The sequence below is a fragment of the Glandiceps talaboti genome, chromosome 20 (genome assembly GCF_964340395.1).
Source record: "Glandiceps talaboti chromosome 20, keGlaTala1.1, whole genome shotgun sequence".
NCBI classification, from domain to species: domain Eukaryota; kingdom Metazoa; phylum Hemichordata; class Enteropneusta; family Spengelidae; genus Glandiceps; species Glandiceps talaboti.
The window spans coordinates 3,567,277-3,625,858 of NC_135568.1; the positions used below are offsets into that span (position 1 = coordinate 3,567,277).

Consider the following 58,582-nt stretch of genomic DNA (forward strand, 5'->3'; position numbering starts at 1 on the left):
ATCGCCTACAAGTTCAACTAAGGTCAAGGCATGTATGGTTCTTGAGTCTACAGCTGCAGAAGTGGAAACAGGTAAGTTCGTATATGTGTAATATCATAAACAGGAGAAAGTGTAAGAGCTGACCGACTTACCATTATTCAAATAAGAACTTTGTCTGGGATTCTGTCCTATAATATCAGTAGTCAATCCGGGTGGGAAATCCCCAAACCCGTTGAAAGTCTGTAAAGACGTAACTCCCGTAAGTACATGTAATCCTGCTGCCATGGCTATCTCCTCGTGTCACGCTACCGAGCCGCGAAGCATACCAACCCATTTCAATTTCAAATACCTCGAGTTAAACAGGTGATTTATTGATAACTACTTTTAATGTACAGATTAGTATTAAGTATCAGATAAAATAAATGTCACTGCATGACACACGGCGTTCATGGTGGAAGTTTAGCTATCTTCAGTGTTGATCTCAGCTCCGTCAGGTTATGGATGTACATGTATTATCCCCCAGTCAGATATCTAGATCATAGATGTCTTGAAAGCAGCTTCATTGTTATGCAAATTATTATTATGGGGGGGGGGGGCAAACGAAACCATAAATTGTTAGTTCTTTACCTTATTTTTGATTGTTCCAATATATTGGTATAATATAAAATGATAAACCAGCCCTGGGATTGGTACACCGGTCGGTTTTGACCCTTCATTCACCCAGAAATTTAAATACACGTGACCTAATGGCTGTCACTACGAGTCGGTAGACTCGTTGTGACAAATACCCCTTAAGCCACTCGTGTTTTCCTTGGCTGAACAAACAAAAAATAGTGAAGAACAACATCTAAATACGCCTTTGACTCTTCTTTTATGGGGACATATGCGTATTAGAATTTTTGAAAAGCGTGTACATAGTCTAAAAATTGGGTATCACCGTATTCATTAATGTCGTGCTAATAGGAGAATTATGTAATAATTTAATCTACGTAATGTCTTTCTTTTCGTCTTACAAACGCCACAATGCATTTTAGTTGTAGTGTATGTGTATAGTTTCTCAAAGAAATCTTGAAAAAAAACTTGGTCTAAATCGGGAAACGTTATGGATATTCGTTAATAGAGTTTGTCGTGTCACCAGAAGAATGATTCACTACTTTATGAAGCTTTAAACTACTCCTGTTATAAATATTTCTGCCTTTTCGCTTTAATTTTGGCCCATTCCTTCATATATGTTAAACTTTTATCTTTTGATGGCGCGCATTTCATATTTTGGCGGCTGTAAAGTTATGTGCATTCTTCCCATCAATTCCGGAAGCGGAAACTCGTCATCAGGTTGGAGGTCATAGTTTTGAAGCACACAGCTGAAGACCAATAACAACTCCATCTTTGCCAACTGTTCTCCTAGACATATACGTGGTCCTGCAAAATGAAAATACACTTTTTGTAGTCCTTTTCGATGTTTGATATCTCTTTAATAATGAACACTATAACCATTCAGGAAAGCAGGACAACACAATGTAAATTCCACAAAGAGAAGATACACTGCATATAACAAAGTTAACTGTCATGTTAATTATTACTGTGACGATTTTACACAAAAACTACAATACTCTCAGCGCAGAGCTACCACAAACAATATACAGATTAATTTTGTCGAACTCCAATAAAATAAAAAACAACGCAATCCATAGCAGAGGTTAAAGTATAACATATTTAGACCAAGAACGATTTCATTTGATGTCAGTTCCGTTTGCTACCATTTTATATTTGTTTTCTATATTGGAACACAAAATTCCAAACATATCTTAGCTGCTGTAGGAAAAATATAAACATTGTAAAAAAAAAGATTGAATATAAGTTGATCTTACCTAAACCAAATGGTATATATTTATCTGGCCTTGTAAAGTTACCATCAGAATCTAGAAAACGGGCTGGTTCAAAAAGTTCTGGATGTTTCCATAATTCAGGGTCACGTAAAGCACTCCAAATATTGGGCAATACTAATGAGTCTTTAGGAATATCATACCCATTCACTTGGGTATCATTTACAGTCCAACGTGGTACAGATAGTGGTACCGCACCAGCCAATCGCAGCACTTCAGTAATGGTAGCTTCTGTATAGGGTAGATTCATTCTGTCAGACATATTAGGTGGTCTATCCTTACCAACGACTCTGTCTAATTCTTCTTGGACTTTCTTCTGTATGTCTGGATATTTCAGCATGAACAACCATCCCCACATCAGTGTTGTGGTTGTTGTCTCCGTCCCTGCAGCAAACATGTCTAGTATCAAAGAATACTCGTAATAGTAGTGGTATGACAATCCTTTCACACCCTGCGAACCAAATGGGTTTTCTTGGGTTTCTTTATCCCAGTCTTTTGTTATTTTCAAGAAGACGTCAAGGAAATCTCGCACGTTTTCAGGGTTATACGTTTTATCATGCTCTTTCAGGAAGGGCTCAACAATTCCATACATTAACTCATGATTAAGGAAGTTTTGCTTCCATGTTATAAAATCAAGGGCCGCTCCTGCACCACGAAACATGGACCCCAATCCCAAATATAAGCGACCAATTTCAAACATAGACTCCAGTGCTCTAATACAGGTGGTAAATCGTGGATCATTGTAGTCAAATCGTTCTCCTAAAATCATTGAGCACATCACATTGTATGATATGTTATTCATGTGTTCCATTGGATAAAATAAGTTCCCTTGGTGATTTTCAAATTCTTTAAGTAGATATTCTGACTCGTTTAATATTCTCTTCTCCATCAAAGCTTTCCCCATTCCGAAATTGCGAAGGTTGCTCAGAATTATTCTCCTCTTGAATTTCCATACTGAACCATTTGATAGTACGATACCTAGATAAACAAGATTATGTTTTCGTTACTGTACTTTTGATTTCTTTAAGTAATTGTATGTTTTATCTTACATTTCATATTGATTCTAATGACTTGGTAACATATCTAATGTATAAATTAGCAAAATTAGGCTTTATAGACAAGAATTTTACATATATCATCTCAAAAAGCGCTGGCTCAAATGAATCCAGTACATGCTCACATTTTAAATGAAGTTCGTGCATATCAATGACCTAATTTGCATAAAACGAAAAGACGTATCATAATGACAGAAATCTTGACATATGTATGCTCCATCAGATAACCACTGATAAATATTTTAGCTAAATGTTTGTGAATTAATTAACATAATTAGCATTGAAATTTATAATTGCATATATTCATCGTTCACTTTTAGTATGTATGCGCCCAGGGATTTGAGGAAGTATAAAATACATGTGCCGCTATAGCTCTGTGCCAAAGAAATTCTAAAACGTTTTGAGCACAATGTAGGAAAGTATTATATACAAACTGACATCATTGTTTTCATTTTACTAGTATATCTGATTTCGTGCAAACTATATAGTGAATTTTGCATCAATAATGGATAAGTTCTGAGGTTGTCATTGTACATTCACAATGTATACTACAATAGCTATATCACGGACTTCGCACCAAAATAAACCAGAGTATCACGGACTTCACACCCTGAATGGAGACTTTGTCTAGTATCAAATGCAGCGTATTGCTCGAGCGAAAGCATGTTGATTGCTCTGCCACCAATATATATATTGTATGGACTTGCAAATAAATAAGTGCTGACATGTTCCCTAACTCTACCACGTGATGGATGGAATTCGTCACTATTTTAACGGTGGATGTCTTACCGTTGTCGATCGTGCCGATCTTCGAGAAAATGGGAGGCCGACCCACGAAATCATCGGCCCTGTCGACCAAAGCTTTCCTTATAGTGTCATAGCTGTTGAGAACTACGACCAATTGAGAACCTATACGTAATGTAAATACATCACCATACTTGGCTGCCATATCACGGAAGGTACGGAACGGTGTTGCACTGGCCACAGCAAACAGGTTACCTAGTACTGGAAGCCCCCAAGGACCAGGTGGTAGATTGCGATTTCTGGTTCTGGAGAAGTCAAATAACCAGAAAGCTATCAGGAAAGTTATCACTGCTAGTAAAGCTGTACGTAGATCCAGCCATTGTATAAGCTCGGTCAACTGCATGACTGCAATGATGTTCCGGGTAGTATAGTGGTAGCAGTTAATCAATAATCATTGATAACCAGGTCGTTTTAAAACGGCTCATGCGCAATGGGCGAAAGCGGTACGGTCATCACAGTGTAACATAAAACATCAACCAACGCAGAACTATAAATATTCTATGTGCGATTATCTTTTTTGCTCTATACTTAAAAAATAACATTTATGATTTAGCAGCCTGCAAAATTTGACTGTGTATGAATACGAATCACAATAAAACTATATTGAATATGTATGTAACTGCTAGAAATAGGGAACTAATGGATACACATTTGGTTCCGTTATTTTTGACATCTTCACTTATATTAACAGGAAATTAGAAAGATTTAAAAGAATTCAAAGAAAGATGTAACAAAGGCCGTAAAAATACACAAATTCACTTATAAGATATATGTAACTACTCAACAACATAAATGATATTTCTGAATCCTGATGTCTTGAAAAGGCCTTTGAAACATCCAAAATTGCCAGTACTTCCCCCGATTTTTCTTTGATATACTGGCGCTGGTATAGTTATGTTATTCTCCAATATTTTTTTTCATAACACTCGTGACCTAAAGGGTTGTCACTACTTGTCTGCCAATCCGTAGTGAAAGAGCCCCTAGGTCACTCGTATTTGTAAAAAATATAGTGGTGATAACAGCTAAATGTCGAATAATTATGCTAACGATGGCCTCTGAAGATATGGATTTACAGTTTGTGAAATAACCACGTTTGTCCAAGTAGGCCTATACCTTGATGGCCACCGCTGCTGGGGGCATTTCCGTGTAGAACTTTGTGTTCTGAAAGTATGTCTTCCATCAGGTCACACTTATAGAAATAAACGAATACAGAAAACGCTGAAACAAACAATTGATACTTTCATAGTTCAGAATCTATGTAGACTTTAGTCATAATTGTCATATGATTCAGTAGTTTCGACCCTGTCAATGCAAGCCACATCCAAGGGCGCCATCTTTCCGGTGTGCAACCATGTGACCCTATTGAACTGACGGCTTTACTTTTTATTCATATGTGCACAGACAGTGTATTTCTTCCGTGTCTGGAATATGCGTCAAAGCAATTTTGCACTGAAAACGGCAAGGTAAGGACAAATCTTGAGGTTAAACATTATATATACAGTTAGAGAGAATTTAACTTTTCAAATGCACAAGGGTAATCTATGATTTCTCGTTTGATATACTAGTAATAGTTCTCTGACTCGGAGACGTGATGAGAACCTTATTTTCTTGACATTTATTAATGTATACATCCGGCATCGAGAGAGTTATATTTGCATGTTTTTATTGACACTAGTGTAGCAAAATTTAGAGATGTCCTGTAAAGGTATTAGTGGCCAAACTGTAGAAAAATTTGTGGTGTTTTAAGTGTCCTCTACAACAACTTAAAGTGTTGTGTTTATCAAAGCAATGTTCGTTGGGAAACGTCGACACAAAATCGCCTAATTATACATTTGTAATCGTTCCCCATCACAAAGGTGTATTGTCGACTCCAAAGGGGTATTGTATGCTTCCTTTTCACAGTCGTGTTTTTTACATTTGATATATTACCTTTCAGTCAGATAGGACTCAGTCGTGGCTGTTTTAAAACCCGCCACATGTATTGCATTGCATACATGATTTTATGTGTCATGACACTATCGGATGGTTTTCTGAAACCACTTAGAATCGAGGTGTGTATGGACACGCTTGACTAGCCAGCATACCATAGTCCTAAGTCGAAACCTGTACATGTCATCCAGGCATACCCATAATCTGAAGTGGTAGAACTTATACACATACATACATACATACATACATACATACATTTTGTATTGGTAACGAGGAACTTGATAACACATCGAAATGTCACAACTTTCAATATATGAAATTGAAACATATTCATTCATAATGCTGAAAGAATCACAACTTTTTAAAGGTTTTCTCTCAGTGTGCACCATCACTGTACTCACAACTTTTTAAAGGTTTTCTCTCAGTGTGCACCATCACTGTACTCACAACTTTTTAAAGGCTTTCTCTCAGTGTGCACCATCACTGTACTCACAACTTTTTAAAGGTTTTCTCTCAGTGTGCACCATCACTGTACTCACAACTTTTTAAAGGCTTTCTCTCAGTGTGCACCATCACTGTACTCACAACTTTTTAAAGGTTTTCTCTCAGTGTGCACCATCACTGGTCATCACTGTAATATGCGATATACATCATGTACTTCTTTGAAGCTATTTATTCACTTGTGTATTTCGTTTGATATCATGTATACTTTTCTAAGGGGCAACATCAAAAGTTCAATATAATATATCTAACTTAATTGCTTAAGTTAGGTCCCAGACCCCCCCCCCCCCATCTAACCTAACTGACCTAAAATTGAAAATCGTTTCAGACTCATACTGTATACTTCCACTTTCAAACAACGTATGAATATACTACTGAATTATAAATAAAAACAGAAAACCATTTTAACTCAAAAAAATACTTTTATTGATAACCAACAGAACACAACAACACTGAATTTACACGTCGTCACATTGATTACTAAGTAATACTGGTATGTCTGGTTTCACTTTCTTTCTTTTTTGAAATGGGAGACATTTCGTGAGTGGGTGTAGGCTCATCAGCAACACTTTGATCGGATGATTTTTGTTTAACTGAAAACATATTTCAAAATAGATTGTTTCGACTCGACCTCCTGGGACATGAACTCGGCTAATGACCGTCGGTCATTTTTGTATTTGGCATGCCACAACTTCGTTGCGCTTTCCTATACATCGGCCCAGGATTTGCCCTGTTGTTTTTTTATATTTAACCAAATCTTGTTTGTTAGTTTCTGGAAGTCGTTCGAAGGGCATTTATAAATGTCCATTGTGTGAGGAGAACATTATGGACCAGGAAATTGTACGAACCCTGATTAAAATCCGATGTAGATGTCGGCTAATCGTTCATTGCTATTTTACCTTCGTTATTTTATCGCCTCCTCTGAGGCTAAAAAATGTAAACATGTGCCAAGAAGGTCAATTCAGGAAAAATAACGAAGGGAAAATAGCAATGAACGATTAGCCGACATCTACATCGGATTTTAATCAGATTGGAACCCTTTGTGTCTCGAGGCGACGCCAACTGAAATGTGCGTACGCACACTCTGGATACCCAGATACCTATTTTGCAGCGAATTTGAAAGCTGAACCGCGTACCGCTGATAAATCGGACCGACTGTACGCAGTGTTATTGGTAAAAGCAGCCTTGAAATTGTACTAAATTTGCCAAGTATGACGTTAAATCGTTTTTGACGGTTGAGAAATTAATTTGTCCACCCCCCCCCCCAAAAAAAAAAAAAAAACTAAACCAATTAAGTTTTTTTGTAAACATCGATCTTTTGACATCGCCCCTAAAGAAGCCAAAAACACTATACAGTTACAACCACCTATGACCTGTAAGTGAACTCTGAATATCCGGGGTATGGTGGTGGCATGATAATCGTTCAACATGTTAAAGCATACATAGGCGTTCGTTTTATCTCTTCAATGTATATGATTCAAGCTGGCAGGTGGACAAGTACTGAATTATTGGTTCCGGATCGCTGACTGCTGGCAGGTCCTGAAAGGATTTTATAATAAGAAAAAATAATAGCATTATATATACATGTTCCATCCAGATCGTATATACTAACAATGTTGGCCTGATTCCACCGATTACCACTAGCTGGAAACTCCGTGTGTAGGGGTAAATGGCTGCTTGCAATGCGGTAAAAATAAAAGTACCGCAAAAATATTTTTAAGTCTATTTTTTCGCAAACACAACCAACGGCAAATATACTAGCATGGGGTTTAGACAACTACATTCTGAGATATAAGTTTTTACATTATAGGCGGATGGTGCACATTGATGGAATAAAAAAATATATTTCCACGAACGAGTCAGATATAATAATGGTAACGAACAATGTGAAAACTTAAGTAACGGTGGATCGGAAACGCAGACTGTCATGTATCATATTTGCTTTCCTGGCACAATTAAAGCAATTTCGAAGATTTTTGTCCTATAACACATGTACATTTCTAAGATAGTTACAAATTTACACCAATATCTACGAAACAATAGCAAATCGAAGGCAGTATGTGTCCCCGTCAACCATATGTAATTTTTGATATGTCACAGCAAACACCATGGACTCCCACATTCATATTCACAGTCATGTTAATCACATTGGGATGTGCAGTAGGAGAAATATTAGAGACGCTTTTTTACATAGTACAGGTGTTCATGTTAAGTTTTAGGAGCAGACATTTGTGAGAGTAATACAAGTTTTAACAAATTATTATCATAATGTATCTATTATAGTACTTCATTTATTTTTTTCTCATGATCAGTGCTAATCTAATGATCCTGTATTCTCACCCTGGGAAGGCATGTCAATACTAGAGTCCTTTCGTAAGTGGAGTCCCCACGAACTATCTAGTTGCGATGTTCAAAGGTGCAAGAAACTCTACAATAAAGGAAGGAAAGATGGCAAACTGCCAAATAATCGTATCCAGATCCAGCTGCTTGGAGACTGCAGAGCAGGGAAAACGAGTCTCCGAAAGAACTTGATGAAAGAGAGGTTTGACCCAGAAGAAGGAAAGACAAAGGGCATAGATATTCAACAAACTACAGTAGATGATAAATGGTGCATACTAAAGACTAATCTCAGCAATTATTTCAAAGATGGGTTATTATGGTATATTGCAGTAACCTTATCAGGAGAGCGAGATGAGAAAGAAAGAAAACAAACTGCAGGATGGCGAGATAAATGTAGATCGTTGTGGTCCTTAACTGTGATGTTCCTAATTGCAGCTCTCTGCAGATTAATCTATTTTCTCTTACCTTTGACAAGCAAGGTAGCCATGACAACGTTGTTGTGTACACTTTGTTTGTTCCTTGTTGCTGATGGCCTTGCTGCCTACCGATATGGGGGTAGTTTTGTTTTGTTTGTACTTTCACATGATGCTATTTTAAGGACTCTTGCCAATTTTGGTGTGTGCAGAAGCACTAAAATCATGGATTGCCCTTGTTCATCACTTTTTCTATGTGTCATTCTCGCGTTTTTCTTCTTAGGGGTAATATATGCAACAGGACTTCGTACAGGCATGGCAATCGCATTCAGTAGTATGCTTATACCTATAACCAACAACGAAATTAAGACTGGTTGGTATAGATGGCTTCCAACGGATGCTAGTATTACTAATATCCTTGAGCAGGGCAAAATCAGTTTTGGAGGTTGTTGGGGAGGATTACTCTTCATTATGATCATGAGATTGAAGCTGTTAAAGACATCAACTCGTATGGAACATCTGGTTGAATTGTTTGCTCCAGTATTATGGCTTGTCTTTTTTTTCTTATCATTTTCATTGTTTGACTTTAAAACTGAAATATTTCACTTCAAAGAAAGTAGACTTGCCTGCACTGGGTTTCTCTCTTCCTTTGCACTATTGGCTGGGCTTCCTTTTGGAAGATTGGTCCATTCCAAATTCGATGTAAGCCATTTGAAATTTCTACCACTGACCATCATTTTTGGTGGACTATGTGCTTCTGTTTGTGGCATGACGATTCCATATGATCGAGACATTTCTTCATGCATTGCTATCTTTGTCTTTTTGCTTTTGGTGGGAGCAGAGATTTTCCGAAAATTATGGTATAACAGTCCTGCCCACGTTGATGAAATTACTTCACATCTGGTGCAATGCCATGTACTTCGCCGGAAATCACTTTCCATGACTCTGAATTTCTGGGACTTTGGTGGAGATGAGTTTTACTATTATTCCCATCATGTCTTCATAGCCAATACAGCTTTGTTTCTGTTAGTGTTTGATATGAGAAAATTCAAGGATGCACACAACAGGGATAAAGAACTTGAACGACTTGTGTTTTGGTTACATTCAATAAATACTAATGCTTCCAATCTCTCTTCTCTGATCTTTCTTGTTGGAACTCACAAATATTTTGTCTCAAAGGAAGAACAGAGAGATATTGCTTTGTACATAAAATCAAAACTATACGATGTGAATTCCGTGTACTGCAATCGACTAGTGATTAACGAACAAGACAATACACCCTTATTTGTGGTGGAAAACTCTCAACACGCCGATGAAAGCGACGTGAAGAACCTGCAACATATGATATTGAAACATTCAACTGAAGCTGACTTCATGAACGAAGAATTCCCAATAAGATGGCGTTGTTTTATTGACTGTGTTCACCAGGGCTTTGCTAAACCTAATCTTCTTAGTACATTTACTGAATACCTAGGTAACAGTCGAACTGAGAGAGCAAAAAGTGTAATTCCCTTTGACGATGTGTATAAGAAGGCAAGGACCAATTGCGGAATTGAAGATAAACACGACATGAAAGCTATGCTCGAATTCTACCATCAGAGGGGTGACCTCATGTATGTTCCTGATGACCCATGTCTTTCCAAGTATGTCATTCTAAACCCAAAGGTGCTCATAGACGCCATGTCAGCCATCATCAATATACCCGATGAAAAACACAGGCAACCAAAAATGGCAGACAAATGGAATAAACTAAAATCGAGTGGAATCATCCACCAAAAGCTTCTGATATCATTGTTACAGACTCTTTTAAAAGATGTCCAAATTCTTGTTAAATTACTGCAGTTGTACGACTTCATCTGTCCACTTGACGAAATGGATGAAACATCTCCGGAACATATCGCGACAGAGTACATCATACCATCGATGAGACCTACTTGTGAAAACCCTGAAACGTTGGGTCCTAGAAAACCTTACAGTATGTTTTACTTCGACTTTGGTTACTTCAGACCAGATGCAATATTCTGTAGGTTGATGTCAAGATGTGTTCAAATGGCACACTATTCCAATGTATATAAAATGCAGGACATTTTAGTAAAGATGGCCAGTTTTCGTGCAGATTGGAAATTGAGCCCCATTTGATCGAGCAGCATCTAATCAAGGTTGCTATCAAGACCGTTAGAGGTACGAATCCGTTTACTGTCCTCAGTATGCTAAACAAAAACATCGAGGACATCACGAAACGAGACTGTCCTAATTCCAACTATAAATGTGGAGTCCTGTGTCAGATGCCAGTCACCCATCCAACAGGTCTACATGAAGGTTGTCCTAATAAGAAAATGCATCATATTCTTCCACTAGCATCACCGTCAATGGATGTCACATTCCCTGATGATCTTATTGGTTCCGAAGTTGTAAAACACTGCAATGGTGAAGAACAGGTTATATACCTTGTGGAACCAAAATGGGGCTTGTCTAAGCGTCTGGTACGTTGTATGTAGTATTACTACAAAACTAGAGAGGCAATAAAGTGTCAGTAAAGTAGTACATTGACTTTTATGTCTCATGCAAGGTTTTTGTTACAAATTGTTTAAAACAAAATACAGACTCTGATAGTGCACAAGCATACGATATGATATATTTTATGTCATTGTGGAAACAAGTTAATGTCACTGTCGGATGAAACACGATTCAAATTTTCGTTAAATTTGTATTCACAGTGAGATAAAATATAACATTGGTGTCCGTGCGCATGCTCTGTTTGTAATTGCTAACAAAAATGTTGTGGGAGACGTAAGAAACATCGTATCGCCTATTCATTTGAAACTCTGAACGCTCTATAGTATGTATTTATTAAACAACTCTGGCTAATATACAGAGGACATGGGTTTGAATCCGACACCTGTCACTTTGTTTTCCTCAATTGATGTGTGTGTGTGTGTGTGCGTGCGTGCGTGCGTGCGTGCTTGCGTGTTAACTGTACCTTAAATGTTACATATCTACAATACACGTTAACATCTGGCTTTGTTTATGTGTTGCATTTTATCATGCAAATTATAATTTGCTTCTCCTTTGTACACAGGTGAAGACAGTCCAACCACAAGATACATGATATTCAAGCAACCCCCCCCCCCAAAGGTAATAGACTCAATGCCAGGTTTTCTCATGTGCAGCATATCATTAAGTAGAGCACACTATTGTTTTATTTAAATGCAAAATCGCTTGGTTTTTCGAGAAGAATAACGCTGATAAGTTAAGTACCAAGATGTTGAATTATAATGTTAGTTAATATTTTGTCATTGGCAATGAATATGAAAAGTTTACATCCCCCCGATCTCTTGTCCCTGTTCCTTGTTTTGTTTTGATTTGATTACTGAATTTGATCGTGTATTTTCTTCTTCAGAAATATGCAATCAGGAAAAACGGTCCGAAACTACATGGATGGCTCTGCCAACGACTGCACTTGAATATCAGGAAACCTCGTAGTACTACGCATTCTCTCGTCATCACCATCAATGATAATTTATGACAAGTGTGTTTAAAAATTACTAGTAGTATCATTACGTTAGATACTATAGAGGGAAGTCTGCCTATTTCTTCACTCATCACCAAGAAAACTGTCATAAATGTTCACTTATTCCTCGGACAATTCAAGAGTGGAATATTTTACTATTATTTCCATCCAAAAAAGCAGAGATAACAGACAAATTCAAATCTTTCCTTACAAGCATCGATGATCATATCATAGCATAGAGCTCATATCATAGAGCGTGCTTACCTGAATACTGGTGAAGTCAGAAGGACGCCACCAGCATCACTCATGTGTTATAAAATACTTTGAAATAGCGTGACTATTGAGTAGCTCTGTGCGTTCATATACCATATGTGGTCCATGATGGCCATATGAACGCATACACACTTATACAGCAAGCTGTTAACCAGCTAAGCCGCCGAACAGCTAAAAATCTAGCCAGACAGACAGGTCTAGACAGACAACCAGACAGAGGTCCTGATCAAAACACGGTGGAAAATAATACGACTTGTGCCTTGGTGCATGAAATTGCAAGTGTTTTGGAAATGTGAAGGAATGCAGACAACACCTTCTCTCGACAGAACACGATACTATCACAACATAAAAATAATTTAATATGCACAAGAATATCATTCATATTCACAACATGTCTTCTTAATTCATAACAGTATGTAAAATTGCATTACATATGCACTTTCTATCCAAGTATTTGCATTTTTGAAATGGAATTTTGAGGACCAACGTCGATTGCTAAATATCATTATTCAAATTATGCATTTAATTATGCAAATCTTACATATAATGTGCACAAGATATATATAGTAGGATGATACGAGCATATCCACAACATTTGATGAAATTCTGAGTTAGCATTGATGGGATTTCCTCTAACACTACTGAGAATTCAAATAAATCAAATGATAATCAAGTTTTACCAATCAAATCTATGATCAGATGATCCATTATGTATATTTCAAGGTTTGTTGACATTTTGGGCTACCATTGTGAATTACAAGTTTGCAAAACAGTTATGAAATATGCAGGTCATGCTCATCTATACAAGATGTAGCAGTCATAGTATAATCAATATATTCTCGACTTATCATTAATTATATGCAACAGTCAGATGTTATTCCCCAATATTTCTTCGTTCAGCCAAGATAAATACGAATGACTTACGGGGACTTTGTCACTAATTAGAGTCACTGGACAAGTAGTGACAAAACCCTTTGATAAGGAATATTTTCCGAGAGCGACAGAATGAAGAAAAATATTTGAAAATAACTTAATTATACCAGTGCCAGTAATATCAAAGAAAAATCAGGGAACGTAATGGCAATTTTGAGCGTTTTGACTCATATTTCGAACACAGCAGAACCAGCGACGTAGACACGCGTTGTCATGACGTCGAACAACCGGGTATAAATTCCATATTTCTTTGTTTAACTTGGCTTGTGTATGGTATAATGGAAAATATATCCCATAATATCAAGTGATCGATATCAGTTATACAAATTTGCTAATGTTATGGAAGTCGTATCAATCATGTCTAAAGAACGTAGACCCTACTTCGTGTAGGGTCTGTGTATAAATATATCCATTTCGTTAGCTGACAGCTCGATAGGTTAATGTAAGAAATTATGCTAATTAGACGTGTACTATGTAATAAGTCACGCCAATCATATATCATTCTATATAAGGAATATGAGTCATATTACGTACGCACGCACGCATATATGTATGTATATGTGTATCAGCGTTGGTCTTTTGCATTCATTTATTAGCTCATCACGACTTTGTCTGAAATGGAGATTGATAGTCCTGCTAAGTAATACGATATATGATGTTAAACGGTGAAACGTGTACATATGCAGTTTCAGTGGATTTGAAGCACTTCATACAGTATGCTACATGATAAATATAAACCCCGATAAAGTCTGCTAGTCTTGAAAAAAAAATCATTAAACGTGGTGTCCTTTTTTAAAAGAGAGGTAGAGTATCTGTATGAAACAACCTGTATGAGCTTATACAACTAGAATCATGTTTTATCCTGAGAAAATGTCACCTTTTAAACTTGTGTTTGGAGTGACAATGGCTGCTGTGTTGCTTCGTATGTGTTTCACGATGTTCTGGGAGGGTAATCAAGCAATGCACCTTGTCGCCGGTGGAAGATCTACGATCAAAAACATGTTAAAAGGACTTAACATTGCACTTGGAGAATCAAACCATACAAACTTGAACACGTCAGAGGATATAATGCATACAACGGAGTTTTATAACACAACATTAATGAATGAGATTAGAACTGAAGGCGATGAAGAAATAGACCCAGAATATGACAGAAAACATAAGGTAATTATTCAAATTTTTAATAACACGTACCATATGAATTGTTAAAAGAGCTAACGCTGTTTTTTCTTGTCACAACTGAAGTTTCAACAACGTTTACATGTGTATGGTTATTGTAAGGTTTGTGCGCATATATGAATTGTTACTAAGGTGGTTTTGTTCAAACCCTTTCTATGATAAGTTCATTTCGAATTCTGATAATGTAACTTATTTAAATGACTTAGCTTCATTTATTTATTTTGCAATGAAAAATAGAGAAGAATTTCCCTCTATGAAATGAAACGTTTGTATTATTGTTTGCTCTTTGGGCGTGTGACCTTATTGTTTTGAAATAAACAGATTGATTGATTGATTGATTGATTGATTGATTGATTGATTGATTGATTGATTGTGCTGATCTATGCTAACGACTCAAAGATAGAACAAAATGAAATATCAATTTCCTCAAGATGATTTCTTTAAAAGAAAATAACACCATACGAGTACGAAATGAGTACAAAAGATAATACCACCGTAGGAGTGAGCAATGAGTAAAAGAAACTAGCTAGGTGGAATTTTTTTAACTTGATGGTAGTTTTTCCAGGGGTATGAATACATTGTTTAAAACAAGATGATTCAAATATTAATATGCAAATTTGGCCAACAGACATGGACAATTATCAAACAAAGCAACAGCATGGGTTTCAATTTAGACAATTGTGCTACAACGTCATTAACCATATTTTCACAGATGAGAGATGTTGTATATTTACTTGTTCTGGGGATTCCCGGGTTTTGGGTTGAAAATTATTCACTTCTGAATCAATCACACTTTCCTTTTGAGACGAAGTAATAAGGAGTAGATCCCATTCAATGGTAGTTCAATTGTTTCACTAGTAAGTAACATGCTCATGGTGACACTTGAATTTGGAAATAGACAAAACATTTCTCAAACAGTCTGTATTTACCATATCTAACGTTAACGTCACGGTGATAGAGGTTATAGAGGTCTACCTGTACGTTATGGTAATCTGGGTATTCAGCAGGGAGAGGAACTGCAACAGTGTGGCTTGCTTGTCCTACCGCCAACTTTGACTGTTCGAACGTTCGTTATTGTCTAATTGACAGAACACCTAACCCCCCACCACCACCACCACCACCACCACCACCATACCACCATAATGCTCCTTAATGCGATTTTAAATAATTTACGGAATACACAATATGAATATAAAATAAATTTGACAGCGATTGGTGCGACCGAACTCTGATGATATCTAACAAGAATGTCAAATTGACAGACACAGGGGTGCACTTCTATCCTAATAACCAAAATAAATTCCTCAAAATTGCACAATAAGTAACTGTGTTACAATAACATCGAGCCAGCCAAAGGACATAATGTGAAAACAAACCTGTCATACTTAAGCGAGCACCTCTCCGAAATCTGTGAGTAGACCGTTGGTTTACTCTCACCAAACTTTGCTAGGCTAGATCCCTTTCTGCGCTTTTATTTAGTTTTGTCCTTCACCGGATACACATACAACCACACGACGATATGAAAGAGACGAGCCATCGTCGCAAACCACGGCCTGTTTTACGGCACCGTTCTTAACACGCTGTCTTTATTTCGAAGTGTAGCGGAAGAAATAACAGCTCTGGTTTGCGAGAATGGAGACGAGCGTAATGTTTCTGAAATTGTGTGACTGGGGGACTGACAAATAGCCAAAGCGGAGCTAATTTCGTTTCATTTTAACAAACGCTTTCGAACTTTTGAACCGCAAGTAAGGATGGAACAGATAGAAGGACAGACAAATATTGCAGCTATGTCAACACCCCTTTACGACGGTAGTATGGATGTAGTTTTAGTCTTCAATTACTGTTAGCCTTGCTCTGAATTCGAAGCTTAAAAGCAAACACCAAACATGAACAAAATGCAACAGAAAAGCTCTTATTGACAAAGACAAACATCTGCTGCATAAGAGCTAATCCCACATTATTACATATCGGTATGAATTATAAAACACATATTTGGCATCATATTGTGAACGATAGTAAAATAGTAGGCAATTGTTTACATCTAGTTCGTAATGCATAATCATTCAGATATCCACAATTGTTCAAATCTTCGTGTTCGTATAAATTCGTAAAGCACAATTGTTCATATTATTAGTGTTCGTAATGTACACTTATACGAAAAGTCATATTTGACCACATCTTTCCACCAGGGTAAATCTTGGGCAGAGGATGTGTAAATGTGGTGAGTATGAGACGAAGTACCACCTTGACTTAATTTACCCCCGGTGATCTATCACCTGGGGGTTGTAGACAGTCACAAAAGTGGTACTGCGTCTCGTACTACCCCTGGACAGAGATGGTGGTTAGGTGGGTCACAGGTAGGGTAAATAAAGGTTGGGTAAAGGTGGGTAAATTGGACTTTTCATATTAAATCTACATATTCGGAATTCGTATAATGTAATGCACAGCGTGGAAATCCAATGTGAACAGGACGATAGAGTGAGACCACTATACATCATAACTAACTCACCCATGTGTTTGTTAGTATTTACATGTCGTTTTTATTTTTTGTCTGCTATACACACATGTATCTATTTTGTCAATGACAGTCATATATCTATTTTGTCTAGCAACACATCGATTGATATCACGAGTTGAAGTTATCAGTTACTGTTGATACAACGCCAATTTTAAATCTATTGGCAATCAATCAATCAATCAATTAATTAATAAATTAATTAATTAATCACAAAGAATTCCTATCGCGCTAGACTCTAAAAACATAGCTCTGTTCAATGGCGGCAAACGTGTCAATCCACGTCGAATGACCCTGTAACTTCAGGCCACTAAAAGAATGTAGTAGTCTGAGTTGTAACAGCTGTCCGTAAGCTTAATGTTTTGGAAAGTGTCCAGATTTGAAGGGTGTCTACATGTATATCAAACAGTAAAGAACCACAAATTTAAGGAGCACAGTTTGAAAAGTTCACCTTTTGTCTTGTCTTGCAATTGTCGAAAATATCAAATTGCTGTTAGCTAAACGAAGGGAAAACATAGGTGTGTACATTTGGAGTATGTCACAGATGTAGGGTGAAGTGTTGTCATTGGGAGCTTTGTACTGTAGAATAAATGTGTAGTGTATTCAAAAGTGAACACTGTAGAGTCTGAAGGATAGAAGCAATTATTTTTCCTATGGTCTATTTTGAATTGTGTTTAATATTGGTGTACACTATTTTCTTTCCTGTCAAAGACATCGATTTCATACCAAAATAAAATGTCGATCATTTTTCAACAGAATTCCGAATTCACGGAAACAGACGTTACCGGTACCCGTAATGCAGACCAGCGATATCTCGTACCTGTGCACTTTGATGGGAACGGTCCTAACGTCCAGTATAACTCATTTGGTGCTGGAGTTGCCTATGCTTTATACTATAAAAGATCTGTCGTCGAACCAATATTCTTTACCCATTGGGAACAGAAAGGAGGGGGGCGACAAACACGATATATGAACGAAACATTTGATTTGGAAAAACTCAAAAAAATAGTGGAGTTTGTGACTTTAAAGCAATTCAACTTAGATTGCAATAATTCGATAGAAATGATGCTTGTTGATCCTATGGAATATGGAGAACGTATTTTAGAATCATCCTATCGAACGAAAGCAGATGCATATAGACAAATTTATGGTATTCACTTTCCTGAATTCGAAATGATTCCAAATACTCCAACTGGACGAACGCACGCCATTCAGAACTCGCATTCCGTAAAATGTCTTGGAATATATGAGCCATCGTTCTGGAAGACCAAATTTGCTGATAGGAGTGAATTAGATAAAACAGTGAGCAAGTATTTGGTCCGAGCTCCATACGTAAGGAAAATTGCAAGGACGATATCTCAAAAGTTGTGCCATGGAAAACCTTTTCTTTCCTTCCATTGGCGGAACAAAACCTGCGAAAAGTAAGTAATTTTAAAATGGCATGGATATTCATATGGTTTTAATAATATTGGCACATTATATAGTGAACAACAACTAAATTGAAATTTGCGTTCACATAAACTATAGTTGAAAAATTATATTCTACTTCTTTTTCATTGCAATTGTAACAGTCTGGTGTAAATGTATGGAGAACAGTTCGCATCGTTATTCTGAGGCCATTTTCGGGGTGGGGCTGGGGCACCGGAGTTCATTTGATGTAAGCTGTTTGTCAAATACTACAAATAACTTCTAATCCATTTGAAAACCAAAATCTAAGCAAAAAGAGAAATATAAATTCCTTAAAAAGAATCCAGTCCTTTATTTGTAATTTTGCTTACTACTAATAATTTGCTGAATCCACAATTCTGATACAAAATGTTCGACAAATAGCAACGATTCTTACATATAAACACATTATGCTGATCTGTAAGATGTATTGTTTTTCAAGGTTAGGTAGACTAAATCAGATGACTCCCAAGGTAGACGTGGAGATAGTTGCAGCTGTAGACGAGACTGCCAAGGTGGCCGCTAACGATATACGTGTTTTTATGACAGCACATAACTTATCATGTATCTATGTGGCACTTCCTTCATTTGCTAAAGTAAGTTACCCTTAAACAATGTATCAGTGACGTTTCCTTCAATCGCCCACATCATATGAAATTCGACTTTTTCATTCCTGAGATATTGTCCAATTAACAAAGGTTATCAACTAAAAAGTACGCCAATAACTCACTGAAATTAAAACGCCACCAACAAGCTTGCGCTTTGTTATAATTAATGAAGATCATTATGAAATTTTAAATAAGCTTGCTTTAACATATTACCTAATTACTCAAATTCAGTACTTATGCAAATGACTTACAGGTTTGATACTGAGCCTTGGTGCCAAAAAGATGACGTAATTATGTTTATATATTATGATACATCCGGGTTCTTGCTGGTGTGTCCTCTTGTAGTTGCTGTGATTCATCATGTTTTATGCACGATTGGAATAATTTAAATAATTTAATTTTTGAAATGTAAATGTGGGTTGAAGATGTTCAATTTGCATTAATTTTCAAAAATGTTCACTTGAATTCACAATTTAATGGTTTTTTTTTTATTCAACACTAAATGTCTGGAGTAAACGTGAAACACATGAATTGTTGTTAAAATCTGTAATAAATTAAAAATGGTTAACTATAATACGATCAACTTGTTTATTCAAGTTGAAAGCAGAATACTTTAACATTAGTCTATCATAAAGTGAACAAGACTGGCAGTTTGAAAGCTTAGTTTACTAAATTATGTTGTGTGCACTGATGACATGGCTAATTCTCATTAATGTGTCATTATAACGTAAATATTGTTTTCCTTCTAAGTTGTTGTTTTTTCTCTCCTTTTGTTAAAAGTCCATGATTACAATCCTAAAAGAAGCTAACGTGTCAAACGTTGTCGGTAAAACCGATATCATTCCTCCAAAGTACCCGGATGTGGAAAACTTGAAAAATGATGCTTATGTGTGGTCTTTAATAGAACAAGAAATTTGCATACGTAAGTTTGCTTTTAATTTTCAAATTAAGAATTTTGCACAAATGCAATCATGATGTCAGCCTGTTACTGTACTAATTATGGACAAACTCGGCCTCTAATTAACATGCACGATACATAATTATTGGTATTTTAACAATTTTCCGTGAATATGTTGTTGGTTGTCTGATAAAAAATACTCCAGTAATTATAATAGCTAGTGTAACTTTAAAATTTAATTTACGGTAATTGCATCATGGTAAGACTCGGAGTTGATTCGTTGACATACAGTTTTGTAATTACACTCGTGATGAACAATTGCACTATTTCGAAATATGTAAAGCTAACTACTTCATTCTTTTTGATCTGTTACTTTTTTCTAGAGTCTGATATTTTCCTGTCAGCCTTGCACTCGTCTTGGTCAGTACAGGTTAGGAATGGAAGAAGAGAAATAAATGAGTACGATGTGACCTTAGCAAATATCATTACATGGCAAGCCGACGGAGTGACGTTGAAGTAACATCGTCGCCTCTTTTCGGTAACATCACACGATGTTACAAACAGCCGACGGAGTGTTGAAGTAACATCGTCGCCTCTTTTCGGTAACATCACATGATGTTACAAACAGCCGACGGAGTGATATTGAAGTAACATCGTCGCCTCTTTTCGGTAACATCACATGATGTTACAAACAGCATGCAACCAAAACATTTCGAGGGAACGGGAACAATCTACTTCATTGGGCCACGAGTAATCATTCGCATGTTGCAGTTGACAATATTTGTTTAACACTGTCAACCGCGGGCTTAAAAGCTCACACCGAACAATTATCGCCATTAATGAAGTCTTAACAGTACTTATAGCTGACTATATTGGGCAATATCATCCATTACAACCTCTTGTTTTATAAAGTATTCTCCATTCCGTTTCAAACCATAAAACTATTGAAGGGATTACAACGACAAAAAGGATGCTGCCATCTTTACATGAAAGTCCCGCTTAACGAATCTCCTTACTAAGGATCGACGTAAGTCATTTGTGGGCAAACGAAGGCTAACAATCCCATAAATAGTAAATCTCATGTCTTCCGGAATCCCAGTGCTAATGATATTGTACAAGTAGACAACTCGTGTTACAAGGGATTATAAAGTATGATGTAGGAGATATTATCGAAGCACTTGTGGAAAAATATTGCGCCTACTTGTACCAGAAACAGATTAAAACCTTTGGCCAGTATGGCTTGCCAAAGTATGAAAACTGTCCCTTATTTTCTTTTCACGTCACGTATCCAGTTGTTGGAATTGAATCGTGGTATACACATTGAATGTCACATGGTTTATACAACAGATCGGTGCCTTTTGTTCAAAACTAACATTACTATAGAATGATTCTTATGTCCCCCGTGCTCGATAGACGTAGGACGACTGATATTGGTACACAATGCATAATTTAGCCTCGGTAGACATTAGCAAACTCCAGCAGCATTCGAAGAATAACACAAAAAATATCTGCTTTAGTTTGAGGCTGCTTAGTGATGCATTGTTCCTTTATACCATGTAACTCCCATGAATGACCACCATCATACTGTGGATTGCTAACAATCCCATGAGTACTAACTCTCATGTCTTCTGGAATTCCAGTGATAACGTCATTGCAATCAACAAATACACAACTACTTTGGGAAATCTGAAAAAAAATAAAAGAACACAAAATGAAGTTTATATTCAACAAGTTACAAGTATTCTGAAGATTTTGTATACTTGTATGTATGTCATATTTAAACCCAATCTTAAATGACAATGCCAAGACTTATCCCTTTCCCTTTTCTTAAGAAAATCAGTGAATATCACAATATCATACTCGGTCACAATTATGAATAAACAAGTCTTCGTCGAACACATACTGTCCCCAACATTTGAACTTGTTCATTCATATTCAATACAGTAATCCAATCATTTACATCTCTTGGTTAAAATTGGACCCCTGCATGTCAGAGGTGTACATATTTTGAACAATTTTGGCTATTTGACCTTGAACATAGAGGTCAAGGTCAGGGTCTCATTAGGGACTTCATCATGGATAACATGAGTGACGACACTCAAGTGATGTCAGTATCTTTTAAGCTTTCTGGGTTAGTGGGCAAAATTTGAATTTTTACGACAAATATGGCCGACATTTGGTCATTATCGAGAAGGTAATGTATTTCCGTGGACACGCACGGATGCATGAACCACATGAATACATGCATGGACAAATGAACGGACTGACACAGAACCCAATGGAACCCGATGTAAACATCCTACAATTCTTATCAATTTCACACGGAACCCGTGGGACCAATAAACATGTGCCGGTAATTTTTTGAATTGTGATAAAGGTGTATTATTCTATAATATCAGCTGTATATAAATAAACACAATATAAGTGACTTCATGAACAGGTAGTGTACAAAGTCAGCCTTCCAATCCCAAGGTAAATTACTAACAAGCAACGTTTCGGTGCGTCTAGCACACCTTCTTCAAGCTATTACCAACACACGAAAGCTAATATGAACATATAAACACACACACACACACATATAAAGATACTAAAATCGCAGTGTTTTAACACTAACCATATTTAGGAGTGCAGTATATTGTTTTTCATTACTTTCCTTTAGAACAATGTACTGATCATCACACATTTCTGTAAGATAATGATAAGTTAACTAAGTCTGAATATTAGAAAGAGACCAAATTTGGACAAAGCTACATGGACAACAAATGACTGTAGGTTCATCAAATTCAAAACTGATAATGATGGTGGATGGGTGAATGGATGGATGGATAGTTGGTTGGATGGATGGATGGACGAATAGATGGTTGCATGGATGGATGGATAGGTAGGTTGATAGATAGATAGATAGATAGATAGATAGATAGATAGATAGATAGATAGATAGATAGATAGAACTTACCAAGAAGTGCTTCCACTAGAAAACATGCTGAATGCAACATTGTTGTACTGAATGACTCGTTCGAGATAGTTATTATCTCCTCCTAGATATAGAAAAGGAGATAGTTGTACTAGATCAAATACTTGAACGCTTACAGAGAACGGGGGCACTTAAAACGCACATCTACGTTGATTATTAAAGCTTAAAGTCCCTTATTTATATGCCTGTACGAAAACTCCATCAAATAATAATTGACACTGCCGCAGGAAACAAATTTATTTCGCTGTAACGAGTTATGTGTATATAATCCTCCAGGTGTATCATGTTATAATTGAGATACGAAACACGAGAATTTTGAAGTACTTGATAAATGTGTAACAATGCTGTTTGTTTATAGCCCTTTCCTTTTCTACACTGTGCTCAAAACGCTGCGCATGTATTGCCAAGGTAGAGACATGTAACATCACAGAGGACTTGTATTTGCTCATTTCCCTGAACATACGTAATAATACTACTGGTATTTTGCCCACCACACAATTGTTTATGAACATGAAAATGATGAAGGCTAATCTGGTGGCGTGTAGGATATGTTATATAAATATTAAACTCACTCGTAACACATATGTAGCTCTTATACTATTCGACAACTTAGTAAAACACTTACCGAAGTAGTGAATCCAAGAAGAGAGAGCAAAGTTTTCCAGTCTATAGGAAATTTCGAAAACATTTCTTCCATGTCTTTGTAATCAAATGCTGATTGATGGTCACCATTTTCTGTTGCTGATAGAACTTCCATAATCTAGATTATTAAAACACCCAAGAGGGATATAAAAAGTGAAGGGTATTGTGGGTAATATATGCAAATGCCGGAAATTCAAAATGTCATGCACAGCATCAGCACCAAGGTTTCATTTTCATCCTATCTTTCTTTACCCACGAAATGTGTGAATTCTTGTTTTATACAAGAACAGTTTGTTCTTGAATGCCTAAAGATTGTGAATATGACGGTTTTCCCCATTACCCGTTCAAGTGCTACAAACCCGACTTGGTGAGCCAGCAAGTCGGGTATAATAAACATTGTCTATTGTGAAACCACTCCTGCTTGGTTAATGGCTTCATCCCGTAACTAATTTTTTTTAAAACATCGACATTATTCGTGTTGTTGGTGTTGATAGCAGTAATCAAAATGACAAAAATAAATCTGATAGGACGTTATGCTTGTATTCATATTCCGTGACGTCACTTTACTCCATGACGTCACTTTGATGACGTCATCTGGAATAATAATGATGTACATACCAGTGCCCGTAGTGGTTTAAGACAACATGGCATGTCAATGACTGCTTTATAAAATCTATATAAGCGCCTCTTTTCTTCACTTGTTGTCTCAAGAAATACTTCCCATGGTACATTAATGGTAGGATGTCCATTATCTGTTGGTGTTTGTGAATCAATATAAATGGAAAATATTTTAAAATAATATTTAGCAAAAACTTAGAACACTTTCGGTGATTGTGTCATGAAAATAAACAACAATAACATAAATTCATCAAGAGGGTTTTTTGGTACTTGAAATATCTGAAAAATATTGAATATTATGAATAAATATAAATAAATTTAATAGAAAACCAGAAGATAATAGATGGAATTATTTTCTTTGAACTTCTTTACTTTCTAGCCGTCATACAAACATCAACTCAAAATCTTTGGCAAAAGTATGAATTAATGACAATTGCATTTATTCTTGACATTGTTGGTCAAAAGAATGTGAAGAATAAGAAAAATTTGGTTGCGTATACTCAGCAGTTTTTTTTCTATCGCAATCGATCCCACTGCTATACACATGTACCTGACGATTGCTGTTCTTGTAAGTCAACACCAAGATCTATCTCTGTACTGAGCAAGTTTGGACTGCCAAACGTCACCAATTCAAGTGCTCCATTAGCGGTGACGTTTACATCGCAAACCTTATACGCAATTGTTGTATAAGCGGGTATCATTAGACGTTTCGTCTCCTGGTCGCTCATAGAAAACTTCTCTTTGAAAGTGATCTGTCAATTGTAACCGAATATATATCAAATTATATTGCCTGCACATTGAATATATGTCTGTGCGTATTTGAGTGTGGTATTTATAATATGCTTTGGAAAAAAATACAGAGTGAGTACATAGTTGCAATTTCGCTGAGACTGTTTAATATGTAAACGTGTAGGTAAACTATATTGTGCCCAGGAATACACCAACACCCATCATTATTTCCATCTCTTTGAACCGAGTCTTTCTGCTGTGAGCAACAATATATTCTTCACTAGGTTACTGTATGTACTGTACTGCACTGCACTGTACTGCTGTACTGCATTGTACTGTACTTTACTTTACTGTACTGTATTGTACTGCACTGCATTGTACTGTATTGTACTGCACTGCACTGTACTGCACTGCACTGCACTGTACTGCACTGCACTGCACTGTACTGCACTGCACTGCACTGTACTGTACTGTACTATATACTGCGCAGCAATATCATATGTCATACCTTATGATCTGTTGTTGTGGGGGAGGGTTGTGACTCAATCGGTGCTGGTGCGTTATCGTATACTGCAAATATTACTTGTCACTGATGACATTGCACCCGTACGTTATACAGTTTACTACACTATGTAGTGACATGCCTCACAATAATCATGATTTTCGTTTGTTATACATAATTTAGTGATGTACAGTAAACTTACATGTGCAGAAGTCTCCACCTTAGCTTCTTGTGACACTGATTTCTTTGTTGAGACACAAATAGATGAATGTTCTGTAGTGTAAAATGTCCCAATAATCAGACATAACTTATGTCGACTGTGTTTCTTCATCCATTGTACGAACGTATTCTCTGGATCTAAATAACTGTAAAGATAGATAGATATACTTTTAGACGGCTGATGTTTATTTTGTTTCAATTACACGAATTGCATTTTAATTACATGTAAGGGTTTCGTGGTATGGCATTGTTACTTCATATATTTTTATATGCATACCTTTTCAATACTTTATTTCCAACTAAGTAAATCGTAGATAAATGTAAGGACATAATGACACAACTACTATGAAAAGCATTGGAATTGATACAACGTGACGATGGCAACAAAGACGTGCTCACCAAGGTGCTCATCATGCATATGTAAGGACCTTGGCCAATGTTTCACAAAAAATTTTTAACGCCAAAGATATTACAAAGTGCTAGTCGAATAGATAACTGTATGTCGTTTTTACATGTATGTTTGGTGTAGAATGAAAGATTAATTGTATTGTTGTACACAACTCACTCGTTTATAATCATGTTTAGCTTATGGTGCACAGGAGCGTCAACAAAGACGAATATTGTAAGTCTAGGTGTCAAGCTGACATCATGATATGCAAATTAAGACAGGAATGATAATATATTGATGTGTGGACGACATATAAAATACTTTGTAAGCAATGGCATACATATGTATGGAATAACCTTTTACCTCGACGCCAGGTACTTCAAATTTATAAAACAATGGTTACTGCTATTATTAGAACCATAATCTAACATGATGATGTCTCAACCCCTATCTTTGCTGATTAAAGTGATATTATTACAACAAAATAAAAATGAACGGGTAATTTGTACCCGTAATTCTCATACTGGGTTGATTTCTTTTTAGCTTATACACGAGTGAACATATGGCGACGCATATTTTTGTCCAGACTAGTAAATGACAATAACAAGTAGCGGTAAACAAGTAAAGTAACATTGAGCCAAAATTATAACAATTCTTTGTAGAAGACATGATTCCCGCAATCGCATACTTCTATATGCGATTGAATTGAGACATGGTTTATGTGGCTTGATGGATAAACGATATGGTTGATAATACATGGATGACATTCGGTCAAATTTACATATGTCGTGAAACAAAATGATGTGCGCATGTCCCTTTATGATATGTCACCTTTGTGCCAGGTTTGAAAGAAATCAAATATTACATGTCTGAGTAATGGTCCATTATTATAGTCCTCCCAACCCTTCGGAGGACTTAATATCACCAATATATCACAAACAACATCCATTCAATATATACAGTCTCTGTGTGTATCCAGTGCATATATTCTGGTTTATGTTATTTCGATCGGTCAACACATGCACATATGATGACTATATTACAAACCGCAAGTGGCTCTCATAAACAATCTAAATCGGAAGACCAATGATTGAATGTTTCGATGAAGCCCTTCTTTCACCCGTTGGTCATACAAAACTCTTACACCTGTATGGAAGGCATTATTTTTACTTGAACATGAAGTCTCCTGAGACTACGGAGTGAACACATGAACTTAAATACAACACACAGTACTTCCTTATCATTCATAGCCAAATTGAACTCCAAGGTGCCATCGCTAATATTGACCAACATGTAAAATATTATCGATATATCGTAACTTTGATTCGCGATCGTTTGTTTCCTAAACTATATACCATCTGGTGTTCTGATTCGTGAAAATCGTTTGATGAATATTAAGTACTAAAGAGGTTGGCTAAATAAAATGAATTCAAGATTTGCCCTTCACAGATAAGATACAATTCACGTGTTTTAGAGGACACGTATTGTGCTAATGAAATACAGGAGACTCTGACTAATGAAATTTGATGTCCTGGTGATTTTAATTACGTTTTGTTTCTGGCATTTAACCTTTTTCATTCTTGTAAATAGTTTGCATCGATGTAAGCGTGCAGGATGCCCTTATTCGATTGTTTATATTGCTTTAATTCGCAAAGCAAGTCAGTTGATACTGTTAACACGTAAATAACACGGTAGTATTGTTTATAAAATCGAACAGTCCTACACTGTAACGTCGTTTCTCCATGAGTAAAGGAAACCCTTTGTGGCTGGGTGATATCAATTGTTTATTCATATTGAATTTTCTATTTTTTTTACGTTGTTAAATGTTACAATCATACCAGCACACGTACGCCCGTAATGTTTGTAGTGACTCAACAAAAACCCAGTTGCGAAATGTCACTACGCTAGCGACCACCATACACTAGATTATGACATACAAGTCGTATACGAGATTAAAATGGTCGCAACATCATGCCCAGTCTGGGATTTGGAAGGAATATACTGTCATTAAGGCCTAACTATAAAAATGCTATTTTGAGGAAAAAAGGGCCAAACATATATTTTCGGGACTAGGTCCTTATGGCAGTAAGTCAAATTTAAATTTAAATGACTGTTTTCCCAAATTATCCTTTTTCAATAAATTGATGATATCTTGTCATTCCTGTTCTTAAATTTACGAATCTACCCAAGACACAATCTCGACAAGTCAGCACACCCTGGTCTCTCTACCCGCTTCTTGTTATCATTCTTCACCCAGGACAATTTTGGCGAGATAAGAGAGAAGAAACAGAAAACTATCGGAAAATGACATTATTGCTTTTGAGAATGATAGAAAATAACAAAAACAAAGTTTTTTTCAGTAGTCCTTTTTGACTCTGAGCCAACTTTAATTCGTGTTTTACCTAGTCATCATTCAGAATAAAGGTTGACCTTTTTTGAGATGAGAAATCACACATGAACACAATTATAATTGTTAAAAGTGAAAACTCACAAGAAACAGAGTTAGGGTATTTCGCCACTAACCCCGTCATATCAATATCAGGGGAAATGTGACGTAGGTCGACGTCGTATGCAGTCATATTGTGTTCATTGATGCTGTGCCCTTGAATATAATCGGTAAAAATACATGTCAGTGTCCTTGGATTTCTTTGAGTGTTTAGCTGTTATTGGTCAATTCTTCACATCATTCTCTAATTTGTTAAACGCGAGAAGGTGACTTCGAATTCAATATAATAATTCATTTATTTATTTCATTTAGAAAAAAAACTGTACTTTTCCGAGACCTTAGAATCTCACTCCACAAATAAACAAAATGGCTGTATTGTGTGTTAGGTTCTGGTGTATTGATACTTACACTTTCTTGAGGAACTCCGCTAAAGCCGGAACTTGGACGTCAGCTCTGTTGATGGCACCAAAGTCAACATGAAGACATATACTATCCTGTCCTTTTACGTTGATGTCAAATAAGTGCAGTATTTCACAACCTATCTTGCCTTTCACCATCACATTCAAAGAATTTTTGAATTCTGTCAGCTTCTGGCACATCAACGATAAACCTTCCTCCCGTTCCTTACACTTTTCCAGGGTTTCAAGGAGTCTAAATGGCTGTGGAATATAGGTAGGGGATTGCCAAGGCCACTTAGGTTGCAGTTTGACTACCAAGGACAACGGTTTGCAGTTAATCGCAGATTCTAACGAAGGAGGTGGTAGTAAGGCGTCCCTACCGACGACTTTGACGAAATTCTCCGTCGCGGCCTCGAACATTTTGATGTCAAAGTCGCAATAACCACATAACTGATGTTCGCATCCTATTATGGTACACGAAAATGGTAGCACTGTCAGATTGACAAGTTATTCTTAGCTTTCGAAACATCAGGGTATGCAATGACCAGTTCGAACTGTTCACTAATATGTAAATGAGTTATCGGCTGTGCATACAATCTATCACAATCTAACGAATAGCAATGATTAATTATTTTGATAATTTTATACTTTTGAATATATTTGGAATACATGATTAAAGGTATGCATTTCCTAGAATTAGCAACATACAATATTTTAATACTTATTAATAAAATAACGTTATCATAAGCTGTGAGAATGATCTTGAGCGGGTGCCTAGCAACCCTATCGACAGGTTTAGATTTCCTTCCTAAAGCCTGAGTAATTGAAGACCGAAACATGTATGCATGTTTGGTCTCCAAGTTTTGAGTCGCCATGCAACATTTTGGTATTTAGTATCTGATAATCTGTAGCAATATTTCACACAGTGATATTTATCTAAATCAACACAGAGTTATATCAGGGTATACAATGACCAGCTCGAACTGTTCACTAATATGTAAATGAGTTATCGGCTGTGTATACCATCGATCACAATCTAGCGAATAGCAATGATTAATTATTTTGATAATTTTATACTTTTGAATTTATTTTACATACATTAAAGATATGCATTTCCTAGAAATAACAACTTAATAAAATAATGTTGTCATAGGCAGTGAGAATGATCTTGAGCAGGTGCCTAGCAACCCTATCGACAGGTTTAGATTTCATTCCTAAAGCCTGAGTAATTGAAGGCCGAAACATGTTTGGTCTCCAGGTTTAGGTTGCCATGCAACATTTTGGTATTTACTATCTGATAATCTGTAGCAATATTTCACACAGTGATATTTATCTAAATCAACACAGAGTTATATGTGACTCCGCACATTTGCTACATCATATTATACTGCAGTGTATAATACCACAAACAAGTATATATACCATAGGATAGCATTATCAGAAATTAGTTTATGTTGCTGTCTGTCAACATTTGTTACATTTGAAAGGTAAAGACTAATTTTGATAGAAAGAGTTGTATTAACTGCAAGTAATTATAGCCTCCTATGGGTTTATGCTGAGATACCCTGGCAAAACTACATGTTCCATAGATTCTAGATCAACATGTACAAAGAAAACAAAACTTTACCAAAAGTAATGTGTTCAGTGTTCTATTAATAAATAGCAATATTCAGTTATATTCATATGGTTTTATAGTAACATCCCATAGTAAGACCTATGATGTTGAAATACGTGTCTATAGGTGTGTACTGTGTTGGGGGGGGGGGGTCATTTTGGAAAATGTGGTCTTTACTGCGGGAGGGGGTCACTTAGGCTTTGGTCATCGGAGCTGGTCAGTTTGAGGAAACCCGTGTTCAACTCCAAAACACAGCCCCGGTCCCCCCAGTTGGTTAAAAATGCCAGGTCCCTAATTGTACCTAACTTATATAATCGTCTCGCCTCTAGGCGGCGGCATAACAGTAGAATGATTTGGAAGAGATAGTATACTTGGCAATGTATTTTGGCAAAATGCAATATACTCTCAAAAAGTACTCATTAGGCCGAATAAAAAAAACAGTTTGGTTCCAGTTACGACCCAACCTAGTTTTTCACGCCGACCCTAAACTTTTTTACGTAGTCGAGAAATAGTAGACGGGGAAACTCATGAAACTGACATCAACTTAAAAAGACAACATACAACTGTTCTTCCAATCTGTAATGGCTGTATATCTGATAAGAAGTAACCAATTTATTTTTTTATAATAGAGACCAGATGGAAAACAACGGAAAACATAACTACTTTTTTATGTATCAACTGTACAGTACAGTACAGCACATCATCACATGTACATCTTTTGGGTCAAAGGTTATTTGCGGACCCTGAAATCACGCAATTTCTCGCTTCTCACGAGAATACGAATGATACAAGATGGCTGAAAGACGTCGTAGGCGACGGCTTTCGGAATCAGAAGACGGTAGCGATAACGAGTCAGTTTCTTCAAATTGTAGCCACGATAGAGCGGACCGATCGGACTGCGTAAGTATTCCCATTTCATCGACGGAATATGTCGCTGAGAATGTGAAGCGACAAACACAAACACATGTATGTATGAAAATGTCATGCTACACAAGGCTTCGCAGCATTGAGTGGATCGTGTAACGCTTACGCCGTACTGAGTGGTTGTAATCTTGCTGAATCGCATAGCAATGCTCACTACGTCAGACTGTCCCTACATTCCAATACACCCAATAATGCATAAATGTGCCAATAACTTATGAAGCATGTTAGATGACTTTCTGGTGTAACAGCGTCGTTTAATAATGCCAATCGTATATTTACATAACGTGTCGGACGAAAGAATCGCCAACATCACAACGTTTAGTAGTACAACATTATTAGCTTTATTATCTTGTATCGGATGAAATAATGTCACATCGATTAAAGTTCTCATCAAGTGTTGAGTCGAATTAAAGTAGGAATCTCACATTGTGATATGGTTATAAAAACACAAGCGTACGATGATGTATATATATTGTAATACATATTGCGGTATGGTGGAGCCCGCCATTGAAATGCTCATCAATGAACAACAGAACATCATTATCACACGAAACCATTCGTAACAAAAACACATTGTCTTGTTTTCCTAATTATCATAACAGTGGGCCAGGGTAGCATTTTGTAAACTATTGGCAAGTATAGAACCATGGACAATAGCTATTTGTTGTCATCCATAGAATGGGGATTTGTGTCTGCATCTGACCTAGCTCTGGAAATGTACTCTCTGAGAACGCCAACAAATTTACATTCCACTCCGCTGTGTCCCTTCCCATAAAAAAAAAACAGGGAATAAAGAAAAAAAAATTAAAAACTAACCAAGATCCATGCTAATGTCCTTGATAGATACATTTAAATCATTGAATTCAACCCTAGACAGTCCACTTCACTGTCTGTGATTTAACACAAGTCTTGTCTATTCTGTCATTTCTTGTTTACTATTCACTAGAGTCACCGAACAGATGACTTCAAATTGACAAGCTTATATTGGACATGTGTACAACCTGTTTACACTGCAGTCAAGTTGTCTGTGTTATGACTTGAGCCAATGTTAGACAAGAAATGAAAGCATAGACATTGGTTAAATTTTGTGATTTAAAGTCTATATCTGTATGTTTTAATAGCAAAAGTGTGTGTGGTATTTTTATACCAAAAAGCCATGTGCAGGAAAAAAATGCATAGTGTCAGTGTTTTTGATAGTGATGAACCATAGCAAAGTTTAATGGAGATGTGTCAGAATTATCAGGACCCATAATTTCCATAGCTACCTTTGTCCATATTATCTCTATGGCTTCTACTACTAGCTTTGATACAAATTTGTATATTTTGTACTTAGTCCTCATTCTACAGAGTGTGAATTTAGCAGTTGATTTGAGTCTAGAGATCACAAAATTTTCTATTTAGACGAATAAATTCAATTTTCAGTGGTTTATGTGGATCAATTATTGTATTCAAGATTTGTAAGAATACACCACTTTCATAATAATGAAGAGATCATTTTCTGTGTGGGATCTTCATGTTTATTAATTAATAAATGACTCTTCTTGAAAAAACTGCTTGGGGACTGCTAGACAGTCTTCAGTGCTAATGACTGGGACTAAGTATGTAGTGTTGTGATGCTTGGGTGCCTCATTTAAGTATTATGTTCAATTGAGCATGACCACCTCCCTCACTCATACCTCGTGTCTATGTATAATGCAGAGTCAAATGCTTCCTGAAACATGATATAAAGGTCTAGAAGCTAGGGATACCTTAGATAGGATGATTGACAATGGCAAATGTGGTGACAATTAAAGCCCTTGAATGAAAGTGCACCATGTTTTGTTACTTGAAATATTACTGCCTAGGTACATCATTAAACTACTAAACAACCATTCAATTTCTTGGTCGACACAACAACTCCCACTCCATGCACTTCACATGCATTACTATAGGCACATGCAAAAGTAAGTCAACCTACTTGTTCTATTTTGACCCCCTAGCTTGAGGTAGAAAGCTGTTAAATTGTAGGTACTTAGAATTGAATCAATTCAGAACTTACGTAGTGCCCTCACTAGTAGTGACAGTAGTATTTTTATTGATGAATTGTTGGCAGGTAAATTACTGACTGATTCTCTCTGAAGTTTTGGTTAATTTCAACCAGCAGTGAATTAACACCATTGTATATAGTGAACACAGAAACTGTCGGCCAAACCTGCTGTACCCAAAACACTTTATTTTAAGAGTATAGCTTAATGAGTACAGTAGAACTTAGAAGTATTAAGTATTTATTACTTTGTTTCAAACTTTTAGGAAAGTGAAACAGGGTATGAACGTACTGGTAAAGGTGATGATGAAGATGAGAACTCTGAATACGAAAGTGCAGAAGAATCACAGGTATGGTAATATATAAACAAGTGAACCAATCACAGTTACGATAACATAATATTACAGACATGAAAAAATGAACCAATCACAATTATGCTAACATAATATTATAGGCATGAACAGAGTCACAGAGTGCAGAGATCCAACAGTAACAAGCTGGTACTAGAATTAGCATTAGTGTTGTCACAGAGTGCAGAGCAGATCCAACAGTAACAAGCTGGTACTAGAATTAGCATTAGTGTTGTCACAGAGTGCAGAGATCCAACAGTAACAAGCTGGTACTAGAATTAGCATTAGTGTTGTCACAGAGTGCAGAGATCCAACAGTAACAAGCTGGTACTAGAATTAGCATTAGTGTTGTCACAGAGTGCAGAAATCCAACAGTAACAAGCTGGTACTAGAATTAGCATTAGTGTTGTCACAGAGTGCAGAGCAGTTCAGTAACAAGCTGGTACTAGAATTAGCATTAGTGTTGTCACAGAGTGCACAGTAGATCCACTTTGCCAAATCTGGAGTGATTCTTAGATGCGAAATGGCCAGATATTTGGTAACTGGAATATAGTACATTGATTAACATGTGGTTATACAATTGATTACAGAAAGGAGAAAAAGTCTACTCAGATGAAGAAGCAGACAGTGATGGACAAGATAATGTGAAAGAAGAAAGAACCCGTGGGGATGGACAGGTTAGGGTTGTTCATGTCTTTTATGTAGTAGTTTATACTGTTGACTGTTTCGTGAAATTTAGCTAAAAAACACTCTTTTGTAAATCACATATATTATTTTTTTAATTTTCAACAGGAAGAGAAAAAAGTGGACTGTGATGCAGACCAGCAGAATCCTCAGTATATTCCAAGGAGAGGACCGTACTTTGAACATGATGTAAGGTATACTGATGAGAAGGATGATAGAACAACAAGGTATGTAATATCATGTACCAGTGATTACTTGTGTAAATAGTTGTGTGTGTGTGTGTTGTGTGTCTGTGTGTGTGTGTGTGTGTGTATGTGTGTGTGTATATACTCTTGGTATTTACACAGCAGTGCAATACATGTGTACCAGTGATTACTTGCTTAAATAGGTGTGTGTGTGTGTGTGTGTGTGTGGGGTGGGGGGGGGGGGGTGGGTGGGTGTGGGTGTGTTGTGTGTGTGTGTGTGTGTGTGTGGTGGGGGGGTGTGGGTGTGTGTACTCTTGGTATTTGTACTGCAGTGCAATACATGTGTACCAGTGATTACTTGCTTTGGTGTGCATGCATACTAATGGTATAGTGTACATGTATATGCACTGGATTACATTATATACCAGTGATTACTGTGTGCACATATACATACAAGTGGTATATACACTGCAGTACAATACATATATGATATGTACCAGAGATTACTTGCATTGGTGTATGTGTGTATACTAGTGGTATTTACAATGCAGTGCAATACATATGTACCAGTGATTACACATACTATTACTAGTGGTACAATGTATATGCAATGAGTTCAATCCAATGCATGAACAAGACCAGGGGTATTAGACTACTTTTACATGTGAACCCACATAAAACAAATTGTTAGTGCTGAATTCAATGGATTTTGACATGTCTAACTTCTGTGTAGGAATGCAAAACTTTTTTTGACAAAAGAATTACAGAAGTTACAAAGGTGAGCAACAAGAATAGAAAAAGAGAGAAATATGACACTTGATGGCTCTGTCTGTTAAGAATTGATTTATTCATGTAGGGAACAATCCCTTAGGTTATACTTTAAAAAATTTTTTTTGGGGATTTTTCTTAAATGAGACATGACCAGATGCAGAACGTACTAGTACTGTTTGTATGAAGTTTTACATTATACATGAAAAAAGGAACACGTTTTTGTTTGAAATTACAATAAGCAGCAGTTCCAGATGTATAAACAAAGATTTGTTTTCTGACAGGCCAAAGTCCAAAAAGAAGCTGTGGAAAGAAGAGGAAAAATGGGCACATGACATGTACAGAGAAGAAGAACAAGCCCCAAAGTCCAGAGATGAAATAGTAATGATCTATGGCTTCGATGTCAGATCTGGTGAAGCTGGTCAAAGATATCCTAGACCATACAGAGGAAGGTAATTTGAACAGTTGAATCATCTTTGGTAATAGAGTGTATGAGTCCTATGGATATTAGGTGGCAGTTATCAGAAAGACAAAAGATTGTGTAGTTTTGCCACTAGGAGTGCTGTTCAAAATTAAATCATCTTTGGTAATAGAGTGTATGAGTCCTATGGATGTTAGGTTGCAGTTATCAGAAAGACAAAAGATTGTATAGTTTTGCCACTAGGAGTGCTGTTCAAAGTCAAACTACCTTTGGTAATAGAGTGTATGAGTCCTATGGATGTTAGGTGGCAGTTATCAGAAAGACAAAAGATAGTATAGATTTGCCACTAGGAGTGCTGTTCAAAATTAAATCATCTTTGGTAATAGAGTGTATGAGTCCTATGGATGTTAGGTGGCAGTTATCAGAAAGACAAAAGTTAGTATAGATTTGCCACTAGGAGTGCTGTTCAAAATCATATCATCTTCAGTAATGGAGTGTATGAGTCCTATGGATGTTAGGTGGCAGTTATCAGGAGGACAAAAGATAGTATAGATTTGCCACAAGGAGTGCTATTCAAAATCAAATCATTGGTAATCTGGTGTATGAGTTTTGTTGATTTGTCATAAGAGAGTCCTCATGTGAACTCATTCTCACAAACCAGAGCTGTTATTTCTTCTGCTACACTTCAAAATAAAGATGTCCAAAGGGATGGCCATTAGGAACGGTGCCATAAAACAGGCCGTGGTTTGCGACGATATGTTGTAGATACCGTATTAAACTTTGATATGCAATGTGTTTTACTTCCAGGGGATCCAGAGGGCCAAGAGGTGGAAGGAGATCCCAATACAGAGACAGAAGAGATATATATAATGAGAAAAATTTCAACCAATATCGAGACGACAACAACAAGCCCTCAAGAAATGAAGATAGCTATGAAGAAAATAAACACGAGAGACAGTACAGAAGTCCAAGGAACAGCTATCAATATGAGCGAAGGAATGATAATCACCATGGTAACCAACAAAGTAATTCACGATATCACAGCCAACACTCAGAACAGCAGTATAAAGATACAAGAGGTGGCAATGAACAACAACAACAACAACAACATGGCCAGCCATACATTGATAAACATAACACCCAATATGTTAGAACTAGGGAATGGACGAATACAAATTACAGGAAACATCAACAGGAACAAATTAGTCATGATTTAGAGGAAAGAAATGCAAGGAATACAAATTATCCTAGGACTAGCAACACTGCCAGGGGTAGGGAAGTCAAGTCTTATTCCAAGGATAGACGTCGACAGACACCATCAAGGGCATCGGGTGACCACGAGGATTTAACACAGCAAATTGATTTGAAACACCAGAGGGAGGGTTCCAATCAGTTGTCACAGCCAAGGGAGGGTGGTGATAATTTGGGACAGCACAGTGAGGATCCTGAACACCATGCACCTTCTAGAATTCAACAGTCAAGTACAGGGTTGGAAGGTCAAGTTGAAAAATTGACCATTAAAGTTGAAGCGGCACACGGAAAAGGAGATGGTGCCATTACAAGGACTATCAGTAACGAAAAAGGTAAGGAGATTGTTGTATATAAGGCAGGGCTGATTTTATCCTAGCTAATGTAGCTGATGTCCAGTGAATCATGAAAAGACACTTTCACTACTTCATGTTGCTTAGTAACAGAAGTAAAATTATTCAAATTTGCCATGACCTGACCTCTGTATACTGAAGTAGGGATTTCTCATCTCGGAATTCTACATGTAGAATTTGAGTCCAGTTTAATTTTACTAATGTCATCAGGGCCCCTTTTTCTATCAGTCTGTCTATTGTTTTTACCTCATCTGTGTAGAAATAAGGATTAAAACACCACTTGACATGTAAGGAAGAAACAATGAATACAAACATTAATGTTCTTGGTGATGTCAGCATTGGTAATAATCGTAATATTTATTTCTTACAAAGCACATTTCATTAAAAATAGTCACAGTGCGCCGTACAACTGACAGGAAAAACAAACAAACATAAAAGACAACAAAAATGATATGAGGAAAATAATAGTAAAAAAACAAAAAATATTTGGCTCCAATCCCAGAATTCACAACCCTAGTGTACAGAGGTAATTTATGGCTAATTTGAGTGAGTTTGTTTCTCGTGCTTTTATAGAGAAGTAACGTACTGTAGAACGGTGAATGTAACTTTTCACATCATCTCATTGGACATGAACTAAAACAGCTAGAACAAAATTAGCCTCACTTTTGTTCTTCTCAAATTCTATTCAAACGACCACAATATCAAAAATAACAATCCAATGAAAAATTAGTGTTACACAGTAACCAACAAGAGTTGTATGGTTTTCTTATGTATGGTTGCAGATACTGTGATTCTAGAAAGTGGCACTCATTTCACTGAGAATTGAAAACATGTCAATATTTCTCAATGATATATTTCTTTGTTCAGCCAAAGAAAATACGAGGGTTTTGTCACTACTTGACTAGTGCCTTGTAATGACAGTGCCCCTTAGGTCACTTGTACTTTCCTTGACTGAACAAAGGGTTTGTCACTAAGTGCCTAGTGCCTTGTAGTGACAGTGCCCCTTAGGTCACTTGTACTTTCCTTGACTGAACAAAGGGTTTGTCACTAAGTGCCTAGTGCCTTGTAGCGACAGTGCCCCTTAGGTCACTTGTACTTTCCTTGACTGAACAAAGGGTTTGTCACTAAGTGCCTAGTGCCTTGTAGCGACAGTGCCCCTTAGGTCACTTGTACTTTCCTTGACTGAACAAAGGGTTTGTCACTACTTGACTAGTGCCTTGTAGCGACAGTGCCCCTTAGGTCGCTTGTACTTTCCTTGACTGAACAAAGGGTTTGTCACTAAGTGCCTAGTGCCTTGTAGTGACAGTGCCCCTTAGGTCACTTGTACTTTCCTTGACTGAACAAATGGTTTGTCACTACTTGACTAGTGCCTTGTAGTGACAGTGCCCCTTAGGTCACTTGTACTTTCCTTGACTGAACAAAGGGTTTGTCACTACTTGACTAGTGCCTTGTAGTGACAGTGCCCCTTAGGTCACTTGTACTTTCCTTGACGGAACAAAGGGTTTGTCACTACTTGACTAGTGCCTTGTAGTGACAGTGCCCCTTAGGTCACTTGTACTTTCCTTGACTGAACAAAGGGTTTGTCACTACTTGACTAGTGCCTTGTAGTGACAGTGCCCCTTAGGTCACTTGTACTTTCCTTGACTGAACAAAGGGTTTGTCACTACTTGACTAGTGCCTTGTAGTGACAGTGCCCCTTAGGTCACTTATACTTTCCTTGACTGAACAAAGGGTTTGTCACTACTTGACTAGTGCCTTGTAGTGACAGTGCCCCTTAGGTCACTTATACTTTCCTTGCCTGAAGGAAGAAAAGTATGTGAGATTACTATCTCATTAATTTATTTATATTTATATGTTTAGCTGTATCACCTGTATCAAGTAATGTACGGCAGCAAGTAAGACAGGAACGACCTATGCCATCCAAACCATCACCAGCTCAACAAAGGGGTAGACCAAAACGTTACTCTTCACAGAGACAACGACAGATGCCAGACCCAACCCCTCCACCAGCTATGCATCCCCCACCATTAATGGAAGGTCCAGGATTTTATGATCCAGGTATAGTTGTGTAACACTTCTCCCGGAAATGAAGGCACCTAATATATGTATGCCTACTGACTCCCTCAAGGCAGCACTGGATCACTGCTCAAACATACACAGAATAGTGAATGTTTCATTTTGGTATTTTTGGCAATTTTGCAAAATTTATATGATGTGAAATCATGAAATGACATAACTCAAACTTTATGAAAATGACTTTATTTCATGGAGTGGCTTTTTCCTTTAGTGCACATTATTTTGTTTTGTTTGATAATGATTTAGTTTTCATATTCCAATATGTAACATTGTAATAGGCCATTCAAGACTGCAAACAGGAAATTGAGAAGACAGCGCGCTCACTCAAATTGGGGTATCATCACCTCATACGTACACACACACACACACACACACACACACACACACACACACACACACACACACACACATACATACACACACATACACACACATACACACACACATACATACACATGTGCACACACACACACACACACACACACACACACACACACACACACACACACACCCATACACATGTGCACACACGCTACATCAGGAGGATCTAGGGATATGTTTCACATTTACACTGACACTAAACATGTTTCACTCCAGTTCAGTCCAACCAACCGGTGATATGTTTTTTGTATACACAGGTTTCCAAGGACCAGTATACCATCCTAGTACAACACCACCTACGAGGATGGATGGTACACCACCCCCTCCACAAGGTCCACCACCAGGACCACCACAAGGACCACCACCACCACCACACACTGGACAACCACCACCACCTCCTTCAATACGACAAGGCATAATGGTCCAACCAGACATCAGTTTACATCCGGGTAATATACATCATATGAAATTTTATCCCTGTAACATTCCTGTATTACAGGTCTGTATCAGAAAAGAAAGCATAGGGTTGTGATACAGCTGTAGTCACAGGCCTGTGTTAACAGAGGTGTCGCTACATTGCTGTGGGTACACTGCTGATCCATTGATGTTTATACAGGTATGTCACAGGGTCTATTTGGCATGTGTTACAGTACCTGTATATACGCTTATTTCACCTACCATGTTACAGGATGTGCGCAGGATCTGTGTAGGGCCTGTTACAGGCATGTCCTATAGTCTGCCTGTGGATTTCTGTGTGCCTTCGTACAGGATCTATGCAGGCCTGTTACAGGCATGTTCTGTAATCTACCTGTGTGCCTTGGTACATGATCTGTGTAGGGCCTGTTACAGGCATGTCCTATAGTCTGCCTGTGGATTTCTGTGTGCCTTCGTACAGGATCTATGCAGGCCTGTTACAGGCATGTTCTGTAATCTACCTGTGTGCCTTGGTACAGGATCTATGCAGGCCTGTTACAGGCATGTTCTGTAGTCTACCTGTGTGCCTTGGTACAGGATCTGTGCAGGGCCTGTTGTCTACCTGTGTGCCTTGGTACAGGATCAATGCAGGGCCAGTTACAGGCATGTCCTGTAATTCTGCCAGTTGCTGATAAAGATGAAAGAATTAACATTGTTCTATTCACAGAAGCAATCACATGAATCAAAGAAATGAAACTAAAACTGCCAACTGTGACTAACCCAAAATTAGTACTTAATGAGATGCAAGGATGTATAATATTGTATAAGATACAAAATTTCAATGGTGTATAGTATTCCAATCGTTAAAATTTCAATCTTTCAACTTAAACTATTCTGTGATTTTGTGTACCATTGCAGGGATACAACACCCGTCTCAGCCACACATACCAAGTACTAATATTTATACCCATGCCTCCATGCCAACACATCCACCACCACGTGCTCCTCCACCACCACCACAAGCAGGAACATATGCACCAACATTTGTGAGTCCAGGAGTGGTAAACTACAATGTCCCACCTGGGCCACCATACCAGCTAGCAGCACCAGTCGCAGTGCCAGTTTCTGCTTCAATACCTGCTTCGATACCAACTGCAGGACCACCAGCCCCTACACCTGCACCGGTACCAATACAGCAATATCCTGTCACAGTAAGTTGTCTTCTTACACACATCGCAATCAGTCATGGATTTTACATATATGTTTGATTTTGTGTGCGTTTTAAATATCAAAATCCAATCAGTACACAGTATTTCTCAAAGGTGCTTAACAAGGAAATGATAGAGGTACTTAATTCTTTCTCTACTGGGGTGGGGTGGGGGGTGGGGGTGGGTGGGGTGTGGTTAGGGGTTGTTTTGTACACAAATAGCTAAAAGTTATAAAGTAAAATACTCTAGCAAAGAAATGAGGCTTACTGCTACCCAGTTCAATGTTGATTTTGTGCATCTTACTGTAAAAATGTGAGCACAGAATTTGAATGAAGTATTTCAAAATGTATCAAGTTTGGATATGACATTCCTATTACAAGATAACTCAGCTTTCTTTTATCACAAGCCCTCAACAAGTAGCATAATAATAATAATGTTAATAATAATGTTGGTTTTATATAGCGCTTTCCCACTTTGTGCTCATAGTGCTTTACAATTATTACTCCTGGGAAGGATCTATAACGGCACAATGGCCCTTTACACTTCATCAACTCCCTGGGGTGCATACAATCCATTGTAGCCTTTATAAGTGCATGGGATTAAAGCCATTTACAGTGCAACCTCTATCCTACCAGGTCCCAATTGTGGTACAAATCTTGCTCGGGTACTTTAGCCGTTCAATAACAAATGGCAGCAACAGGACTCGAACCTGCAACCTGCAGGCCAAGCTGGCCACTCTGACCGTTTACCCATAATGACTCCATCATTATATTGTCTGTTTTAACACATCTCTTGATTTCTTTCCGTAGTCTCAACCACAGGGTCAAATGTACGGCGGTGTCACATACTATTCAACAGAACAACAACAACTTAGTTTAAAGAGAACTCCACCAAGAAGACCTATCAATCCAATAAGAATAGAACCTCCTCCTGAACCACAAGTATGTATGTTTTGTGACTTTAGAATAACTTACATGGTTAGATGATGATGATGATGTGTGTGTGTGTGTGTGTGTGTGTGTGTGTGTGTGTGTGTGTATGTATGTATGTATGTATGTATGTATGTATATACATTTGTATGTATGTATGTATGTATGTATGTATGTATGTGTGTATGTATGTGTGTGTGTGTGTATGTATGTATGTATGTATGTATGTATGTATGTATGTATGTATGTATGTATGTATGTATAAAAAGTCAAAATCTGTTGTTACAATTAGAAATTACATGTGATAAAAACAACATTTAGAAATGATTTGGTGCTGACCTGTAGTCTAAATCCCCATATCTTGTCCAACAGACTGACAGGAGACAACAACTTAGGAAACCAAATGAAGAAATGGAACAGTTGCAGCCACATCAGCATTCTGAAATAACACAGCAATGGTTACAGTCAGAACACGAAATGGACGATCAGGAGATTTTACAACAACAACAACAACAACAACAACAACAACAACAACAACAACAACAACAACAACAACAACAGTCTGACCAGGAAGAACAAGATGAACAACAAATGTTGCCACAACAAGCAGAATCAGATCAGGATATGCAACAAGAAAATAATGTAGTTACACAACATGGAAATGAAGGGACTTGGAGAGAAGACAGCGGTGAATGGCAGCAGGGTGATGACACAGAACCTGATCAACCAGACACAATAGTATCCGAGGAGTCTCAGCTGTCAGAACAAATAACTGATGTAGTGAGTTCACCACAAGAACAAATGGACGTGTGTGTTCAGGATGCTCCGCAGAAAGAGACGGAAGAAGAAGCGATAGTTATAGAACAGATTAAAGGTGAATCACAGACGGATTGTGAACCGGAATCAACAAACCAAGAGAACGGTGACGACAGTCAGTCAGTAGAACTGAAAGACGAAGAATTGAAAGAAACATAGCATAGTTTGTAGCAATTTAGGAAACTAATAAAATAGACGGTTTTAGTAACGTGCATTTCAACTTTGATGAAATGTTAATACACAGAATAATCATTGGTATGTTTGCAATTATTATTGAAATTTTAGTAGAGGGTTGGATTTAGAGTCCCCAGTATCTTCTTCATTAATTATATTATGGTAATCGATTCCATAAATTCAGCATTTCTTTATTGTGCTTGCTAAGAAAACTCACATGTGCTGTGTGTTATGATAACAACCAGGTACTAGTTATTAAGTTTAAAAGAGAATTAACAAAAAAATCTGTCAAATTATTAGTCCAGTAGACTTAATTCTGTCTTAAATACACTTGATTACCGGTATTATGCCATGCACGGGCCATTTAGAACAAAAAATATGGAATATATAGTCTGGTCATTGTACGTCACAACAACGTGTGTCTACGTCACTGGATCTGCTGTGTTCAAAATATGAGTCAAATGTACAAATTGCTATTACTTTCCCTGATTTTTCTTTGATATTATTGGCGCTGGTATAATTATGTTATTCTCCAATATTTTTCTTCATTCAGCTGGAAAATACTCATGACCTAAGGGTTGTCACTATGAGTCTAGCAACTTGTAGTGATAAAGGCCCCTTAGGTCACTCATATTTTCCTTTGCTGAACAAAGACAAATATTGGGGAATAACATCTAATTATCTCAAATATGATTTGGATGTTACCATGGTAACTTAGTAAAGAAGTCATAGTACACTTGACATGTGTTCAACCATTTTTGTGATTTCCTGCAAAGGTTTATGGGAAAAACACTGGTGATGATCTTTTTTGTCTTGACACATGGACTACATACATGTAAGTAAGTAGCTAGCAGTAATCAATGCAAACATTCAACCATATTTCGTTTTCCTGCAAGGGTATTTGGAAAAACCTTTGTGATGACATCACATTTTAATTCTACTATTATTGAAGCCATTTACAAGATTTCAAAGTTGAGCGAGTTACCAAGATATTATTTTATAGCCCAAAATCGTATGTAAGTTAATAGTAGTATTCAATACAAGTGTACTAAAGGCAGAAATAAGTCTGACAGGACCTTTCCTTTAAGTTGATACCAGTAATCAATACAAGTGTAACAAAGGTAGAAATAAGTCTGACTGGACTTTTCCTTTAAGTTGATAGCAGTAATCAATACAAGTGTACTAAAGGTAGAAATAAGTCTGACTGGACTTTTCCTTTAAATTGATAGCAGTAATCAATACAAGTGTACTAAAGCCAGAAATAAGTCTGACTGGACTTTTCCTTTAAGTTGATAACAGTAATCAATACAAGTGTACTAAAAAGGCAGAAATAGACCTGACTGTACTTTTCTTGTAAGAACTGTTCTGTAAGAAGTGTATAACACTTGATGGTATAAATACCCATGTTGGCATCATATTAGTCTCTGTATGTAACAAAACATACCCATTCACTACTATGCTAAGACTGATTGTGATTTCAGACAAGATGATGACCCCAAACTTCTTCTTTTTTTAATTTCAATTAGACCAAGAACAATCTTTCATATTATGTCAAAGTTGGGATAAATTGAATGATTTTGATTTTCAGTAAAATTGACCCAAAGGTGTGTTATACTTTGACACTTTTCAACTAAAACCTGATAAAAAATCCTGGCACACAGACATTATTAAATGCTTTTTCTAGTATATTTGCTAAATTTAGTTTCCTTTTTCTCAAGTTTTCCAGATACTAAAGAAATAACAAGAGATATGTATATAAAAAGCAGTTATTGTTATTATTATTATTACTAACACTTTGTGGGGGTTATCCCAGTTTTGTCATCAATTTCTGAATTTTACCTCATGTCTTTTTAAGTTTTAATTTTTATAGCAATAATTACCGTAATAATCCCATCAATTCGGCCAGATTTTAATCATAACATATAATTTGTTTGTGGTTGAATTACTTGATTTTTGAAAATTAATTTCAATTTTGCCAATCGAATTGCCTGACATGAGTGAGTCAAACATTTTAATCAGTTTCTTCTTTGCCAACCATTTTCATTTCTACATTTTTATTTAGGATTCCTAATAATAAAGCTCCCAATTGATGATTATATTTGGTGGTCAAAATAATAAAAGAAAAATAAATACATTGATTTTTTCTGTGGTCAAAATGCTAGGATATGAAAAATAATTACATTTATAAGACTTTGCGGCTGGTTGGTTTTTGGTTTAAAAGAATAGTTGAATTGATAGGATTATTACGGTATGCAGTGGGTATGTCATTTTACGTAACCCATGAAATGTTAAATGAACAAAAACTAGTTTATAGATATTAGCGGTTGGAATGCCGTTGTTATTTTAGTTTAATTTCTGGAATAGATGAGTTTGAATACCTTGAGTTTGGTGTCCTAGTTGATTATTAAGTAGAAGAAAATTAGAATTAGAATCCTTGGATGAATTTACTGATCAAAGTTACATCAGTTTCTTGTAGGTTGACGTTAGCAGAAATGCAGCCAAGTTGTAAACACATGATTGTGTGTTGTAGAGTTTGTATAGAGTTGAAACATACATACATACATACATACATACATACATACATACATACATACATACATACATACATACATACACACATACATACATACACACACATACATACATACATACATACATACATACATACATACATACATACATACAGACAGACAGACAGACAGACAGACAGACACACACACAAACAAACACATGCATACATATATCCACATACATGCATTCATACATACTACACATACATACATACATACACACACACACACACACACACGCATGCACGCACGCACACATACACGTACACATACATATATGCTTACATGTCACAAATAATGACTAGAAACCCAGCAGTTGTTTGGTTATGTTTTAATAAGAATGACTATTTAGATTTCATGTTTAATGTATTCATGAAATACATCACAACAATACTATGTTCACTTTGAATGGGTTTCTAAACAATGACATTACAAAAAATAAAAACTGCCAGAAAATTGTGAATCAACAAGACTCTTGAGGTGATAGTTACAGTACCAGCTAGGACTGGTTGGTTAGATGATGTGTTGGACTGTATGAAATACTATGACAGAAACCCTAGGATATGTGAGTGCAAGTCACGTTGTTGGGGTACTTTCATGAGCGATTGTCATGTTCTCTGTGGTTTTACTTTCACTGACTATGCTCAAGAAAGTACAGCAGAAAACACTGCAAGTGTGAGTGTAAATACCCCTGTGTACCCACACTGGAACTCATGTGGAGTGGGGTTCTGTCATTATTACATATGTTTATCTGAAATGGCAAATTTCCATAGAAATCATACTGGGATATCTGTAGGGTGTTTAGTGGAAAAAAGATGGAGGGGCTACTGCAATCACAGAGTGACCAACGAAGAGAGTTAATGCAAGTGTGTTTGGTGCAGGAGATGGTTACTGCCATTGGTGTTATGGTCAACAAAGAACTGTATAGGAAATGTGTGTTTGGTGTAGGAGATGGTTACTGCCATTGGTGTTATGGTCAACAAAGATCTGTATAGGAAATGTGTGCAGTTGTTTGTGTTGGATATGACCACAGTTCTGGGTGTACAAAACGACTGCAGTTATCTGTATTTGAAATTACCACAGTTCTCTGTGTAGAAAATGCCTGCAGTAGTGTGTGTTCTACTCAACTAAAACTGTGAGTGTAGGATTTGACTGCAAATATATATGTAGTAGAATCAAAAGTTTGTTGTGAGTGACTTTAGTTCAGAATATTTTAAATGACTATATGAAAGTAGCACCCATTTTTGCCATCTCTTTTTACTTGTTAACAACCATCAACACATGGAAGAGAATGGAGACATTTTTTTCATAAATGTTGACAAATTTTATTGCATAGAAAATAAGTACTAATATCATAAGTTTATTTCTATTATTCTAGTTGAAAGTGAAGGTCAAATATGGCAAAAAAGTCCTGAAAAAGATCAATTTTGTTTAAAGAATTTTAGAAGGAAAATGTTGCATACTAAAATTGTATTAGCTGTCTGCACACAAGAGAATCCAGTCAAAGCTAGACAGGAAAATTTGTAGTCGTCCAACACAGAGGGCGCACTCATGTAACCTCAGGTCACATGTTACTTCATATTCTTGCTTTGTGCTGTAGAACTGATGCAAAGTTGCTCTGTTCTCTACAAGTTCATTCAAGTTGTTTATCCACACACAAATAGTGTTGCAAGACATAAACTTACAGAAATAATAGGATCCCTGAAAAAAAGTTTTTGCAATGAAATATTAATTATCCACAAGTAAAGTCATGTGAGATCAACATAAAATGTAGTCTAAAGGATATCTATGTCTACGAATCTTTCCATCGTTTTGAATCTCTCAAGTGTAGCTTATCAATGAGGTGCTGAGGTAGAATTTAAAATTCAAATGATGCTACCCACACAGTCATTAAGATCATGTCTTTGGTAATCAATCACAGAATTCTGCCCAATGAGAAGTTTGTGTTTATTGGGGGCAGTTATGTAATGTCCAAATATGGTACATTAATATCTAAATATGGCACAGTAATATCCAAATATGGTACAGTAATGTCCAAATATGGCAAAGTAATATCCAAATATAGTACAGTAATGTCCAAATATGGTACAGTAATGTCCAAATATGGTATATTTGGTATGATTTTTCATTGAGCTAGATGGGCTGAAGAGAGATCTTGAGATTCGAAGTCACCGATTGCCTATAGACTCCATAAAATCAAATTTTCAAAAAGTGTACATTTTGCAGACCAAGATGTTATAGTAGCAACAAATGATGCTCAGAGTAAATACAAGCCATACATCAAATCAGATAGAGTAATCACACAACATAAACAATGTAATTTTTTTACATGTTAGTGTTGACAAATTGAGAGCTGAACTGTAATGCCAAATATGCAATTTGACATACCCTTGCTCGCTAGAGGGCGCTAACACACCTCAGTACGGTATATGGTTGGATATGAGTGTTAACATTATTTTCATAGCAGTACCCAGGCATACAATGTCCTATGTCTTATAGTCAACATTATACTATGTATGTAACAGTATTAGAAATGATGTAGTCTTGGTGTTCTAGTCAGGGTACATGACATTTTTAACACAAAGATAGACTACATTTCAACTCAAAACTTACAGCATCCTGTGCCTGGTCACATTGAAAAGTGTTAAGCATTGCTGTTCTTTCACAATGTAGTAGAAACAGGCTTCTGCTGAAAAACAAATACACACAGACTTGATGATTTTACTCAGTTTATTTTCCAACTAATAATCAATATGTTAACTGACTTCTACATCCCCACTGTGCACGGCACCTATAGAATTGATTCTTTTACATTTGAAGTTGTCTGAGCCTGTCTAAAAATGTTATGTAACACAAGTAACCAAGGCAACATCATTTGTACTGTATATGTAATGTTTCTTCAGTAGTTAGAAGCAAGTGTAGAGCAGTGGCCATTATGTATGACAACACAAATCAGGAGTATGTTAGGGAGTCAAAACCTATTCTTCTCTAACTAACTCCCTAGCTTGAATATAAAAATTGTATCTGTTGTATAGCCAGTTAACTGTTCTATATTCTTGCCAAATTAGCGCCACTCTGCACATGCAAACTTGAATAATACTAGAGAATGAAAACTCAAATTTTTAGAAATTATTTTAGTCTGTTTCTATATAAGGTATTTTGAATGACGGTATTATTTTTATCAGTGGTATTGGAAGTTATTAATTTAATTTGATTTAATTTAATGAGTGTGTTTCTGTGCATTGTGTGTCTAGAAGTAGGAATAATTGTAGACATGACAAACCATGTACATCATAGTTTACATACTGTACCAAAATGTATAGTTGCCATGGATACAGTATAGTAATTAGTATGTAAAATGCTTATTTTTGTATTTTGAAACTATATAAAGGGATAATTGTCAGTAAAATAAAAGTTACTTGAATTTATTCGCTAGTCAAGTGTGTTCTTTCATCTCTCCTTCCCTCCCTCCCCCCCCCTCTCTCTCTCTCTCTCTCTCTCTCTCACACACACCACAGAGAACGTGACAAAGGTAAACACATGTATATGGATGATTGCTTTATTGAGTACAAACCTGTTTACAATTACAATTTAATGTAGCTAAGAGCTAAAATGACCCAACCTGTTCACTTTTTTCTTATTCCGCTGTGGACACGTCTTGTTATTGGCAATAAAAAGCAACCAACATTTTCAACTCTTTTGTAATAAATGATTTTCTTTATTTACTCTAGAAAACATGGCAATTTCACAGTGTATTTTTGCCCTTTCAAAAACTGATATTAGTGATGATGCGAGGAGTAACGTTCATTTCCTGACCATAAATAAAATATAACGCTTTGACAGGCTACAAAAAATAGTCTTTGTGTTATTTTGGAAGATATATTTGTGTGTATTCAACATCAATCAAACTAGCAAGGTTGTCTTCAACACGTTTTGATGAGAAAGCAATTTGGAATGTATAAATTATGAAATAAACGGATTTTCCATTATCATTTCAAGACATTATCATAAATATATCAAAAATCCGAGTTTCATGACGTATACTACCCTCTACCGGTGACCTTATATTTGTCCTCGTCTTTCCCTAGCCGGAGTAACGTTCATATACACGTGTATATGAAATAATCGGATTTTCCGTTATTATTTAACATAAATTATCAAAAATCCCCTCTAAATGTCATGTTTGTCCATTAATTACTGCTAAAATATGATTTATTTGGGCCATGCGCACCTGTTGCTATTGGTAATACAAAGAAAGTGTCATTTTTCAACTATTACGCAATAATCCGTTTTTGCAGTCCAAACGGCCCCAATTTCGCCTTTTTTGACCTTTGTGAAGAAATCGACTTTCATGACGTATACTACCCTCTACCGGTGACCTTATATCTGCCCTCGTCTTTCTCTAGCCGGAGTAACGTTCATATGCACGTGTATATGAAATAATCGGATTTTCCGTTATTATTTATCATAAATTATCAAAAATCCCCTCTAAATGTCATGTTTGTCCATTAATTACTGCTAAAATATGATTTATTTGGACTTTGCGCACCTGTTGCTATTGATAATACCAAGAAAGTGTCATTTTTCAACTATTACGCAATAAGCCGTTTTTACAGTCCAAACGGACCCAATTTCGCCTTTTTTGACCTTTGTGAAGAAATCGCGTTTCATGACGTATACTACCCTCTACCGGTGACCTTATATCTGCCCTCGTCTTCTCTAGCCGGAGTAACGTTCATATGCACGTGTATATGAAATAATCGGATTTTCCGTTATTATTTATCATAAATTATCAAAAATCCCCTCTAAATTTCATGTTTGTCCATTAATTACTGCTAAAATATGATTTATTTGGACCTTGCACACCTGTTGCTATTGATAATACCAAGAAAGTGTCATTTTTCAACTATTACGCAATAAGCCGTTTTTACAGTCCAAAGGGCCCCAATTTCGCCTTTTTTGACCTTTGTGAAGAAATCGACTTTCATGACGTATACTACCCTCTACCGGTGACCTTATATCTGCCCTCGTCTTTCTCTAGCCGGAGTAACGTTCATATGCACGTGTATATGAAATAATCGGATTTTCCGTTATTATTTATCATAAATTATCAAAAATCCCCTCTAAATGTCATGTTTGTCCATTAATTACTGCTAAAATATGATTTATTTGGACTTTGCGCACCTGTTGCTATTGATAATACCAAGAAAGTGTCATTTTTCAACTATTACGCAATAAGCCGTTTTTACAGTCCAAACGGACCCAATTTCGCCTTTTTTGACCTTTGTGAAGAAATCGCGTTTCATGACGTATACTACCCTCTACCGGTGACCTTATATCTGTCTTCGTCTTTCTCTAGCCGGAGTAACGTTCATATGCACGTGTATATGAAATAATCGGATTTTCCGTTATTATTTATCATAAATTATCAAAAATCCCCTCTAAATTTCATGTTTGTCCATTAATTACTGCTAAAATATGATTTATTTGGACCTTGCACACCTGTTGCTATTGATAATACCAAGAAAGTGTCATTTTTCAACTATTACGCAATAAGCCGTTTTTACAGTCCAAAGGGCCCAAATTTCGCCTTTTTTGACCTTTGTGAAGAAATCGACTTTCATGACGTATACTACCCTCTACCGGTGACCTTATATCTGCCCTCGTCTTTCTCTAGCCGGAGTAACGTTCATATGCACGTGTATATGAAATAATCGGATTTTCCGTTATTATTTATCATAAATTATCAAAAATCCCCTCTAAATTTCATGTTTGTCCATTAATTACTGCTAAAATATGATTTATTTGGACCTTGCACACCTGTTGCTATTGATAATACCAAGAAAGTGTCATTTTTCAACTATTACGCAATAAGCCGTTTTTACAGTCCAAAGGGCCCCAATTTCGCCTTTTTTGACCTTTGTGAAGAAATCGACTTTCATGACGTATACTACCCTCTACCGGTGACCTTATATCTGCCCTCGTCTTTCTCTAGCCGGAGTAACGTTCATATGCACGTGTATATGAAATAATCGGATTTTCCGTTATTATTTATCATAAATTATCAAAAATCCCCTCTAAATGTCATGTTTGTCCATTAATTACTGCTAAAATATGATTTATTTGGACTTTGCGCACCTGTTGCTATTGATAATACCAAGAAAGTGTCATTTTTCAACTATTACGCAATAAGCCGTTTTTACAGTCCAAACGGACCCAATTTCGCCTTTTTTGACCTTTGTGAAGAAATCGCGTTTCATGACGTATACTACCCTCTACCGGTGACCTTATATCTGTCTTCGTCTTTCTCTAGCCGGAGTAACGTTCATATGCACGTGTATATGAAATAATCGGATTTTCCGTTATTATTTATCATAAATTATCAAAAATCCCCTCTAAATTTCATGTTTGTCCATTAATTACTGCTAAAATATGATTTATTTGGACCTTGCACACCTGTTGCTATTGATAATACCAAGAAAGTGTCATTTTTCAACTATTACGCAATAAGCCGTTTTTACAGTCCAAAGGGCCCAAATTTCGCCTTTTTTGACCTTTGTGAAGAAATCGACTTTCATGACGTATACTACCCTCTACCGGTGACCTTATATCTGCCCTCGTCTTTCTCTAGCCGGAGTAACGTTCATATGCACGTGTATATGAAATAATCGGATTTTCCGTTATTATTTATCATAAATTATCAAAAATCCCCTCTAAATGTCATGTTTGTCCATTAATTACTGCTAAAATATGATTTATTTGGACTTTGCGCACCTGTTGCTATTGATAATACCAAGAAAGTGTCATTTTTCAACTATTACGCAATAAGCCGTTTTTACAGTCCAAACGGACCCAATTTCGCCTTTTTTGACCTTTGTGAAGAAATCGCGTTTCATGACGTATACTACCCTCTACCGGTGACCTTATATCTGCCCTCGTCTTTCTCTAGCCGGAGTAACGTTCATATGCACGTGTATATGAAATAATCGGATTTTCCGTTATTATTTATCATAAATTATCAAAAATCCCCTCTAAATTTCATGTTTGTCCATTAATTACTGCTAAAATATGATTTATTTGGACCTTGCACACCTGTTGCTATTGATAATACCAAGAAAGTGTCATTTTTCAACTATTACGCAATAAGCCGTTTTTACAGTCCAAAGGGCCCCAATTTCGCCTTTTTTGACCTTTGTGAAGAAATCGACTTTCATGACGTATACTACCCTCTACCGGTGACCTTATATCTGCCCTCGTCTTTCTCTAGCCGGAGTAACGTTCATATGCACGTGTATATGAAATAATCGGATTTTCCGTTATTATTTATCATAAATTATCAAAAATCCCCTCTAAATGTCATGTTTGTCCATTAATTACTGCTAAAATATGATTTATTTGGACTTTGCGCACCTGTTGCTATTGATAATACCAAGAAAGTGTCATTTTTCAACTATTACGCAATAAGCCGTTTTTACAGTCCAAACGGACCCAATTTCGCCTTTTTTGACCTTTGTGAAGAAATCGCGTTTCATGACGTATACTACCCTCTACCGGTGACCTTATATCTGCCCTCGTCTTTCTCTAGCCGGAGTAACGTTCATATGCACGTGTATATGAAATAATCGGATTTTCCGTTATTATTTATCATAAATTATCAAAAATCCCCTCTAAATGTCATGTTTGTCCATTAATTACTGCTAAAATATGATTTATTTGGACTTTGCGCACCTGTTGCTATTGATAATACCAAGAAAGTGTCATTTTTCAACTATTACGCAATAAGCCGTTTTTACAGTCCAAACGGACCCAATTTCGCCTTTTTTGACCTTTGTGAAGAAATCGCGTTTCATGACGTATACTACCCTCTACCGGTGACCTTATATCTGCCCTCGTCTTTCTCTAGCCGGAGTAACGTTCATATGCACGTGTATATGAAATAATCGGATTTTCCGTTATTATTTATCATAAATTATCAAAAATCCCCTCTAAATGTCATGTTTGTCCATTAATTACTGCTAAAATATGATTTATTTGGACTTTGCGCACCTGTTGCTATTGATAATACCAAGAAAGTGTCATTTTTCAACTATTACGCAATAAGCCGTTTTTACAGTCCAAAGGGCCCCAATTTCGCCTTTTTTGACCTTTGTGAAGAAATCGCGTTTCATGACGTATACTACCCTCTACCGGTGACCTTATATCTGTCTTCGTCTTTCTCTAGCCGGAGTAACGTTCATAATGCACGTGTATATGAAATGATTTTCCGTTATTATTTATCATAAATTATCAAAAATCCCCTCTAAATGTCATGTTTGTCCATTAATTACTGCTAAAATATGATTTATTTGGACCTTGCACACCTGTTGCTATTGATAATACCAAGAAAGTGTCATTTTTCAACTATTACGCAATAAGCCGTTTTTACAGTCCAAAAGGCCCCAATTTCGCCTTTTTTGACCTTTGTGAAGAAATCGAGTTTCATGACGTATACTGCCCTCTATCGGTGACCTTATATTTATATTCGTCTTTCTAGGGTGGGCATTATATAATTGTAGAGGTAACAGAACCAATTATAATGTTCAGGCATTAAAATAACCTCTGTATTATTTAACTGGGACAATGTTTTTTAGAGTGTTCAACATCAGATTATTAAAATAACAGTCAGAGCTTTTGGATTTGAAAGAAATTCTTGCATGTATAATGAGATTAACTTAATTTCTATCTCAATGAATAAATTTCCCATTCCAATGCACGAAACTATAAAAGTTGAGTAATCGAACTGATCAGCAAATGTCCCTAGCCTAAATGAAGAGAATCTGGTATAAAAAGAAACTAACATTTTCAATTCTTTCATAATGAAGCAACGTCAGAAAAAAGGGAAAGATATAGGTTGGAATTTTATTTTATTTAACAAAATTAAACTACTTTGACCCCAAGATACGAATATGATATTCATTGGTCACAATACTTTTGTGAGAGTTTGATGAAAAAGAAGTAAATGAAAACAATTTATATACATCTCTCCCTCTCTCTCTCTCTCTCTCTCTCTCTCTCCCTCTCTCTCTCTCTCTAGCTCTCTCTCTCTCTCTCTCTCTCTATCTCTCTCTCTCTCTCTCTCTCTCTCACTCACTCACTCTCTCTCTCTCTCACACACACACACACACACCACAGTGAATATAAGGTACAAAGGTAAACATATGTATATGGATGATTACTTTATTGAGTACAAACCTGTTTACAATGTAGCTAACATCTAAAAATGACACAACCTATTCACAATGTAGCTAAAAGCTAAAAATGACACACAATATGAAACTGGTTGTATTGGCAAGATTTATGCAAACCTCAGTGAATGAATGAATTGATCTCTACATCCATACAGTACCAAGGACATAGTAACTCAAAGACTGATTATTCAATATCACTAACAGGGACTATATGTTAAAAGAAGTACATGTACAACAGTGATGAATTCTGAAGAGGTGATGGCAACACAGTCACTTGTGGGTTACGATTCCATTCAAGGGAGGGTACTGTCACCAGCCACGAATGCAACGGCTTTATGTATGGTAATTGACAGTGCTTTCTAATATTCTTTAAAACTTATTAATGCAATGTTTCATACTAGGACCATCCTTGAATAGAATCTTAGTTCACAAGTGAAAGTGATAGAAACACATTGCTCCAAACCAAACTTAATACTGACAATTAGACATCTTTGAAACAGGGACCATGGCAACTGAGAACTAATCACATAATTAATATGCAAATTATGTCAAATTTTGCTCTTAGTTTTTTTAATGTAAATTCTATTTGGTTGAAAGTGGTTTGAAATAAGATCCAAGTTTGTTTTGCATGGGATTTACCCCACCCACCACTTGATCCCCACCCAATCCTCCCCGTCATTCCCATCCTGCATACACCCCAGCACCACACTAAACACTGTACCCCTTTTACCATCACCCACCCCTAACACCTCTACCCTCACCACAACTACCCCATTACCACCTGCAACTATTCCCAGCATCCACTAATTGATTGACCAATGTGTGAGGGCTCCCCATCACGGTGTACCTTACAGACTACCAGTACCACTACAACCACTACCCTTATCCCATACTGTCGCTACCCTTAGCTATTGCCAATATCCCCTACAATAACATTAGCATTTTTCAATGTTTTCCTAAATGCCTGTTATCCAAACTTAAACTCTGTGTTGAGTACCAGATATGAATATGTACTCGGTATATTAAACACTTCTAACAGGTCTCAGGACACACAGAGGTATAAAATAATGATACCCAATTAATTTGTCATCTAGGATCTCACTACAATTTAGTTTCACCCTCTACAAAAACCCTTGGAATTCTTTTTGTCGTAATTCTTTACTAAATATGCAGGCCCTTGTTTCAAAGATGCATCTCTGAAAGGAATCTGTCTTTGCAAATAATACATTCAACTTTCACTACTTCAAATTCATCTATATAAACATTTACACTATTAAGTTGGTTTGCAGCACAATATGATCTTTGACCCCATCTTTCTGAGGTCAAAGGTCACACATAGCCCCACCCCCACCTAGTGTCAATCAAACATATGTCCAACTCATCACCATAGGGGATTTAGAATTTTCACTGTCAAGCTACAAACTACTAGATACTACAGTGGCAAGAGAGGAACTGACACAAACAAACTTTTTTCTACAACATACATTAAGTATTATATAAATATGTAATATATATGAAAATGACTTAAAAATGAGAAATTATAAATAAAATGTGTGGCACTGGTACAAAACGTCACTCAAAACATGACAAATACTGGTATATCTTTATATTTATACTCTTGGTACACAAAACTCTAATAAGATATATTATGAATAACTTACACTTGACAACATGTAACACTAATATTAATAAGTTATATATCTGGATATTTAAATAAATACACTCAACTAGAGAACGCTATTCACATTAGCTGTTGCTTAGTATAATAGTTGACTATATGCTTACAACAAAGTAATAACAGCAAAACTACAGCAAGTTTCATGTTAGTGTTCACTGGCTCTGTTTGATACAACCATGCAGAAATCAATAAGGAACTGCACAAATTATCTAAAAATACTGCAACTATATGCAGACACACATGCAGCAATGATTTTATATCTGCATGCTGGCATATCTTACTTCCTTTTATTTAGACAGAATGTCACACGAAACCGTTTTCATTCAATCTTGCTATCTTGAAGTGAAAGTGAAGTATTCTTATTGGTTTCTGCATGGTTGTATCAAACACAGCCAGTGAACACTAACTTGCAATGCGCTGTAATGCTGGACATATGACACACTACTAGTATAAATGAGACTAAAATGACAGAATTACGATATCATAAAGCCATTGCGACTAAAATCAGAATTAAGATTATGTATTGCCAATATGGTGACATAAGCCAAACTAACCATAATGTAATGCCATTATGACAAAATGCCAACCTTATGATAGCGTAATGGCACTGTGAAAAAATGCAAACTTGTGATAACATAATGACAATATGACAAAATTACATCATCATATGACCAATACGACAAAAGTCTGATTTACGCTACTGTTATCTCAAAAACATTAAAAGCAAACTTACGCTAACCAGGATTCATACACTTAGAAGCAAATAATATTCCAGGACTTTCCCATAAGTTTTCCAGGAGTATTCAGCTCAACTTCGGTCACATTCCAGGAATATTGACAAGAGAAATATGAGAGACGCAAATACATGTTGCAAAATGTTTTTTAAACGATCAACACTTTCATCAGTTCGTCTACTTTCTAGGAGTTTCCAGGTGTCGGTAACATTTTTCAAGGACTTTCCTGATATCCCAGGAGTGTCCAGGAGTGTATGAGCCCTGGTTTACATAATGGCAATACAAGGAAATGTCAAACTTACAATGTAATAGCAATACAATGAGTCACATGCAAAACTTACAACAACGTAATACAACTAATTGCCAAACTATTGTGTACACTTAACACGGGCTACATTACATGTCAAAAATCAAAATAACTCATTTCATCCAAGATTGGTTACCATGGTAATTTCTGTAAATTACAAACACTGGGAGTACTAATATTATCTCTTGATATCAGGAAACCAAAAGAGTAAACATTATATTAATCAAAATCAGTCTTTAATCGTGGCTAAATTTCTAACTATATTCTTTCAATTTGAATGTGAAAATGTTCTCCAGTTACATACTAAAATCTCA

General features: G+C 36.5%; 4 protein-coding genes across 4 annotated transcripts; 2 read left to right on the forward strand and 2 right to left on the reverse strand.

Moving 5' to 3' along the window:
• Positions 1 to 1,219: 1,219 nt before the first annotated feature.
• On the reverse strand, positions 1,220 to 4,064 carry LOC144450968 (cytochrome P450 2J4-like). Its single transcript, XM_078141726.1, has 3 exons — positions 3,707 to 4,064; positions 1,848 to 2,840; positions 1,220 to 1,398 (listed from the first exon to the last, which is right to left on the reverse strand). The coding sequence occupies exons 1-3, from the start codon at positions 4,062 to 4,064 to the stop codon at positions 1,220 to 1,222; spliced, it is 1,530 nt and encodes a 509-aa protein (XP_077997852.1).
• An 8,692-nt stretch (positions 4,065 to 12,756) lies between these two features.
• LOC144450969 (uncharacterized) lies at positions 12,757 to 22,615 on the forward strand. Its single transcript, XM_078141727.1, has 5 exons — positions 12,757 to 14,785; positions 18,072 to 18,736; positions 19,204 to 19,357; positions 20,150 to 20,291; positions 20,651 to 22,615. Exons 1-5 carry the CDS (start codon positions 14,474 to 14,476, stop codon positions 20,785 to 20,787), a joined length of 1,410 nt encoding a protein of 469 aa, XP_077997853.1. The 5' UTR covers positions 12,757 to 14,473; the 3' UTR covers positions 20,788 to 22,615.
• LOC144450970 (gasdermin-E-like) lies at positions 21,717 to 29,603 on the reverse strand. The gene is made up of 8 exons (XM_078141728.1): positions 29,194 to 29,603; positions 25,935 to 26,097; positions 25,052 to 25,253; positions 24,502 to 24,635; positions 23,867 to 24,001; positions 23,224 to 23,305; positions 22,882 to 22,952; positions 21,717 to 21,953 (listed from the first exon to the last, which is right to left on the reverse strand). Exons 1-8 carry the CDS (start codon positions 29,601 to 29,603, stop codon positions 21,717 to 21,719), a joined length of 1,434 nt encoding a protein of 477 aa, XP_077997854.1.
• A 1,987-nt stretch (positions 29,604 to 31,590) lies between these two features.
• LOC144450971 (protein CASC3-like) lies at positions 31,591 to 43,737 on the forward strand. Its single transcript, XM_078141730.1, has 12 exons — positions 31,591 to 31,698; positions 34,012 to 34,095; positions 34,686 to 34,772; positions 34,888 to 35,006; positions 36,017 to 36,184; positions 36,961 to 37,514; positions 37,614 to 37,736; positions 39,615 to 39,812; positions 40,469 to 40,660; positions 41,544 to 41,836; positions 42,643 to 42,774; positions 43,324 to 43,737. The coding sequence occupies exons 1-12, from the start codon at positions 31,591 to 31,593 to the stop codon at positions 43,735 to 43,737; spliced, it is 2,472 nt and encodes an 823-aa protein (XP_077997856.1).
• Positions 43,738 to 58,582: the final 14,845 nt, after the last annotated feature.

Bases quoted from the DNA above. Each gene is read 5' to 3' on its own strand.
- LOC144450968 (XM_078141726.1), bottom strand. From the start codon at position 4,064: ATGCAGTTGACCGAGCTTATACAATGGCTGGATCTACGTACAGCTTTA. The intron at 2,841-3,706 runs GTAAGACATCCA...TTGTTTATCTAG, and splicing joins GATCGGCACGATCGACAACG to GTATCGTACTATCAAATGGT. The intron at 1,399-1,847 runs GTAAGATCAACT...TTCATTTTGCAG, and splicing joins ATATATACCATTTGGTTTAG to GACCACGTATATGTCTAGGA.
- LOC144450969 (XM_078141727.1), top strand. From the start codon at position 14,474: ATGTTTTATCCTGAGAAAATGTCACCTTTTAAACTTGTGTTTGGAGTG. The intron at 18,737-19,203 runs GTAAGTAATTTT...TTGTTTTTCAAG, and splicing joins CGGAACAAAACCTGCGAAAA to GTTAGGTAGACTAAATCAGA. The intron at 20,292-20,650 runs GTAAGTTTGCTT...ACTTTTTTCTAG, and splicing joins AGAACAAGAAATTTGCATAC to AGTCTGATATTTTCCTGTCA.
- LOC144450970 (XM_078141728.1), bottom strand. From the start codon at position 29,603: ATGTTCGAGGCCGCGACGGAGAATTTCGTCAAAGTCGTCGGTAGGGAC. The intron at 25,254-25,934 runs GTAAGTTTACTG...TACAATTGACAG, and splicing joins AGGTGGAGACTTCTGCACAT to ATCACTTTCAAAGAGAAGTT. The intron at 24,636-25,051 runs GTACATGTGTAT...AAACACCAACAG, and splicing joins ACAAGAACAGCAATCGTCAG to ATAATGGACATCCTACCATT.
- LOC144450971 (XM_078141730.1), top strand. From the start codon at position 31,591: ATGGCTGAAAGACGTCGTAGGCGACGGCTTTCGGAATCAGAAGACGGT. The intron at 37,515-37,613 runs ATTTGAAACACC...AACACCATGCAC, and splicing joins GGATTTAACACAGCAAATTG to CTTCTAGAATTCAACAGTCA. The intron at 40,661-41,543 runs GTAATATACATC...GTACCATTGCAG, and splicing joins AGACATCAGTTTACATCCGG to GGATACAACACCCGTCTCAG.